This window comes from Pinus tabuliformis, chromosome 9 (assembly GCF_031772625.1).
Source record: "Pinus tabuliformis cultivar Carrire ecotype Pingquan chromosome 9, CPIR1, whole genome shotgun sequence".
NCBI lineage: Eukaryota > Viridiplantae > Streptophyta > Pinopsida > Pinales > Pinaceae > Pinus > Pinus tabuliformis.
Genome location: NC_142307.1, coordinates 1,667,565,198 through 1,667,637,286, shown reverse-complemented (window position 1 = coordinate 1,667,637,286; position 72,089 = coordinate 1,667,565,198). Strand labels below are relative to the sequence as shown.

Here is a 72,089-nt window from a genome sequence, read left to right as displayed (position 1 = left end):
CTCTGGGATACAAAATTCTAGATTGGACATGGGTTATTGCCAACATGGAGAAAACACTCAACATTTGGTATTACAAATACCTATCCAGGGCATGCAACCTCACTCTCATTAAAGCTATTCTGGAGGCTACTCCGGTCTATTGGATGTCGTGGCATGGATTCCTAGGGGTATACTCTCCAAGATAGAAGCCTTATGCTGCAGATTCCTTTGGAAGGGTAAACAGACAGGAAAAATATTTGCATGGGTCAAGTGGGAGGCACTCAATATGCCGAAGAAATAGGGTGGATGGGGCATAAAGAAGTTAGAGGATTTCTCCTCAGCTTTGGAAGCTAAACCTAGATCGCAACTCATTACTTCAAATAGCCTATGGACAAGGGTGGTTGCTTCAAAATACAACACCCCTCTTAATTTGATGGACTGGCTAAGACAACGAAAAAGATACCCCACAGGGATATCAATCATATGGAAGGCTGTAATTAAATCTTTGGACATCATTAGAGCTGGTATTACTTGGAAAATTCAATCTAGAATGGCTATGAGGATTAAACAGGACCCATCGATTGGTTGTGGGAATGCCAACAGGCTACCAGCTGATCTTAGAAACTTTCTCGGAGCAGCAAACATTACCTATATCGGCCACATAGCGGACCCCGAGCGTACCACATTATTTCAGCAAGCATGGAAATCGGCCCATAGACTGAACATTCCACAACAATGGACACAGTAATGGAATGCCTATATTGGGGATCTTACTGAAGCTCACATCCAGTTAGGTTAAGGTGAAGATGAGTAATATGGGCGCACTCGAAAGCTGGGAAATACACTCCTAAGGAAGGCTACCTTGTGCTAGCTGAAGCTCGTCGACCACAAGCCATCGAGTCTTGGTGGAAGTACTTATGGAAGCTCAAAGCACCCCCCAGGAACATATTTCTCATGTGGACCATATTTAAAAACAAAATTGCTACAAGAGATAACCTTCTCAAAAGAGCACAACACGACCCATTTTGGCGTTGTCTTTGCAAAAGCAAAAAAGAATCTGTTACCCACCTATTTATCTATTGTCAGGCCGAACAAGAACTCTGTAAATCGATCTTATCAGTGGTTCCATCTCCAATGAAGTGGCAGGATATTACTGTCAAGGAGGCCTAGTCAACATGGTGGTCAATCACTGTTCCAACAAATCTTTGGAACCTCCCGCTCGTCATTAGCTGGGGCCTTTGGATCGCCCGCAACAATATCATCTTCTATAATACCGCATCACATTGGCCTTCCATTGCCACCCGTACTGTCTAATTACTCTATCATCCCTGATGATGATGAAACGCTCGGCCACGATCCATTGTCCCTGAAACCATTAATCGTTCAAGGCCTTGGGCTTTCTTTGATGTTTCCGCACAGGAGGGAGGGTGTGGTGGAGGGGCCTTACTATATCTCACTGATTCCCATTATTACAATATTCAAATGGGATTAGGATGGGGCACAAATAAGTTCGCCGAACTATCCACTGCTAAATTCCACATTCAATTTGCATTGGAAAATCACTGTAGAGATTTACAACTCTTTGGGGACTCAAAAGTTGTCTGTGACTGGTTAAACAAAACAATTAGATGTTTTACATATAGTTTGAGTCATATTCTGGATGAGGTTCTCTGACTTATTACATTTTTTGACTCATTTGCATGCCATCACATTTTCAGGGAACGAAATGGAGCTGTCGACAAATTACACAAAGAAGTTGCGGACGAGCCTCTTGGCAATTGGATGATTTAGGAACACAGGGAAGGAGCCCATTATCAGTACTATCATCAGCCTTTTATGGACATAGTTGTGTAGCAGGTTCACAGGGAGCCTGGCTACATGTAGCTTTCATCTATAAATATTCATATGCTTTTTCAAATCAAGAACAGTTTTGTACTCTACATGACTAGAGTTTTTTTTTATAAAATTTTATGTTGAATACAACTGAGAATGGTGCCTCCCTGCGTGGACATAAGGCACCAAATTAAGATCTGTACTGGAGAACTTATTTTTTTGAAAAGCAAAACCTCTTTTACAGCGTATGCACCATGCATACACAACATGTAATTTTCTTACTTGATGGAAATTAGAATTTTTCCAAGGGAAAAAAAAACTATAATATTATTGGCTATCATTTTGATTATCTTATTGAAGGATGCATCGGGAGTTGAAACTAGTGGTAACATTTGAATTTAATGTCTGCTATAAGATAATATGATAAATTTAAATTTAAAGGACATTACGTTTCACATGGTTGATGGTTGAGTACAACAAAATGTACTTGTAGTTGTAGACATATAAGTGCTCACATGGAAGTTATATAATATTTGGCCGAAGTGTACTCTCCCACATACACTTGAAACTACAATATCGAAATACTTCAAATAGTGCATCATATTCCTATATCTCGTCCTATAAGACGTGAAACTATAATATCGAAATACTTCAAATAATGCAGCATATTCCTATAAAATATGATGGCTTTCATAAAATTCCTTTGCACTGGTAAGTATGATGTGAGAACATGTAATTCCATTGAGGACGGAATTTTCCTTTATATTCACTGTACGTGCTCCCCATGCTGACCCAACGGATCAACTTCACAATGATTCAGTTCCCATGTGATGTTAGCGAAGATCTGTGGGACTCAACATGTTAGCGATAGAAGCCATGACATTTTTGTTCACTCGTTTTCAGTTACTTTTCATACAGATCACTGTGCTGCCCGAACCCTGTCATTAATGAAGTGGACCCTGTCATTAATGAAGTAGTTATTGGTATAGACATTGAATAAGTGGACAAGTTGGCAAAACTGATTTCTTTTCTATGGAAAGTGGTTAGAGTGTTAATGTAAAAGTAAATCAGAACTAGTGAAAAAAAATAATAATAAATGAAAAATATCAATAAAAAGAAAATAAATATGTTGAGCAATGTCAAATTTTCGTATTATTTCAATTTTTTTATTTTTTCATATATATTTATCTTTTATAAAAGAGTTTAAGAGATTTTTGTTGAAATAGGTTAAGTAGTTATTTGAAGTGGGTTTTCCTATTTAGATTGGTAGGTTTTTAATTATTTTGTGATTTTCTTGTGAATTTAATAGGAGGGCTTTCTATGGTTTAACTAATACATCATTCAATTATTATATTTCTAGCATTTTCATGTGGATAAATACTAGAAAAATTTTAAATCTCAATGATTATATGCATCAACAATTTACTCTATGTGAAAGGTAATTTTAGCTTAATCCTTCAAGATCAACAAAAAAGTTAGGTTAGAAAGTCCATTCAATTTGAGCCTAAATCAGTGGTTATCACAAGTTGATTGTTCTAGTTATTGTGCTAATTTCTAGTTTTTACTCACCTATAATTAGCAATTAGAATATCTCATCCCTTCTTAGATCATTGGGAAATCATGAGGTCATATGGTGGTCATACAACATTATTGTTGATTGTTCTAGTTATTGTGCTAATTTCTAGTTTTTATTCACCTATAATTGGCAATTAGAATACCTCATCCCTTCTTAGATCATTGGGAAACCATGAGGTCATATAGTGGTCATACAACATTGTTGGTCGGTTGCAGGTTAGTCGATTTTCAGTTAGCTTGTGTGTAAACTGATGTTTTGTAAAACCTGTAATTAAATGATAAAATTTGATAAAACTTAATACAAAATGGAAAAAAAAAAAATCATATTAAATAATGTTAAATATTTGTATATTAAATTTGTTGGTAGACTATCTTAATTAAGTTAAGAATTTGTTAAGAAAATATATCAATTGCATGTCAATGTAAGAGTTAATTAGTTGAAGAATATTCTATACAATTAGGTTTTTCAGGCTCTTAGAACCAAATTATACTTCAAAATAATCAATAATTGAGCCGAGAGGCTCATTCTACAACCCAATATGATGTGTAATGTTGTTTGTCCATCATCAAAGTTGAAATTTTACTCATGTCGGCCAAAATAAAAAATAAATAAATAAATAAATATACAAAACATTTAAATAATGTCAATTCATAAAAATATTTGCACGTAAAGAAATTGAATCCCTCTCAGCTCATGTTAGATCTGTATTTAAGATGGATCTATACTGGTAATAACAATTACAAATAGAAATAAAAATTATAAATATGATCACATATATGCCAAGATGAAGTACACATTCGAATATGCAATCATCATTTTGTATTTCTTCAATTTTCTTTCAATTGATCCCATTTTCATTTTCTATGGTCTTTGTGGTTGATTTACTTTTCTTCATTTGTTGTCTTCAAATTACTAGGATCCACTTCAATGCATCATCATTGGTGTTTATTCTTTGTTCACTATTGTCATGTCAACTTGGTGCTTGAATTCTTTGCATTATTTGACTTACTTTCTCTCAACATAAATTCTCCTATGTTTTTATCGTTTGCCCCTAACCATTGCATGGTAACAATTTTTTATTTTTCCTTAATCATTATAATTCTCAAGTGCTTTTAGCTAGGTGAGTCATACCTTACATCAAGTTATTTTTAATTGATTAGGAACTTTCCTTTGTCAATAATAATTAGATAGTTTGTTATTTAACATATATATGCTAAAATTATGGCAAGCTTCTTATTAGAGACATTTACCAATCGATAGAAACTAAATTGATCTGATTTTAAACTTTAACATTAACTTAAATTTAATATTTTTACTTTAATTTAATTATATTTAAACTAAACGACAGACACTAGCTACTATAGCCCTTATTATTATCGTTAAGGTTTCACTGTGAAATATCGCGCTTGGGTTTGTGAGTATAGAGGGAAATAATGTTAATTCGAGTGAGTGAAATAGTATGTGGGTTTTTCATAATATGAAAATAAGGTTCACTTTTAACTTATTTTATTGTTAGATATATAAATGAAATTTTAATTTTATTTTATTAGTCCCTGCTCCTTCGGGGCTACAGGGACTATAGTAATCGATTTATCCAGTGTATATTAGTTGAACATAAAAACTAGTAAATATTTTTTCCTTCTACCCAAACTTATTTTATATTAATGACATTATTTTTCTCTTTTAACCAATCAAAGTAATCATCGTCTTATTTGGCCTCATATTGAGGCAAAATCTAAGATAAGTATAGGTAATGAAGGAAAATTTGAAACTGAAATGAATTAATGCTACTTTCACTTAGCATTACTTCTCAATCATTTTATGCTAGGAAACTTTGGCTCCAATAATAGCATTAGTCCAAAAACATTTTCCACCACTTGTCTGCTTTTAGTCTGCTTACTACATGTATACCTGCCACCTCTTGTCTACTTGTCACTATTGGGTTTCTTCTCTACATGCATGGCTAACAGGTGTCATACAATTCTCATTGTTTTTCTAGCCAGCGCCCCACACCAAAAGAAAACAAGAAGACGTGGAAAAAACAAGAACACCATTGATTGTTACACCTTCTTCAGATGAAAAAGAGGTTGCAGGTGAAGAATAATTACTCGAAGTACAGAGTGAATATCTCATTACAATTTAATTGCATATGATCATAAATCAATCTCCCTGTAATCAATGGTTTGAATACTCTGTGAATTTGAATGATCTGAATTGGAAGCACAAAATGGAATAATAGTATATCTTAAAGAGGAAAATGGCTACAAAATTTGTATGTTAATTTCATGGGAAAAGAGAGGTAGCATGGATCAATACCTTTTCATGAGCAGCTATTCATGAGAAGGAAGAAGTGGAAGAGGGTATTTCACAAATCGAATTTGGTGGCATTCCCTTGGAAATATACAACAAAATCCTTTCATATGTGCCATCCTCAATAACTATCACCAATGCGACGTGGAGGGCGATGCAGAGGGATTTGAGCCTAAGACTAAATGTGTACCTGAAATCCCCACTCACCAACATGCTCTTCTTAATGTTGCCAAAATGTGACACCAACAGTGTCTTCCCGCACTGCATGGCGTCCATGAGCATGTGAATGAGACCCTAGGCGCTTTGCATCGGACTTACAAAGATATCCAAGGCATTATAAAAATCACCTAGCTGAGCTGAGCTCCATGGCCCCACAACCTTCACATCCGGTCCCAGTTCTTGATACCGAGAACCCCAGTGTCCATCGCTAGAAATCAATACAAAAATATTGGAATAATTTCTGGTTTGTATGAAGGTTTTAAGGACCCTAAAGATGATGGTTTTGAGGAGTTCGAAGACAAGCGGATGGTCTTTATATTTCACAAGCTGACCGACCATACCTATAACCAACCAGGCGTTTGGTGGAACGGTGTACTTTAATTGGAAAGCAACATTGCTGGCTTTAGTTAGCATGAAGAAACCCTCATTGACGCCATTAACGATATTTTCCCCACAACGTTGCTGGTGGCAACATGGTGAGTGTATTTGGTAAAGAATTTTACTTCCACTATAACTCTCTATACACACTCTATTATGACCTATGGCATTATTATGACATGTGGCATTGCTTCCTCAAGCCGAAGGATCATGCACGTTTTTGGCCACGAAGTAGGGAAATATGACTGCTTGAGGGAGATGATAATACAAAATTATATCATAATTATGCAAACAGGAAAAAAGCTATTAATACCATTTGGTAGCTCTCGAATGAGCAAGGTTTCACTGTAAACATTTTCCCTCAACTAGCATCAATGGCATCCTCTCATTTCAATCAGATTTACAGGGCTCCCCCCAATGTAGATCGTGTTGAAATCATACAAGTGGCTTAGCGTTTCCCACAATTTGTGGAACAGGAGGATGGCAATGAACTAACTAAGGAAGTCACCCTAGGAGAATTGGAAACCACTCTGAAATGGTTCAAGAAAGACAAGAGCCCAGGGTCGGACGGATGGTTGGCTGAGTTCTATCTAGATATTTTTTAGACTCTTGGTGTAGACCTCGTCAAGGTAATTGAATAAACCAAAATCAATGGCAAGATGTATGAACCTTTCAACTCTACATCCATTGCACTCATTCCAAAGTCCCACAATCCGTCCACCTTTGACGACTATAGACCTATCTCATTATGCAACTGCATCTATAAGATCATGGCTAAAATCATAGCCAATCGAATGAGGCCCATTCTATCCACCCATATCTCTTAGGAGCAATTTTCCTTTCTACAAGATTGACAGATCCATGAGGTAGTGGGAACAACACATGAGGTATTGCACTCATTGCATTCCAATAAAATGAAAGGTATGATTCTAAAGGTTGATCTCTCTAAGGATTTTGATAGAGTTAACTGGTTGTATATGAGAATGCTTCTAACCTACCTTAGGTTTCAATATGATTTTATTAAATGGATTATGAGCTGTATCACTAACAAATCATTTAGTGTTCTGATTAATGGAGCGACTTCACCCTTTTTTCATTCTGAAAGAGGCCTCTATCATGGTTGTACCCTATCTCCACTACTCTTTCTCCTAATCATGGAAGGGCTCAGTAGGCTTGATAAAGAAGAGTTCAGAAGGGGCAGATTGCAGGGTATTAAAATCACAGAAGGATGCATATTGACTCATTTGTTATTTGTGGATGACGTGCTGATATTTCTCAATGTAAGTATTTGGGATTTGGCGAATATGAATAATACTTTCTGCTTATTCCAATCGACCACTGGCATGATTGTAAACTGCAACAAGTCCACCTTATCAATGGCTGGATGTTCCCAATACGAGATACGTTTTTCACTACAAAGGTTCCAGTTCACCCTTCTAAGATTGGAGGATGGCCTTCGATACTAGGGTTACAAATTGAAACCTATGGGATACAAAATTGCAGATTGGACATGGCTTATTGCCAATATGGAGAAAAGACTCAACATTTGGTATTACAAATACCTATCCAGGGAAGGCAGACTCACTCTCATTAAAGTTGTTTTGGAGGCTACTCCAGTCTATTGGATGTCATTGGCATGGATTACTAGGGGTATACTCTCCGGGATACAGAGCTTATGCTATAGATTCCTTTGGAAGGGTAAATAGACAAGAAAAATATTTGCATGGGTCAAGTGGGAGGTACTCAATATGCCGAAGAAATAGGTGGATGGGGCATAAAGAAGTTAGAGGATTTCTCCTCAGCTCTGGAAGCTAAACCTGGATTGAAACTCATTACTTCAAATAGCCTATGGACAAGGGTGGTTGCTTCAAAATACAACACCCCTCTTAATTTGATGGACTGGCTAAGACAACGAAAAAGATACCCCATAGAGATATCAATCATATGGAAGGTTGTAATTAAATCTCTGGACATCATTAGAGTTGGTATTACTTGGAAAATTCAATCTGGAATGGCTATGAGGATTGGACAAGACCCATCGATTAGTTGCAGGAATTCCCACAGGCTACCAGTTGAGCTCAGAAACTTTCTCAGAGCAGCAAACATTACCCATATCAGCCACATAGTGGACCCCGAGCATACCACGTTATTTCAGCAAGCATGGAAATCGACCCATAGACTGAACATTCCACAACAATGGACACAACAATGGAATGCATATATTGTGGCTCTTACTAAAGCTCACATCCAGTTAGGTGAAGGTGAAGATGAGGTAATATGGGCGCTCTCGAAAGCTGGGAAATACACTCCTAAGGAAGGCTACCTTGTGCTAGCCGAAGCTCGTCGACCACAAGCCATTGAGTCCTAGTGGAAGCACTTGTGGAAGCTCAAAGCACCCCCCAGGAACAGACTTCTCATGTGGACCATACTTAAAAACAAAATTCCCACAAGAGATAACCTTCTCAAACGAGCACAACACGACCCATTTTGGTGTTGTCTTTGCAAAAGCAACAATGAATTTGTTACCCACCTATTTATTGATTTCCAGGCCACACAAGAACTCTATAAATCGATCTTATCAGTGGTTCCATCTCCAATCAGGTGGCAGGGTATTACTATCAAGGAGGCCTGGTCAACATGGTGGTCAAGTGTTGTTCCAACAAAGCTTCAGAACCTCCCGCTCCTCATTAGTTGGGGCCTTTGGATCGCCCACAACAATCTCATCTTCTAGAACACCGCATCACATTAGCCTTCCATTGCCACCCGTATTGTTTGATTACTCTATCATCCCTGACGATGACGAAACTGCTTGGCCACGATCCATTGTCCCTGAAACCATTAATCATTTGAGGCCTTGGGATTTTTTTGATGTTTCCGCACAGGAGGGAGGGTGTGGTGGAGGGGCCTTACTGTATCTCACTAATTCCCTTTATTACAATATTCAAATGGGATTAGGATGTGGCACGAATAACTTCGTCGAACTATCCACCGCTAAATTCCTCATTCAATTTGCATTGGAAAATCTCTCCTAAATTCCTCATTCAATTTGCATTGGAATAGTATGTGGGTTTTTCATAATATGAAAATAAGGTTCACTTTTAACTTATTTTATTGTTAGAGATATAAATGAAATTTTAATTTTATTTTATTAGTCCCTGCCCCTTCGGGGCTACAGGGACTATAGTAATCGATTTATCCAGTGTATATTAGTTGAACACAAAAACTAATAAATCTTTTTTCCCTCTACCCAAACTTCTTTTATATTAATGACATTATTTTTCTTTTTTAACCAATCAAAGTAATCATCTTCTTATTTGGCCTCATACTGAGGCATACTGAGGCAAAATCTAGGATAATTATAGGTAATGAAGGAAAATTTGAAACTGAAATGAAATAATGCTACTTTCACTTAGCATTACTTCTCAATAATTTTATGCCAGGAAACTATGGCTCCAATAATAGCATTAGTCCGAAAACATTTTCCACCACTTGTCTGCTTTTAGTCTGCTTACTACATCTATGCCTGCCACCTCTTGTCTGCTTGTCACTGTTGGGTTTCTTCTCTACATGCATGGCTAACATGTGTCATACAATTCTCATTATTTTTCTAGCCAGCGCCCCACACCAAAAGAAAACAAGAAGACATGGAAAAAACAAGAACACCATTGATTGTTGCACCTTCTTCAGATGAAAAAGAGATTGCAGGTGAAGAATAAAAACTCGAAGTACAGAGTGAATATCTCATTACAAATTAATTGCATATGATCATAAATCACTCTCCCTGTAATCAATGGTTTGAATACTCTGTGAATTTGAATGATTTGAATTGGAAGCACAAAATGGAATAATAGTATATCTTAAAGAGGAAAATGGCTACAAAATTTGTATGTTAATTTCATGGGAAAAGAGAGGTAGCATGGATCAATACCATTTCGTGAGCAACTATTCATGAGAAGGAAGAAGTGGAAGAGGGTATTTCACAAATCGAATTTGGTGGCATTCCCCTGGAAATATACAACAAAATGTTTTCATACGTTCCATCCTCAATAAGTCTCACCAATGCGACGTGGAGGCGATGCAAAGGGATTTGAGCCTGAGACTAAATGTGTACCTCAAATCCCCACTCACCACCATGGTCTTCTTAATGTTGCCAAAATGTGACACCAACAATGTCTTCCCGCACTGCATGGCCTCCATGAGCATGTGATTGAGACCCTAGGCTCTCTGCATTAGACTTACAAATATATCCAAGGCATTATAAAAATCAACCAGCTAAGCTGAGCTCCATGGCCCCACAACCTTCACATCCAGTGCCAGTTCTTGATGCTGAGAACCCCAGTGTCCATCGCTAGAAATCAATACAAAAATATTGGAATAATTTCTGGTTTGTATGAAGGTTTTAAGGACCTTGAAGATGATGGTTTTAAGGAGTTTGAAGACGAGCGGATGGTCTATCATTCACAAGCTGACTGACCATACCCATAACCAATCGGGTGTTTGGTGGGACGGTGTACTTTAATCGGAAAGCAACATTTTTGGCTTTAGTTAGCATGAAGAAACCCTCATCGACGCCATTAACGATATTTCCCCCACAAAGTTGTTGGTGGCGACATGGTGAGTGTATTTGGTAAAGAATTTTAGTTCCACTATAACTCTGTATACACACTCTATTATGACCTATGGCATTATTATGACATGTGGCATTGCTCCCTCAAGCTGAAGGATCATGCACTTATTTGGCCGCGAGCTAATGAGCTGCTTGGCCTGGATATTAGATTGTACCTAACATTGATTGCCCTTCTCTCTATACAGCCTGTCTTATAGTGGTTACCACTCAAACACCCTATCTGTACACTTTATCCCATAGACTATGAGCATGTACGCCTAGAAAATACAACTAGAGCTTTATGAATTGGTAGGGGGTTTACTCAATGGATTTTGAATTTGTAATGGTCTGTCTAGCTGAGAGGTAGTAGGGTCTTTATCACATGGTCCAATCTTCAGAGAATCATAAGAATGGGCTCAAGGGCTTGAGTAGTTAATTACATCTTGGATTATGTCTGACTGAAGAATGGGCTTGAGTAGTTACTTGCATCTTGGATGATTTCCGACTTTAATTTCTAGTAGGGATACCATGTCAAGAAATGATGAGGTTGTTAAAGTTGTGTGCATGGTCGTGCGACAGCACTACCCTTTCAAATAAGGGGAGAAGAAAAGAGAAAAGGTGATCTGGTTTACTTGCCACAAAGATTGGGGTGTCTTGGACATGCCCTTTTCCAATCAAGTCATTGTTAGTCACGCTCCCTACTCTTCCATGCCATATTGAATTACACCTCCTGTACATGCAAACACCAGCATCCAACCATCCCCACTTGGAGATCATTGCTCTACATTTTATAGACATGACAAGAGCATTTCTTTTGCTATACATTTTATAAACATAATTTCCACTACTTCTGACCTGGGGCAATACGGGTTTGCTTCAACTACTAAATAAATCCGTGTGTGAATGCATCCCAACTACTAGAGTTCTTCCTTCAGCTTGACTAACTACTGACCTGTAGTTGAGTGTTTTTCCGTCAAGGTCATCGGTTTCGCAAGAAATGATGAATACCAACTTTTCATGCCCGCCCTTAGAAATATTCTATTACATATTCACCTCTAGCTTTGTAACTATCGAACAACAAAACTGCAGGTTCAAGGCTACTTACTCATTCTGTGAACCCATATCAAGATGGAAACACCATCCATATTTAGTAGTTGTGTTGTTATTTATGCATTGCATGAGCCTTCATTACCTTTGATTCTCAGTTGTTATATTTCACAAGAGGGAGCTATCTCACAAGCGTTTTTTTAGTATTTGTTATGTTCTTTTAGTATTTGTGCTAAATGATGGATAAGGATCAAGCAAGAGGATCAACATCATGATAATCATAAACATAAGCTAGAGCATCTGCTAGCTTTGTATCTTTCCCGAGTCGACATTGGGTGTAGATAGATGATGCTTATCTTCAAGTCAAGCTCCACAATACCTCTCTGTGTTTCTATTCGAGAACAAGTGTGGATCAGGGGAAAACTTTGTAATGGATGGCCAACTTGTTTCTCTGCCTAAGGGATCAATTCAACTTCCTTTTAATGGATTGGGCCAAACTTTGACAAAGAAAGAGAGTTTCTATGGAACTAACTGCTTGGACTAAGAAGCTAGTATCTGAAGACTGTTTGTTTCTTTGTTGGACCAAGCAAGAAAGCAGCAAGATTGGCTAAGTGGCTTACACAAAGGCTAGTAAGAATTGATATGGATATATTTGAGAATAAATCTATAAAATAAAATTCATATATTTTTCAGGGTTCATTTGACTCCTCTCCGAGAGTTGCGTTTAGAAGTTTTTTCCATACAGCTTAATAATTCGATCTTCACTCCACCTCTTCCAATACAGCTAAGGCTTGTTTCCATGGAAGTTATACTCCAAAGAAAAAGGCTTTCACTCTAAGGCTGCGAGATAGTGAGACTAGACAATATTCACTCCACCTCTTTCAATACAACTTAATACAATCTTCACTCCATAGACAACCTATAGGAACCCCAAGCCATTTATGCCAAGCCATTCAATTGATGAATCAAATTGATCAGAGTTTATTAACATGCTTTGATAAAATATTTGTAACTCAATACTCATATATAATGAGATACATGTTTGAGTGTAAGATGGACCTTTCTATAAATAATTGATAAGTCAAAGAAGTCTAAAAACTATATGAGGCGGGAAAATCACGAGTGATCCTTATAATGGTGCCTTTTGGAATAGTTAAGGTCAAACAATGCTTTCACACTTACAAGAGATGAGGAAGATCACAGACTAACCACTTTTGCAATTAGCCACTTTAGTAGTTCGAAGGACCAAGAGTTGTGTTTCCAATGTTTCATTTCATATACCATTCCTATATGTGAGACCTTTTATTTCATCTTGCTATACGTCCAAGCTTTCTCTCATCGATAGTTGGAAGAAGAACTTAGACTAGATGTAACTGAACGAAAATGAATATAGGTGCAATAGGAGAGCACAATTAAGTAGGTAAGTGAAGGCTCTCTCTCTCGCTCTGTGGTCTTGTGTAACCTGGTATGAATTCTTGTTATGTGTGATAGAATTCTTGTTATGTTTGAAAGAAATAGCATCCAAAACATTCTCTATTCTCGCACCATCAATTTCCATGTTCAAGACCATTAATATATCCCATGTTACATTCAACTAGCTAAATCCAATAGCAATCAATATACAAGCGGGTTGTTTACTCCAACATATGAACACAGTATCCTTAGCAAGCGTCTCAAATCAAAAATTTAGTTTGATTATTTTTCTTATATAAACTAAAACTATCACAACTACACACCCCTTTTTACTTATATGCAAGCTCCTAAAACTTAGGTTGGTTGTGAGGCAATATTGGCTATCCTATTCAAGATTCATAACAGGGACTTGATGCCCAACAATCCCTCTTGTTTAATTTATGAGTAAAGAACATCTCATCCATTTCATATAAGGCAGCCCAACTCATTATATCATTTGGTTTTCTTATACTACTACATTTTAAATTAAACAAATTTATAAAAAATATCTCAAGAAAGCAAACTATATTAAAAATTTTTACCAAAAAATATATTGAACAAATAAAACTGTCTATTGTTTAATTATAATATGTTTTGAGATTAAAATTGTATTAAATAGTTTTACCAAAATTTGTATTCATCTAACAAAATTATATATAGTTTAATTATTATATCTTTTAAACAATTTGTTTAGAATTCCATCAAATACTTTTTATGTCAAAGCACGTATTTTGATTTAAAATGTTTTTTTAAATATCTAAATAATTTCAATGCCATAAAATCTCTGAAATACTAGTACTCTGCACATCAAACTAATAATTCCAACAAAAAAGAAAAAATCACAAAAATGTATTAAAAAATAAAACAATGAAACAATGAGACTACTGCATAAAGTTAAAACTGAAAGATGGAGTAATTTTACATTAAAAAAATTCCCAAAAATATCCCACATTTAACTACATTTTAAGTAATCCATAAAAGTACTCTACCAAACCATATACGTAACCGTCAATATTCGTAGCAATGGAATTGAATTATAATGTTGAGTTTTCCACATTTAACTTACTTTTCGGTTTCGGGTTTAGATAAACGTGGCCGTACAAAGATTGACTTTTAAATCAATCTTATGCTTCTCTGCTACTCATAAATAGAGATTTGATTTAGTCGAAGCTCGAATATCTCGGCCCTTTAATCGTTTTAAACGCTGCATTGCGATAGGATGGGCATTTAATGATGACTTTACCGCTGTTTCCATCTTTCTAGATTTTCAAAAGTCAATAGTCTCATATGTGTGGTACAGTGGCTTACGGACTGGATCAAAATATTACCGCCATTAGTGTTTGCGTTGAAAGCTGAAACAATCTGCTAATTGGAACGTTCGTACAGTGGAATTGCTGACTACAGCAATTGACCGCCTGACAGTTGACTGTAAAAGCTAACCTTGAGAGAGCGAGTCCGTTGACATTAATAATTGTGCAGCAAGAGAGACTACATATTCATATACGGTAAGCTTCAATTATGTGAGTTCGAGAATAGCTCAGGTCGGCATTCAAGCCTTACAGCGTCTCCTTATTTAATAACTGAAATCTCGTCGATCTGATTAACTGGTTATCTCGCTGTATTGATACCAACGTTACTATGTTAAGCTTCAATAACTCACCACATGATTGTTCGGAGGTGGAGGTGCCTTCATACTTCAGGTGCCCCATATCGATGGAGCTTATGAGAGACCCCGTAACTGTTTGCACCGGGATGACATAGGATCGAGAAAGCATAGAGCACTGGATTTTTTCGTGCAACAAGAAAACATGTCCTGCGACCATGCAGCCGCTAGAGAATTTCGATTTAACTCCCAACCACATGCTGCGTCGCCTCATTAAAGGATGGTGCGTTGCAAACAGCTCCAAGGGCGTAGAACAAATCCCCACTCCCAGGCCGCCCGTCGACTCTCATCAAATCTCCATGTTACTTCAAGCTGCACTCAGATCTCCAGCAGTCGAAGGCATCAGTGCATTGAAAAAATTGCGGTCCATTGCGCGGGAGAGCGAGGGAAACAGACGGTGCATGGCGGCGGCCGGTTCGAGTATTGTTCTTGCATCTCTGATCAATTCGTCTTGCTGTGTGGAGAATGAGAATGAAAAGTTCAGGGCCTGTGAAGAAACTTTGGGTATATTGTATCTGCTTCCTATGACCCAGGAAACTGCGAGATCTTTGTCAGATGCAGCGTGCATTAGGTGCATGGCCTTGGTCTTGCGTAAGGGAAACACTGAAGCTAGACTTCACGCGGTCGTTTTATTGCAGAAGGCTTCCACTTGGATATCTGATTGGGAATTTATCGGCAGGCAAGAGATTAATATTTTCCAAGGTCTCCTACAGATCATAAAGGGTGAATCCTGCCACCAGGCGATCATGTCTGCCTTGGTTGTCCTCATAGCAATATGTAAAAGGTCCAGAAATAACAGACTAATGGCTGTAGAGGCAGGCACAGTATTTTGTCTGATTGAATTACTTCCAGAGGCCGAGAAGCCAAGGTGTGAAAATATATTAGATCTGCTCGACATGCTAGTGGATTATGCAGAAGGAAGGGCTGCCATGGCTGATCACGCGATGGGCATTGCTGTCGTCTCCAACAAGATTATTAGGGTTTCAGAAATTGCCACTCAGAAAGCAGTTCGAATTCTTTGGTCGCTTTGCATATATACTTCAACCGCGTCGATACTTCGGGAGATGCTTCAGTGTGGAGGTGTGTCTAAACTTTGCATGCTTCAACAACTCAGTTGCGCAGAGAAAACGAAGCAGAAGGCGAAGGAGGTATTGAAATTGCATGCAAATACTTTTAGAGTCTCTCCTTGTCTTCCGTACCTGATCAGAACTTATCATGCACAGTTTTGAAATTTGATGTAATAAGGCGACGCGGTGAAACAAAAGGATGACTCCTTATGTAATTTATATGAAGTTCGTCGGATTTAATAGTGTTACTTTAAAAAAATTGAAAAACTTAGCCGGCCCATACAGATCCGATATAACATAGCCGGCTCATAATGATTCGATATGTATGAGCATTGTAAATATTAAAATTAAATATTATGAGCGTGCAAGTTTGCACATTGGTTTTTCCCTCATTACAAATTCATAGAAGATGCTGGTATATTTTATCTGGTGGACTCTTTCGTGGACTGCTGGTATATTTTATCTGGTGGACTCTCTCGTGGACAATTCGTTATTTGTACATTTGCTAAGGCAGTTGCTAATGATTACTTAGGATGATAAATCATAAATCTCTTCCTAACTCAATTCAAAACCAACCTTATCAAACGTTCATTGAAATTATAAAACGTGTGCCAGTTAACGTTCTCAGCGTGTGCCAGTTAGCTCCCCATGTGTGTTTGCTGCGGTGGAGAATCAATGGTAGGGTTTTTCCGCTCAGTCATTTATGTGACGTTGCTTATGGTAATTGATATATGCATTGAAAATTATCATTGGTATATTATTTGAAGTTTTTTATATATTAATATAATTTGATGTTTATTATAATTATTAGTAAATTAAATGACTTAAATGTATATAAGAATTTGAAATAAACATATAAATTATAGTTTTATTATTAAAATAATTAATGTAAGTTAAATATACATAGTTTATCTAATTAGTTGAATTGGTAGAGTCTTTCTTAAAACATTTTTTTATTGAAATATCATGGGTTTATCTTTTTGTGATTAAGCTTATAGGAAGTCATCTCTTCAAGTGTCATTTGAATTGGTCCAATCTCTGTTAAAACACTTTTGCTCTGGAAATGTTAAGGGTTAATCTCTCCCAGGGGTCGGTTCAGCTAAGATGAAGATATCTCTTCGAGTGGATCTTCTGGGAGATCCACTATTGAGATGTAACAGTCATGGATTCAATTCTTGCTAGTGTTCAAGCTCTGTGGTTGAGCTCATAGGAAGTGATCCGTTCTACTCGATCTTTTTGGTAAAACTATTTCATGGTTGGAAGTGATCTCTTCGGATGAATCTTCCTAGTAATAATATTCAACCACATAGAAAAGTATGTTCAACATATATATATATATTTAAAAAACATTGTTATTCTATAAATAGGCTTTCTTATAGAACTATGGGAAAATACCATGGCTTATTAATTTCACATGCCCAAAAAAACCATAATTCACTTTACTTCATATAAAAGCTTGTTTATATGACTTTAAGGAAGAAAGTGGTAAAACTATTGAACATTTCATTTTTGTATATACTATGTATATTATAGAATATTTTATGGAGGTTGAATCCCTATCATAAATAAATTAAAATAAACATTTTTATAAACTTGAATATTAACATTTCTATATTATAATATTGTTGTTATATATTATATTATTATTAATATCTTCTTCTTCATCATCATCATCATTATTATTATTAAAATCATAATTTTAAGATTAATATTAATATTAATAATAAATCATTAATAATAACATAAATATATTATTAATATCACTACGTAATAATTTATTATAGATAAGCATTCATTTTATAATAATATTATAATTGATATTAATTATTTGATATTAATAGTAAATCATTAATAACATTAACAATAACATAAATATATTAACAATAACATAAATATACTATTAATATCAATGTAATAATTTATTATATGTAACATAATATTATAATTGATATTAATACAATAACATTAATCTTAACAACTATAGAATTTTTATAATCATTAACCTTAAGTACTTTTATAATTACTAACTTTAATATAATTAGTAATAAAATTAATAAAAATAATATTCAAAGCATAATATTAAAATTAATTCTAATATCACTACTATTATTAATATTCTTATTAATATCATTAATAATATTAACAATATTACTCCCTAATGAGGGTCCCTAGGAGTGGGAATTTCCTCTCTCCAGATCACACGAAAGGGGGTTGTCACTCCCAATATACTTACACATTTCTTATGTTCCAATCACTTCATTATTCATCACAAGGTTAAAAGTAATTTGAATATTTAAGGTTTCTTAGAGAGGTATAAGAGGACTCAATAAGAGAATTTTATTAGATGGACAAAGCAAAGGAAAACATTGATAGTATAGAAAAAAAGCTTACCATTCTGGAAAAAGGACTAGTCGCGACAATGCTTAAACATTTTTCTCAATAGTTGCATTTTCCCCAATAGTTGTTAGGATATGTTTTTTTTGTTTTCAGCACTAGTAGTCTTTTTTGTCTTCTTAGGTTGATATATGTCAAAGTCTAACACCACCAACAAAATTTTATAAGTTTCTATTTGCATGATGCTCTAGTTAGATGATGGCGTAACACTCTCGAGACTTAGAATTGCTCTAGTTAGATAATGATTTAACACTCTCAAGACTCAAAATTTATATTACTGGTCTGGTTTCCCTTTGCGTGGACCAGTAGTAGAAATTTTTTGGTCTATGTAATCCTCATTTAATGTAATGCCAAGTGACTAGGTAAAAAAATTAACAATATTCATTATTAAATGTAATAAATTAACTATAATACACAAGCACTATTAATATCATTAAAATAATAATATTACCACATGTAACAACAACTAAAAAAATCATGTGAAAAATATTAAAAAACATAATATTAACATTAATATTAGTAACACTATTAACATTATTAGTCACATTAACAATGTTAAATTTACAATAATACATTAATTATAACATAAATAGACAAATAATATTATTATATTCAACAATTTATCATAAAAGAATATTACAATATTTTTATTTAATGTTATTATTAATCTTAATAAGATTTAACGAACGGTAGAGAGATCAAATCTCTCCAAAATGAAGATCTCTTTTTCGAGTGAAAAACTTGAGGAAGTGTTTGCACCTCTAGAGATTTGATCCCTCTTAGAGCTTGATAGATTCAGAGGTACATATAGACTGGTTATTAATTAATAATTATAATTATTAATTTTATTTTTTTAATCTTATTTATATTTTTATTTAATTTCATTGAGTCAAAATGTTTAGATAACATAAAATAATAATACATTACAACATTTCCTCCATAGAGAGTGTTTATCCATGCAAAAATGTAATGAAATTAAATTAAAATATATATATATATATATATATAATATTTTGATTGTGAAATGAGATATGGTTTTTGGGCATGTGGTATTGATAAGCCATGGTATTTTCCCATGATATTCAATGAAAACATATTTACAATTTAATGATATCCATCCTCTAGAGGTTTGATCCGTATAGATTCAAAGTTAAGATGGATCTAGATTGGTTTAATAATTAATAATTATAACTATTAATTTTATTTTTATTTTTAATTTTAATTTTATGTAATTTGACAGAGTCAAAATGTTTAGATAACACAATATAATAGGGCATTACAAATTCTCTTCCATAGAGTGTGTCTCTCTCTGCAAAAATTTAATGAAATTAAAATCAAAAGAAAATTATCAAAATATTTTTATTGTGAAATGAAAGATGGTTTTTGGGCATGTGGTATTGATAAGTCATGGTATTGGCCCATGTTATTGTAAAAAAGATTATTTACAAGTAAATAATTAATAATAATATTGGCACAATGATTAATAATATTAATTTTCACATTATAATAATATTATTAGTAGTAATCATAATATAATGAATATTAATAACAATGTTATTAGTAACATCCAATAATAACATCAACAATGTTACATTATTAAATGTAATACATTAATTATAACATAGATACACTATCAATATCATTAATTTAGTAATATTACTATATGTAACTAGTCATCTTATTATAATATAATAATTTTATTATTAACATCAATGTTATTATCAATATTAATGTTATTAATAAACAATGTTATGTACATAGAGTAATTTTCATGCACAATTAACTTCAGACAACATAGTCAACCATGGATAATTCATTAACCATGGTTAATTGTTGTCAAAAGTTTACATACCTAATTGTGATGGTCAACGTGTTCAAGGTTGAAAATTTTGACTAAAGCTAACAATGTTGGACATTGATTGTTCATACATAGTCATGCTTTCTTATAATTGGTTATGATGTTCCCTTGTTGAACATGGTTGATGTCACATTGATGCCATTTGTTTTCCATCAGAAATGGAATCACAATATGTTCAATAAACAATGTTGTTACAATATGTTGAATAAACAATGATGACACAATATTACGAGCAAAAAATGTCATTGATGTGATGAAAAATAAATGTCATTGCAATGTGAAAAACAACAAATTCCATTGCACTGTGAAGAATAATATTTGTCATTGCAATGAGATGAATGATATATTCCATTGTAATGTGACGAACTATGAACATTGTCACAATGTGATAAACATTATCTCAATTCGATGAATAATAAACATCATCGCAACATGTGGAATAAAAAATAGCATCACAATGTGATCAACAATAAATTTCTTCATTGCAATTTGACTAACAATAAACATCATTTTAATATCTCCAGCCACATATTCCATATGCATCGTAGTATGGGTTGACCATGGTTCATATACATTAACAAAGTGTTAATTTTCAAACATGTTCAAACATTGTCAACTATTATCACCATGGTCAAGGATGGTTACAGAATCTCAATGTTAAAATAGTCAATCATGGTCACATTGGTCAACCATTGCAACATGGTTGATAATCTTCAGGATCATCACATACTCCATGTAGAGAATCATAGTCATCACATTCAACACAATAAACCATAGTCAAGATGTATATCATAGAAAACATTAAAAAAAGTAATCAACCCTAACAAATTTTGTCAGACCTAATCAACCATATTCAGTTGTGCTTGAAACAACTTAACAATGGTTAACAAGGGTCACCATAGTCAACCATGGCCACCATTATCACCCATATTCATTTGTGTTTAACCACATTGTCTGGCATACTCAATACACTCAACCATATTCATATATTGCCAAACATTGCCAACCATGGTAAACCACGTTCAACCATAGTCAACCATACTTGACCATAGTTAACCATGTTCACCCTTCGTCAACCATACTTAACCATAGTAAACCATGCTCCTATAATTGCATCAATGGTCGAACAAGCTCACCATGATCGAATAGACAATAATTTAACCATATTCAACCAAGGTCAAACTAGTTAAACAATGGCCAAACATGGTTAACATGGTCATTAATGATCAACTATACTCAACTACAATCGATCATCGTTATTCCTTATCCCAAAAATCCTACCATGATCACCTACAACAGATCCTTATTAAACCTTGGGAAACCATGGTAAATCCTCTTCAGCCTTCTTAACCATTGTTAACCATCATCAACCATTTCCAACCATGGTTTACCTATTAAGCCATCATCAACCATGGTCAACCATTATCAATAATGGTAAGCCTGAATCAACTATATTCTAACTATACTTAGCCTTATTTAACCATAGTAAACCACAGTCAACCATACATTGAGCATAGTCAACCACATTCATCCATAGTTAGAAATAATCGACCATGATACACCATAGACAACTCGGCAAACCATGACAAACTATGGTCAAAGAATTTCAAATTAGTCTTTGTGGTCGGTAATGATCAAATTTGAAGGGATGGTATTAATTTTAATTAGAATGACATATATTCATGCAAACCTTCCATAATGAAAACCTTTAAAAAAATACATTTCAATTGTCAAAAATATATTATCTATACCTTTCATTTTCAATCAAATTTATTTCTATTAAATAAATTAAATTCCTAAAATTAAATGGTAGGTAAAAAATATCATATTATGACAATATCAAATAAATAATATTGTTAAATATTAGAATTCATATTCACATAATAATGAAATTATAAATTTTATTAATTATTTTCAAAATGAAATAATACATTTTGTCCCCAAAAGAAAGGTGTACTTCAGTGTTTTTCCCCATGATTTTCCATGTATCTCAACTATTGTCTTTAAATCCTCTATCCTAAATCTATATTATGTAATCATTGGAGTTGCAAGTTGCAACTGTAACCACAAATTCATATGTTTCTCACAAGAGTTCTATATGTGGTAGTGGGTATGAGACGTATTCAATATTTTCGTTGAGGAATTTCATATTGAGAGTATACGCAAGTAAGGAATTAAATTAGGTCTTGGGATATGGGCAAAGACTATGTGTGGAGGTTTGGTCCCCACAAGTCTTGTGGTCCAATCCTACGTAGGCCTATGTAGGCTTGAGAGTTGCTCTAAGCACAATTCCTTTAATTGAAAAAAAATGTAAGGAATTAAATTTAATAACTCTAATTAATAAACCTTAGTAACTCCTTATATTGCTAAGTTATAAGTACATAATTCCTAGGTCGATTTCGGGAAGAGAAGTGTCTACCTAGAATCAGAGTGATAAAGAAGTAGGGGTTTTTGTAATTATAAATATAAATGTGTACTAATATTATTACGGTTTCAGAAATTGCCACTCAGAAAGCAGTTCGAATTCTTTGGTCGCTTTGCATATATTCTTCAACTGCGTCGATTCTTCGGGAGATGCTTCAGTGTGGAGGTGTGTCTAAACTTTGCATGCTTCAACAACTCAGTTGCGCAGAGAAAACGAAGCGGAAGGCGAAGGAGGTATTGAAATTGCATGCAAATACTTTTAGAGTCTCCCCTTGTCTTCCGTACCTAATCAGAACTTATCATGCACAGTTTTGAAATTTGATGTAATAAGGCGACGCGGTGAAACAAAAGGATGACTCCTTATGTAATTTTTATGAAGTTCGTCGGATTTAATAAAAAAATTGAAAAACTTAGCCGGCCCATACAGATCCGATATAACATAGCCGGCTCATAATGATTCGATATGTATGAGCATTGTAAATTCTAAAATTAAATATTATGAGCGTGCAAGTTTGCACATTGGTTTTTCCCTCATTACAAATTCATAGAAGATGCTGGTATATTTTATCTGGTGGACTCTCTCGTGCACTGGTCAGATAATTTATTCGTTATTTGTACATTTGCTAAGGCAGTTGCTAATGATTACTTAGGATGATAAATCATAAATCTCTTCCTAACTCAATTCAAAACCAAACTTATCAAACGTTCATTGAAATTATAAAACGTGTGCCGGTTAACGTTCTCAACGTGTGCCAGTTAGCTCCCCATGTGTGTTTGCTGCGGTGGAGAATCAATGGTAGGGTTTTGCCGCTCAGTCATTTATGTGACGTTGCTTATGGTAATTGATATATGTTTGAAGTTTTTTATATATTAATATAATTTGATGTTTATTATAATTATTAGTAAATTAAATGACTTAAATGTATATAGGAATTTGAAATAAACATATAAATTATAGTTTTATTATTAAAATAATTAATGTAAGTTAAATATACATAGTTTATCTAATTAGTTGAATTGGTAGAGTCTTTCTTAAAACATTTTTTTTTAATTGAAATATCATGGTTCATCTCTTTGTGATTAAGCTTACATGAAGTAATCTCTTCAAGTGTCATTTGAATTGGTCCAGTCTCTCTTAAAACACTTTTGCTCTTTAAATGTCAAGGGTTCATTTCTCTAAGGCGTTGGTTGAGCTTACACAAAGATATCTCTTTGAGTGGATCTTCTCAGAGATCCATTATTGAGAGGTACCTGTCATGGATTCAATTCTTGCTAATGTTCAAGCTCTGTGGTTGAGCTCACAGGAAGTGATTCATTCTACTAGATCTTCTTGGTAAAACTATTCCATGGCTGTAAGTGATCTCTTTAGATGAATCTTCCTAGTAATAATATTCAACCATATAAAAAAGTATGTTCAACATATATGTATATATTTAAAAAACATTGTTATTCTCTAAATAGGCTTTCTTATAAAACTATGGGAAAATACCATGGCTTATTAATTTCACATGCCAAAAAAACCATAATTCACTTTACTTCATATAAAAGCTTGTTTATATGACTTTAAGGGAAAAAGTGGTAAAACTATTGAACATTTCATTTTTGTATATACTATGTATATTATAGAATATTTTATGGAGGTTGAATCCCTATCATAATTAAATTAAAATAAACATTTTTATAAACTTGAATATTAACATTTCTATATTATAATATTGTTGTTATATATTATATTATTATTAATATCTTTGTTGTTGTTGTTGTTATTATTAAAACCATAATTTTAATATTAATATTAATATTAATAATAAATCATTAACAATAACATAAATATATTATTAATATCACTACCTAATAACTTATTATAGGCAACCATTCATTTTATAATAATATTATAATTGATATTAGTTATTTTATATTAATAGTAAATCATTAATAACATTAACAATAACATAAATATACTATTAATATCAATATGTAATAATTTATTATATGTAACATAATATTATAACTGATGTTAATAAAATAACATTAATATTAACAACTATAGCATTTTTATAATTATTAACTTAAGTACTTTTATAATTATTAACTTTAATATAATTAAAATAAAAATAATATTCAAAACATAATATTAAAATTAATTCTAATATCATTACTATTATTAATATTCTTATTAATATCATTAATAATATTAACACTATTACTCCCTAATGAGGGTCCCTAGGAGTGGGGATTTCCTCTCTCCAGATCACACGAAAGGGGGTTGTCGCTCCCAATATACTTACACATTTCTTATGTTCCAATCACTTCATTATTCATCACAAGGTTAAAAGTAATTTGAATATTTAAGGCTTCTTAGAGAGGTACAAGAGGACTCAATAAGAGAATTTTATTAGATGGACAAAGCAAAGGAAAACATTGATAGTATAGAAAAAAAGCTAACCATTCTGGAAAAAGGACTAGTCATGACATTGCTTAAACATTTTTCTCAATAGTTGCATTTTCCCCAATAGTTGTTATGATATGTTTTTTTGTTTTCAGCACTAGTAGTCTTCTTTGTCTTCTTAGGTTGATATATGTCAAAGTCTAACACCACCAACCAAATTTTATAAGTTTCTATTTGCATGATGCTCTAGTTAGATGATGGAGTAACACTCTCGAGACTTAGACTTGCTCTAGTTAGATAATGATTTAAGACTCTCAAGACTCAAAATTTATTTTACTAGCGTGGACCAGTAGTAGAAATTTTTTGGTCTATGTAACCTCATTTAATGTAATGCCATTTGACTAGGTAAAAAAATTAACAATATTCATTATTAAATGTAATAAATTAACTATAATACAAAGGCACTATTAATATCATTAAAATAATAATATTGCCACATGTAACAACAACTAAAAAAAATCTTGTGAAAAATATTAAAAAACATAATATTAACATTAATATTAATAACATTATTAACATTATTAGTAACATTAACGATGTTAAATTTACAATAATACATTAATTATAACATAAATAGAAAAATAATATTATTATATTCAACAATTTATTATATAAGAATATTAAAATGTTTTTATTTAATGTTATTATTAGTCTTAATAAGATTTAACGGACGCTAGATAGATCAAATCTCTCTAAATGAAGATCTCTTTTTTAAGTGAAAAGCTTGAGGAAAGGTTTGCACCTCTAGAGATTTGATCCCTCTTTGAACTTGATAGATTCGGAGGTACATATAGACTGGTTTAATAATTAATAATTTTATTTTTTAATCTTATTTATATTTTTATTTAATTTCATTGAGTCAAAATGTTTAGATAAAATAAAATAATAATAAATTACAACATTTCCTCCAGAGAGAGTGTTTCTCCCTGCAAAAATGTAATGAAATTAAATTATATATATATATATATATATATATATATATATATATATATATATCTATATCTATATCTATATCTATCTATATCTATATCTATATCTATATCTATATCTATATCTATATCTATATCTATATATATATATCTATATCTATATCTATATATATATAATATTTTGATTGTGAAATGAGATATGGTTTTTAGGCATATTTTGATTGTGAAATGAGATATGGTTTTTAGGCATATTTTGATTGTGAAATGAGATATGGTTTTTAGGCATGTGGTATTGATAAGCCATGGTATTTTCCCATAATATTCAATGAAAACATATTTACAATTTAATGATATCCATCCTCTAGAGGTTTGATCCCTATAGATTCAGAGTTAAGATGGATCTAGATTGGTTTAATAATTAATAATTATAACTATTAATTTTATTTTTTATTTTTTATTTTGATTTTATGTAATTTGATAGAGTCAAAATGTTTAGATAACACAATATATTAGGGCACTACAAATTCTCTTCCATAGAGTGTGTCTCTCTTTGCAAAAATTTAATGAAATTAAATTTAAGAAAAAATTACAAAATATTTTGATTGTGAAATGAAAGATGGTTTTTGGGCATGTGGTATTGATAAGTCATGGTATTGGCCCATGTTATTGTAAAAAATATTATTTACAAGTTAATAATTAATAATAATATTGGCACAATGATTAATAATATTAATTTCACATCATTATAATATTATTAATGTTAATATAATGAATATTAATAACAATGTTATTAGTGAAGAGTCGTGAGGGTAGTTGAACTGTCACAAAGGGGAATGCCAAGGGTCATCCCTACCTTTGCTATAAATAGTCCCTCATAACTCATTGTATAGGCTTTTGGTTAGCCAAGCTTCTACTAGGACTATCTTGAAGAAGGCTTGGAGAGTATTGTAATGCGCCTTGGCTTCTCTACTGCACGGAGCTAGTACATCTCTTTGGAGGAGTAGGCGGATGTGGCTGTAACATTCCACTGATGGGTCTAGCAGGTTTACATGGTGTATTGTATGATGGTGAATTACACTTCTTTAATAATAAGATCCAACACATTTTCATGCATATGTTGTTATTGTAGTTGGACCATTCTAGTTGCCTTAATGATAGATGTTGTTTAACTTACGTACTTGTGTATGAACTGATTTGTATGAAATTATATGAATATTGTTGTTAATGTGTTGCATATTTTATTAATGTTCTTGTTGGTGTCCAGGTATGAACAATTTGTCAACCCTTTTCCTACATTAATTCATCAAACCGGGTGTGCACTCTTTTCAAGGTAACGTGCAAGGTATATGTAGGAGCAAGGTTACACTCTACATCAACCAAGGGTTTGTGATTAAGAAATCAAAGCATCATTGTAACAGTAATGGAAATGAACTGTAGAACTTAAAAAGGCATTCACAACAATCTATGTAATCTACAACAGCAATAAGGAAATAGATACAGCAAGTAAAAAAACACAAAAAGGAAACACACAACACCTGATCAGAAGAGCGGGCCCAGCTCTCTGATCAGGGCTGCATTTACTCACAATCGAAGATAGAACAGAAAAGCATTTATATTTTATTAATCTGAAGAAAAATTGTTACAATACATATCGTGGTGCAGCTAACCCTTTGCATAGGAATGATCCATCTTTTATACAATATAGGGGGTGATAACATCTTCCCCAAAACCTGGCAACTACATGCCCGAAAATATACATCAGCTCAAAACAACACTAGTGCCAAGAGAGCAAGAATAGAAATGATCCAAAACGGATTGGGAACAACTGCAAGTTGGTTATGTTGTTTTAGAATTTCTAAACGGCTACTGTGAATCACGAAACTACTGCTATATGCCGGGAGATTAACACCTATTCTCCAGAAATGTGCGGACATAACAATTTTTAGTGGCTCGTGTAGGTAAAATCCCTGTGAATTTACTTCATTAATTAAAAATTCCAAGAGACAAAGAAAGGAGGGTTACCTCATAGGTTTAGCATAATAGATACACGTTAATGAGAGAAAAAATGATGAAAATATGAGTGGAAATGTACGGAAAAGGTAAGCAGATTTGGTGCCCAACATCTCCCCTCAACTATCCTTTTGCATGCCCTCATGTAGCTCGCCGCCTTCGCAGGTCTGGATTGGATAGACTATGGGCCTCGTGAAGCCGAGCGAGATCATATTCCTCTACCATGTCTGTTCCTAGAACCTTATACCCTTCTGAAAGAAGAACTTCCTTCCACCAATCCTTTGGTACATTATATGCTCGGGTATAATGCTCTACTAGCAACCAAATGATAGGGAAGTGGAACCCGATTCCCATCCGTTGGACCCCACATGTTTGGATGCATGCTACGTACCTTGGCACCCTGCTCAGTGCCCGTGCAAAATTTGGTGCTCCAAATGGTTACCTATTCCGAACAGAAGTGGGTGACATCATCCACCATTTCTGGCAACTATCAAGGGCCTCATCTTGAAATGTGACTATTTTTTTGACCCAAAGATCAATGCACTACTTTTGTTTCCTCAACATCCGTTCTTTATTTCCCTCAATTTCAAAAAAGGTGTTGTGCTTATTGTACATAGTCACTGACCGCTCGTGCTCCCCTCTCATCATAAAAGGTTTCGTGGTCTAATTTGACTCAAACGTATTGGAAGCCTTCTGCCAGCTTAACTGATTGAGAGTATAAGAGGTGAGAGCCCTTAAATGAATGTCCCCCACATATGGGACCGGATTAAACTCTTTGTCTATACACAGAAGGTATCCATGCATATAAAACTCAGACATCAAACGTTGAGTTGCCAAATCATGAGCCCTCAATATCTGGAGGAATTGTGCATTGTCCTCGATCTCGTGACTAATTTCATTCTTAATTCTCTCTAAACAGAAGAAAAGAAATTTCTCATGCAAGAACAAAGCATAGCTAGAACCAGGACGGTGACATGCCATTACCTCTTGTGCCAGGCTGAACATCTATTCTTTGTCAACCATCAATTCAGTAACTTGTCCCTCCAGCCACTCCACCTTCAGCTACTGCTTTGCGTGCCTCAATCGTAATATGTCTGTGTGCTCCACATATTCGAAGATAGCCTTGGATGCTTGTTCTTGGGTTCTCTTCACTTCATTCCAATATCAAGACATGGTGGATTTCGAGGTTTGAACTTTGGCCGTCAAGGAAAACTCATGACCTTCAAACAAATGCTTGATAGGGTCTGTCTGAGTGGAAACAGAGGTTATTGCCACATTGTCCACCTATGTTTCTACTTCGACCACCATGGCTTTGGGCCTCTTAGCCCACCGCCTATATTTCTTCACCTATTTCTTTAGCTGGTGCACCTGTCTTATCAGCCTCCTAATCTCTGTTTTTAGCCACATCACATCCCTAAATTGCAGCTGATATTTCTGCTTAACGGGCAGCCTCCGTTGCTTGTACAACTCTATCCATTCCTGCTTGACCACGACCACATCTGGTACTATAGCCAATTCGACAGGAGGTAGGTCACTCGGGGGAATATCTATTAGACCTACTGTTAGGGTTTCCTCCATTACTCGCTCTTCCTCAATCATTTCTTACTTCACAATCACCTCGACCAGTCTTTCCACTGGTTCGACAGGTGGTGGATTACTCGAGGGAGCCTCCATAGGTTCAATTGTCGGGACCTCTCTGCTTGGTCCCTCTTTCTCGGGAGAAGTTGCTTCCCTCTTGACCGCTACTTCGGCCCACTGTGAAGTTTTCTCGGTAGGTGGTGGATCCACACTGATGGATATCCATCGACGTTTCAGCCCACATCACCCCTCCTAGTTCCCTTGTTTCAAAAACACTTGTATCTTCCTCTCTTCTGGGTTCCCGGGTACCTGTTGTGCGGATAGTGTTTTCCTCACCCAATTGTTGTGCTTGTGGCTCTACAGGTTGTCCTTCCTCCATTATCCCTCGGGAATTTCTCGCTTGGAGATTATGGCCAATAGAGCTGTGACAACTGGTCCTTTGATCGACCCATCAAACATCAAAATAAGAGGAATGGCAATCTCCTCCTCTATGCATCGGGGAGAGCAAGACACCCTCGATCCTCTCGGAATGGAGAAATAAAAGGGAATGGAAAGAAGTTTTCTGCCTGGTCTGTCCCAGCCCTGGCTTTGACCTCGAGCTCTTTTCCTTTATCTGCAATAGCTTCGCTCTGGGTCAATACTTCTTCTTATATGGTTTCCTGTCCCGCGGTCAACACTAGTTCTTGTGGAACAACGTCGACCTCAGGATTCAATTCCTTTACAATTTCTAGAGCTGGACAGGTTGGTGGTGGTTCTTTTGTGGCACCACCACTTGTATCCAACATTTATCGAGGGCTGATGCTGGCACTATTTCTTCTAGCCCGACATTGATGAAAGTGGACTCTTGTATCACCTTGTTGACCCCGTCCATTGTGACCATAGTTTCTCTTCCTATTGATCCCACGGTTCCTTCAGCCTCGGGCCCCTCTTGTCCTGGTCCATCTTCCTCCATTGGCTCCACAGTCGAGGCTGGTTCTTGTGAGATAGCCTCAGTTGTAATGTTGACAATTTCTTCTACACCAGCTTGTCGCTGTACCTCTTCTCCCATTTTGGTGATGTCGATTTTCTCCATTGGCTCCATAGTCAAGGCTGGTTCTTGTGGGACAGAGTCGGTCGTGGTGCTAATGACTTCTTGTATATCAGCTCTTTCTTACTGCAACACTGCTTCTTCCATTGGTTCCATAATTGAGGTTGGTTCTCGTGTTACAACCTCGACTGTCCTTTCCACTTCAAGCTCTTTGTTTTGTTCTCACTCCTTGGTATCCATCTCCATTTCCTCTAGTTCTTCTTGATCCACATATTCATCCTCTACTACCAGCCCTTCCTCCATTACTTCCAGCTCTTCCTCCATTGCTTCTGGCTGTTCCTCTCTAGTGGCTAAAATAACTGTTATCTCTTCCTCTGTAGATTCCCAGAATGTTTCCCACGGGATTTGTAACCAGGAAATTGCATGCATGACCAATAGCTAAACTAACCCATGGTTGTTGATAACTACTGCAACTTGTCATGAACGTCGAGCAGATTGCACCATCAGCTGCAGGCTTTTTAGTAAGAAGAAAGGCATGTTTAATGAAAAAGATTTCGAGTGCAGAAACCCAATGTGAGCCAATACTCTGAAATGGCATTTAAATACAGTGGTATACCTCCCTTCGTAGGTTATATACCTCATTACAAAATTTGCTACATCACCCGATGGGTGTGGTAATGAATTCTGGTCATACCCTCGACCTTTTTGGACCACGTTCTCACCAGCTTGCAAAAATGCTTTGGGAACTCCGAGAGGGAGGTTCTTCATGAAAACAAACTTTGTCCTTATTGTGGTAGCTCGCTGATCTCTGCGATAGCTTCCTATGTGACAGGGATTTCTATTCCTCGAACGAGAGAGCTCTCCTCACCTAAATTGAGTGCAAATTTAATTGCAACTGCTTCGTTGAAACACTGAAACCTGTCAAGATAGACGTCCCAGCCTGAATTTACAAAAATTTGCCATACTTCCCTGTTGTTTTAGACCACTGTTGTATCCTCCGACTCATGGAACACAACCAACCCACCCATCGTTGTAGAAATCGTAACATCATGGTGGATGCAGTCAGCTGGTAGGGGAAGAGTAGCCACAATCTGCACTAACAGTGGCGATGGTAACAACATAATGGCCACGAGGTAAAAGCGGTGGTGAAAGTGATGGGTAAATTCTTGGAAAATGTAGCGAATGATGGCGAGTTATGGCAGTACAACTGAATGATTACAATAATTAAATGCAGTGTATTGGGGAAAGGACCGATGAGGTTTTTGGCGTACGAATTCAAATCCCAATGCATTAGAATCATAATTATGAAATCACAATATTTTTTTGATTCCCATTCACATTGGATTTGGTAATGATGTGGTACGAATACGATTAATAATACGTTGTCGTTTGTTTATGACGGGACCCCCCCTCCCCCCAACTTAAATGCGGTTGTCCGCGGCACGTAATAATCTCTTTAATGGAATATTTTAATTAAATCCATAAGAGTCAGTGGAGGTGTACCTGGTGATCTACCTGGCAGTGGAGTAACATAAAAAATGACTGGCAGAGTAACAACAACGGCAGAGTAACGATGCCGACGAAGTAACAGCAACGTCCAAGTAACAACACCGATGAAGTGACAATGGCAGCGAAGTAATAGCACCGACAGAGTAACAACAACGGCAGAGTAACAACATCGACGGAGTAACAACAATAGTGGAGTAAGAGCACTGACGGAGTAACAGCAACGTTAGAGTAATAACACCAATGGAGTAACAACAACGGCGGAGTAACAACACCAATGGAGTAACAACAATGGCAGAGTAACATCACCAATGGAGTAACAACAACGACAGAGTAACAGCAACGACAGAGTAACAACACCAACGGAGTAACATCACCCAACACTTAGAAAAAATTTCACAATTAACAACAGTAACAGAATAACAACATGAAATATTCCTTGGAAAATTTTTCTCTCAGCTCCTTCTTGTCATAATTCGATTGTTATCCCTACAAAAGACAAACAGGTGAGTAGTAACATCATATATATATATATATATATATATAGATAGATAGATAGATATATAACTATCTATCTATCTATCTATATATAACTCTGGTTTGATGGTTGTTGGTGTAGAGCATGCTCTTTCTATCTTTTATATATATATATAGAAGATAGAAAGAGCATTATTTACACCAACAACCATCAAACCCGAGTTATTAAAGAGATGTTTGATGAAGGCATCCTTAGAAGCTAGACGGTGGTATAATTTTAGACGATGTCCATTCACTAGGAAGGAAGTGCGTGTTTCATCTATTGTAATTAATCTAATTGTTCCATTGTCAAACATAGCGTCCACTTCATAGGGTCCCATCCAAAGAATGCGAAGCTTCACTTTAAAGTCTTTGAATCGGGAGTCATAGAGCAATGTCTAATCTCCTATATGAAACACCTTGTTCTTGATGAATTTATCATGCCACTTCATTCTCTGTTGTTGAATAGCAGTAGTTTTCTAGACAACCACTGAACGGATCTCATCTAACTCATTGACTTATTCCAACCAGTGTTTCTTGGTCTCTGATAAGTCTAATCCCACTTCCAAAGTTGTTCTAAATGTGTTGATCTCAAATTCTACTCGGAACAAGGGGGATTTCCCATAGACTAACTCAAATAGTGAAAAGTCGGTTGTATTCCTCCATGTTGTCCTATATGCCCAAAGAGCTTCTGGATGTTTCTGAGACCAATCCTGGCGATGACTTGCTATAGTTTTTGTCAAGATATTTTCCAATACCTTGTTTGTACTTTCTACTTGTCCATTCATCTAGGGATAGTAAGGAGTTGTCACTCTATGTTTAACCCCATATTTCTGCATAAGCCTTCCTATCATGTGGGATGTGAACTATGCTTCCCCATCTGAAACGATCTCCCTTGGAGTACCATATCAAGAAAAAATCTCTTCAAAAAAAAAATCTGCAACAACCTGTTCTATTGCTTTCGCAACAGCTCTGGCTTCCACCCAGTTAGTCACATAATCGGTGCAAACTAGAATGTGAACCTTTTGGTGAGAAGGTGGGTTGAAGGGTCCAACGAAGTCAATGGCCCACTTTTCAAAAGGTTCAAGGAGTTTATGGGGTTGTAGTTGCATCTCATCCGATTTCCCAGTTTGTCCCAACCGTTGACAACTGTCACATCTTCGGACATAATATTGGGCATCATGAAAGATAGAAGGTCAGTAGTATCCCATTTACAGCACCTTGTGGCCTATTCTTTTATCTACAAAATGTCCTCCACAAGGGCCATCATGGGCAACCTTCAGTATTTCATAGATGTCCGCTAAATCTGCTGATCAAACCCTGTATGAAAGAGGTACCCTGCCATCCATGAATATTGGGTACTTTGATGAATAATTTTCCACTGATCCCTATTTGAAAAATGATGAGGTACCTTCCCTGTAGTAAGATAGTTAGCAATATTTCCATACCACGGAGTGTTAGCAGAAATTGAAAAAAGATGTTCATTTGGAAAACTATCTTCGATGGGTGTACCTTCAGCATTATTTTCTAGCCTAGATAGAAAATCAGCAACCACATTGTCCTTCCCTGGTTTATCTACTATGGTAATGTCAAACTCTTGAAGTAACAAAATCCATCTTGTAATACAACCAAGAGTAATGGGTTTATTCATCAGATATCTAATTGCTGCATGATCAATATGTACAAAGGTGGGGTACTTGGTAATATAATCCCAGAACTTGTTGATGGCGTAGATGACAACGAGGAATTCTTTTTTAGTCATTGTGTAGTTCAACTGAGCTAGAGCCAAGTTCTTACTAACATAATAGACTGCATATGGTACCTTATCCACTTGTTGTCCCAAAACTACCCCAACTGCTGTCTGAGAAGCTTCAGCATGCATATGGAATGGTAACGTCCAGTCCGGCCCTTGAAGGATTGGAGCGCTACAGACAGTTCCTTGATCTTCATAAAGACTGCATGATAGTCATCTGTCCACACAAAGTCTACATCTTTTGTCAGAAATTGAAAAAGTGGATGGGCTATTTTAGCAAATTTTTCTATAATGCGCCTATAATAACCAGTACAACCAATGAAGATACGTACCTGTGTGGGTGTTTTAGGTATCTGGAAGTGCAATATTACCTTTATCTTAGCTGGATCCATTCAAATTCCAACAGATGAGAGTAAATGTCCCAAAACTATTCCTTCCTCCATCATCATGTGGCATTTTACCGTACTCAAAGAGACACGTGCCCGCTTACATATTTCAAGTACCTTCTTCAGATTTTCCAACCCCTCTTCGAATGAATCCCCATATGGAGTGAAATCATCCATATAAATCTCAACATTGTCATCTACCAGATGAGAGAAAATCCCCAAAATTGCCATTTGGAATGTTGCAGGTGAATTACAAAGACCGAATGGAAGGACCCGATATGCAAAAGTTCACCAAGGACATGTGAAAGTGGTTTTATCATGATCTTTAGGGACCAACTAGATCTGATTGTACCTGTTAAATCCATCTAGGAAGGAGAAGAACTTCTTCCCAGCTAGAGTATCCAAGACTTGGTCAATGAGTGGTAACAGAAAATGGTATTTCTGCATTGCCTTATTTAATTCTCTGTAATCCACGCATATCTACCATTTACAGTTTTTCTTAGGAACCGTCACCAATGGGGAAACCCATTGACTGTCCCAAATGTGGTAGATAAATCCCACATCCAGTAGCTTTTTAAGTTCTTCCTTTAAAAAAAATTTCAGAGCAGGGTTCATCCTTCTCTGAGGTTGTCTCACAGGATGAAAATCCTCTTTGACATATATATGATGGGTGCATAAATTGGCAAGAATCCCTTTCATGTCTGTATAGTCCCAGGCGAATGTTTCTTTGTGTTCTTGAAGAAAATCCAAGAGCTGCTTCGTCTGGGATTCTGATAGATCTGGATTAGTATTTAGGGTCTTCCCTGGCTCTATTTCCACCAAAATGCTATCACAGGATGCAGTTGTAGCTAGCTCATTAAATCCATCGACTGTTCTGATACTTTCCTGTGTTTGACAACTCAAGATAGACTCTAGAATTCATTGATTTGAATCTGAAATAGAGTAGGGATCACTAATAAAAGTAGTAATTATATCATCTTTTGTCTTTGTTTTCAACTGAAGGGCCTGTCGAATGGTAAGGATTGGCCTTAATTCCTCATTTTTAGATTCAGATTCTTCCTTTGGTAAAGGTTTCTTGTGGACCGATGGTTTCACTGATGGACTAGGTTCTGCAGGAGGATATAACACTAAATTCTTAGTACTCTGTCCATTCGAGATAACCATATGTCTAGAACGACACCCAATATAAGCATTTGCAGTTGCCAGCCATAGTCTTCCCAGAATCAGGGGATGGCCACCAGCTGGGGATTACATTTGCAGTACTAGGAAATCCACACGATAGTACCATGAATCAACTGAGATTGTAAGGTCTTCTAACTTCCCTACTAGTTTAACCATAGATCGATCTGCTAGTTCTAACACAGTAGGTGTAGGTTTCAAGTTTCAAAGACCCAATGCCTGCATAGTCTCAGTGGTAATAACATTTATGGCAATGCCCAAATCTACCAGCACATTTGGAATTTCTACTCCATTAATTTTCACAGTTAAAATTGGGTTCCCGACATCCCCATATTTCACAGGCATGACCTTCCCCATCATAAAATCGGATAGCTTTCCCATCACATGAATGGTAAGTGGGTCCCCTGATTTCTTTTTACGCTTCTTAACAGAATATTCCCTAGAGTTTTTGCATATATAGGTGCGTCCCTCATACCTTGCAGTAGGGGGATCTTAAAAAACAAATTTTGTAGCTCCCCTAACAAATCAAACTTAGCTTGAGGGATTTGTTTACTCAAAGCCAATCTTTCTGGATACGGTGGTTCAACTTGGTGTTTTTAAGTAATTAGCAGCTGAGGAGGTGTCTGATTTTCATTGACTTGGTTTGGTTCCTCTTCAACCATTTCTGTTTCCTTTACGTCACCGCCAACTTGCTCAGTGATAACAGGTGAGGGTTGAGCATCTACTATCCGCCCATATCTTAAATTCATCTCATATAATTCTGCGGTGGAGATGATGTATGAAGGTAGGTTGAGGGTGTCAGCTTGCTGAGCCCCTTTATTGTTAGGATTTGGATTGGGTTGGATGGGAAGTTGAAGGTGAAAAGGCTAATTACCAGGGGTCATATTATAGGGAAAATGGAGTTTCTGTTATGGCATTGACTGGGGAAACTGTTCAGGAGGAGAAGGTCCATGCCAGTTCGAAGCCCACGAGGAACTCGAACTAGCTTGAGGAACCCATTACTACCAGGGTGAAAGTTGGTACTGGGGCCACACAGATGGATAAGGCATGGACTGGGGACCCATATTAAAATTACTAAAATATTGAGGTGGATCCAAGAACATACCTTGATTTCCCATTGATGGTTGAGGTTGCCATGGCTTTTTAGGTCCCATAAAGTACAACTACTCCATCTTTTCAACTGTCCCTTGAAAACTACTTTCAATACTGGCAAGGATGGGCATGAACTTGTTGCATGATTCAACTCACAGACTGCACATTCCTCTACAGAGTTTAATGGGCATTCGCTATGTGGGTGTTTCTTCCTACACTTTGGGACAAATATAGCCATATTTCTTTCCAATTCCAGTTGTTTCTATTCTACCTACAGCATTTCCATTTGTTCTGATAGGGTACTTAGGATATCAGTCCTCAAGTTGTCCAGCAGATTTCAAATTTCTGATTTTGTGACACCTCCACCAAATACTTTTGCTGACCGAATCCCTTGTTTATTCCTTGCAACTCCCCTTGAGCACTGGATGCACAACTCACAGATGGTGTCGAAGTTATCCTTTGATATATATCCCTTTCTGACTATGTTTAACAATTCCAAAGAGTCCTCTCGAAAGACCTTGAGAAGGATAATTTTCAAAATGTCCTTATCCAGGTCGGAGTGACCTGATCTCTGCAATGTGTATTTAAAGCGTTCCAAACAGTGTTCCATATTTTTGTCCTCTTTCTGTGTAAACTTGAAGAGTTCTTCCTAAATGTCCCATGATTTACAGTAATCTTGATACTTCTCCAAGAAAGTAGTTTTCATCTCCTCCCAAGTTGAAATAGTCTTTCCCCCAAGACCCATAAACCATCACACGGCTACCCCTTTAGTGTAGCAAGGAAGATTTTAAATTTCTGAGAATCTGTTATATAATCATATCCCTAACACACAATGTAAAATTCAAACAAGAACATGTTGGGATCTTCTAAAGTAATCCCATGAAAGCTAGGTAAAGTTGTTAAAGGAATGGGCTTTGTTGGTACGCTAGTCCCAAGATCCCTGATTGGGAAGTCAATAGTGGAGCTTGTAGGTGCCATCGATATCCTCCAATAATCACTGAGGATTTCAACAGGCTCTGCAGGAAATGATGGAAGGGCTCTTATCACAGGGTTTTGAGTTGCTTTAACAACACTCCCTCTATCCTTTGGTGACAGAAATGCCCCTACAACTTATTCCTCTCTGTCAAAGTGGCTTGACCCTTCAGACATCCTCTCTACAACTTCTTCTTCCCTACTAGAATGGGCTAGTCCCTCGGATGTTCTACTTGCAACCTCTTCTTCTTCTGCCACAAGCAACGATACGCCTTTATCAAGTATACTGTTGCTTGTCTCTTCGGCTATTGGAAGGGTCTATTGTATCGAATCAACAAGGGGTGCTGTGGACAGCACCAATTTATCTACAGATTGTCCTTCTGATCTTGTCTATGTACCCAACCTCATAGCAGCACGAGAAGATGCCTCTGATTCAGCTTTCACAATGATTTGATGGATATAATTATTCCTTCCCAAATCCTGTCCTCCCTTCTTTGGGGCTTCCTCCGCACCTTTTATTTGAATCTTTGTTCATGCAATTTGATGTGATGAAAATGTTAACACCATCACAATGCTCAGAACCTAGAGCAAGGCATCAAAATACCATTCCCTCCCTAGGCCGAGAGATCAAGCGGAAAGGAAATTAGCTAAGGAAAAAGAAACCTAGGGTTCAGGGCTTGGAGCAGTGCATTAAAGGACCCTTCCCTCCCTAGGACAAGAAACCAAACAAAAAATAATGCACACAAGGAAATCTAAAGCACGGGACCTGGAGCAGGGCGTCAAAGGACGATTGCCTCCCTAGGATGAGAGATTGGGTTTTTCAAAATCAAAACAAGCAAAAATGAAGGAAACATTTAAGCTCAGGGACTGAAGCAGGGTGTCAAAAGGCCATTGCCTCCTAAGGACGAGAGATTGAGCCTAAAGAAAAAGCAAAAAAACAAAAAAACAAAAAAAAGAAATAACTATGCTCAGGACCTGGAGTAGAGTGGGAGAACTCCTTCTCTCCCCAGGATGAGAGATTGACCCTTTGGTCGATACAGATCATGTCTTGCACCTTGTTAGCCTTCGCCAACAATGACGCCAAAATGTTGATGTCCAGGTATGAACAATTTGTCAACCCTTTTCCTACATTAATTCATCATTCCAACTGCGTACTCTTTTCAAGGTAACGTGTAAGATATATGCAGAAGCAAGGTTACAAATTACATCAACCAACGGTTTGTGATTAAGAAATCAAAGAATTGTTGTAATAGTAATGGAAATGCGTTGTAGAACATAAAAAGGCATTCACAACAATCTAGGTAATCTGCAACAACAATAAGGAAATATATACAAGAAGTAGAACAACACACAAAAAGGAGACACGTAGCACCTGATCAGAAGAGCAGGCCCAGCTCTCTGATCAGGGCTGCGTTTACTCACAACCGAAGATAGAACAACAAAGCATTTATATTTTATTAATCTAAAGAAAAACTGTTACAATACATATCCTGGTATGGCTAACCCTTCGCATAGGAACGATCCATCTTTTATATGATATAGGGGGGTGATAACATCTTCCCCAAAACCTGGCAACTACATGCCCAAAAATATACATCAGTTCAAAACAACACTAGTGCCAAGAGAGAGAGAACAAAAATGATCCAAAATGGATTGGAAACAGCTGCAAGTTGGTTATGTTGTTTTAGCGCTACTGAACGACTATTTTGAATCGTAGAACTGTCACTATATGTTGGGATATCAACATCGATTCTCCAGAAATCTGTGGACATAACAAGTTTTAGTCGCTCACATAGGTAAAACCCTCGTTACTTTACTTCATTAATTAAATATTCCAAGAGACAGAGAAAGGAGGGTTACCCCATAGGTTTAGCATAATAGATACACATTAATGAGTGCAAAAAGGATGAAAATATGAGTGGAAATGTAGGGAAAAGGTAAGAATATTTGGTGCCCAACAATTGTCACCATCCGTGTTGACTACTCTGTCAGACTTAGACAAACGTTTTTCATGAACCTAGTTATATCAACTGTCACACTCGTCTCGAACTGATCCGTGAGTGTTGTTCATGTTATCTTACCTTGTATGTTGTGATTGTCACAATTGTGTCAACTGCTCTACCGGAAGCTGTGCATGTCCTTTGTGTTGTGTGTTCCTAGCTGATTTGGGACTGATCTCTTTCAACCTGGAACTCACCTTCACCTTCCTCTCTCTTTCAAGTGTTGGAGCCTCTCACACTCATTCCTTGACTCACTACTTCAGTCACACCCTTGCTATTGACAAACTTATCTTACTTACCTCTGTGTGACATTGTGGTCAAGGAATTACCTTATGACCCACTTGTGGGACTCCTACACCAAATGGTCTGAGGTCTAATTAGGACTTCTTACCGGGGAGATCCCCTTGACATGTTGGTAGGTCCATCACTGTCAACATTTTTGGCGCTAGAAGGAGGGCCTGATGACAAGCAATGTCCTCTCATCCAGTTTTGAGCCTTTGCATATCTTTCATGGAGTCTTGAATTATTCTTCCCATGAGGTCTTTTTCGAATCATGAATATGTCTCCATCTCGGGGAAGCTTTTCAATCTCTTCTCCACTCACACATATGACGGTGAAGGCGAGGTTGCCTGGTCTAAGCACTTACATAACTTTATTTCCATGATTTATGAGGAAGATGAGTTTACTAATGAAAAGGCCAATTTGCTGCTTGCATTCACAATTCGCAAATATCCATCTCGTTGGGTGCTCAGCCTACTGACTAGCACCGTGCACTCATGTGAGCACTTATGTGATCTTATTGAGACACTTTCTATCATTTTGATCCAGACCATCTTGACCAGAAACTATTACAGCAACGGAGGGCTCCACATGAATCCGTTATTGATTTTTGGTAGCGCTTTCGTGACTTGCAGTTTCAAGCTCCAGGGAGCGAGATGAGGTTCACTTATATTAGGACTAGTTCAAGTACTGTCTTAAGAAATCGGCCCATCCCAAGAGGAAGCTTGATATCAAGCTTCGCTCAACCTTCTTTGTTGATGGAACTGCGCAATCTCATGTGGGAGCAGGCACTGTCTCAACAGACTGTCCACCTCCCTCTCATTCAATAGTTCCACCATCACCCTTTGATGTTGAGGATCATTTTCACATAGATGTACAACCTTCACACCCTCCCAACATCACTCCAGACAATTTTCACATTGATTTGGTTGTGAGTCATTCAAGCTCTCATATGCATTATTTTTTTCGACCTCCATCTTTGTACCCAGGTGTTCCTCCAGATGATGTTGGCTTTTGTTCATCCATTCCAGACTCTTTACTTGTTGTGAATGAGGAACAACCCACTGAAGGAGTTGGTGTTGCACAACCAACATGCCTTGCCATTCACGAAGAGTATGAGTGGGAGCTTGAGCATCAACACTTGGCGAAGGATGACTCCCTTCCGTCCGAGCCCCCTATGTTCTTTCCTAACATCATTGGTGAACCTGCCATCCATGAATTTGCATGTGTGTCTTCATCCACGGATGCACCCATTGTTGATCTTTCTAAGGAAACACCATATGTTAGCCCATCATCCAACAATGGAGAGGACCAATCATTCATTGAAAATCCACTTGATCTTTCGTCTGCTCTTTCCAAAAACGCAGGGGGTGAACATCCTTCCTTCTCATCTACCCCTCTGTATGATTCCTCAAATCATGAGGATGCCGACCAACATCCTGAATTTTTTGATCTTGGTTGTCATGGTCTCTTCACCTCATCATCCAATCATGATGTTGATTCAGTCGTTATGAATGCATCTATGCCACTCGTCTACGAAGATCCATTTGTCAACGAAATCGAAACCCCACACACTGTCGAGGCACTTCAGCCTAAGCTGATGGTTATGTCAGGCCCTCGCTGTCCTGAGATTGGTTTCACTTCCAATCAGGAAATTTTTCAAACAATCAAGGCTCCTCATCACTCATATGTATGCACTCAAGGCCAATCTAACACTCAGATCACACTTCCTCCACTTGAACTGCACGATGCCATTGCTCATGCATTGGAGGAGTCTTATATTTCAAGAACTCGTGTGTGACGCAACTTATATTTCTTTCTTTCGTTTGCTTGCATGTCATAGTCAAGAGTGTTCTTGTGCTTCAAATTTGCATGTAGTGTCACACAACACCATGATAAGTCCATAGACTATCCGTCATGCACATGCACTCACTTATGTCCTGTGGGTAGTTTGAAACATGAAGTGTGGCTGCCTTCACCATTATATCTTTCTTGTATGCTGGTCCACACAAATCAGCTAGTCAGGACCAAGTCTTCACCCACATGGGTCTAACAATGCATCAGTGGCTACATTGGAAGTATCACTTCACGTGATTAGGCCCATTCACCATTAGTGTAGGAGTAGAAGTAGTGTTTGCTTTCAGTTGTTTGCTAGCATGCCTATTTGCTTACACGCTTTGTTTGCTTTTTTGTTTACCAGTTTCGCTTTCATTTTCTCTTCTGCTCTTAGTTCGCTTTGTTGATTGTTAGTTCGTTCACTTGTTTAGTTCATAGGTTAGTTTGCATAAAACTATGTGTGACTCATGAAATGAGTTCGGTAAAGTACAAGAACGTTTTTACAGCTACCATTACTTGGTTGTCTGTCATCTTACCTCTGTATTATGAACTTTTTACTCTTAGTCCATGATATGTCGAAGGAAAATACGTACTCCTCGAAGTGAACCTTGGAGTAAACACAACGCATGCGCACTAACTAGTGTCACCTTATCCTAGTCGATTGTTTTTGGGTTAACCCTTGCTAGCTCAGTCAAGTAGAGTAAGGTGAGGGGAAAAACCCTAACATGCACGTCAGAGATACGTTAAACTAATTCTCTCCTAGAACAACCTATTCTTCTCTCAATAAGTTGGGATCCCTCTTCCACCTTTGAAATGAATAAGTGTTATGCACAGTGAAAATGAAAAAAAATTAAAAGTCAAAAAAATTGAAAAGAAAAATGAATAAGGAAAAAGAAGAAATAGGATTCTTATGTAGGGATGTGATGGAAGTAACCCATCAGGGTATTGACCAGGCTTGCTGGCAGCAGAGCCATGCTTGTGTTCCTATGTGACTCCACCCGGGTACTGTCCAGGCCTGCTAACAGTGGAGCAACACCAGAGATGAAACTTAGACTCTGACGACTATACTTCTTATGCACTTATATACCTGTTGACCCCAATCGAAACAAATTTGTTGCCTTGGCTTGGAATGTGTGTCAATCGACCAAGAGTCTGGTAGATGTTACATCTTACAATCAAGCTAGTGTGAAGCTAAGATGAACTGAGAGCTGAACAATACTTCCGGAGGTGTTTAACTTGCTCTTAATGAACAAGGTCCATTCAAAGAGCTGGAGTTCTACGAGTGTGTCGCCAAGTGTTGTAGTGGCTACAACCACCCTCCAAAATTTTTCCTTAGCCTATTTTGGAGCCCCCCTACCAACTTTCATAGCATCTTGCCTTGCTTCATCAAGTCCTCAAGCTTCAGTGTCTTTCTTGCTCAATGGAAGCCTGTCGATAACAATTTGACCTTTTCTCCTCATAGGATGCTCATCCAAACTTGGTCAAACTATAAGCTGAGTAGCTTCCCAGTGAGTTTTTTGCATTTTTGGAGGGTAGCCAGCCTTCCCTCCCAGAATTGTGCAATTCCCTCTGATAGCCTGTTGGGCTCCAAGATTGTGGAATCCTGCTAGCCAACCCTCCCAACAAGATTTGCGCAATTTTTCGCATAAATAGGCAGCTTAGCCCAGGATTTTCATAAATCTAGGTAGCATTTAGCTGCTAGGCCAAGACATTATGCAATCCCCTTGGGCAATTAGCCCAACTTACTCTCAAGAATGCATATTTTTCTCCAGCAGTCAAGCAGTCTCTTTCATGTGCAGTTGAGTTGATCGGTTCCCTCTAGGACTGAGCAAAATAGAATTGCATACATAGGCGGCTTCTCCCAAGGCAACATCCAAAGGCATCCCTTGTTTTAGGGATCTACTTTTAGTAGTTGGAGGTTACATGCAAGGAGTGATTTTGAAACCTCCCTCCAAGTGTCACTTCCCCTAGATTTGTGGCGTGCACGTCATAAACTCAATGTTATCAAAAATCATCAATTGGACACTTCAAGTCTCATTCCTCACATCAACCTTGTAGCTTTAACATCCCACATCGCATCTAGGAGTAGTCAGCACATTCAGCTCAGCTATTTTGCGGTAAGCTCACTTCCTATGCCTTGTGTTTCATTTCTGTCGTTTTTTGTGTATTCACTTGTGTGAGTGTTATTTGCTTGATTTCTTTGGGTGCCTTTTGTCATTTACATATATTCTAGCTTGTCATGGCTCTGTTTCAATTTTCATTTCTATCTCAGTGTTGTCGCATGCATGAAACTGATTTGCACGGACGTTCGCCCAACTGGCGAACGGCCTCACCCACACACATGTTGACCTGTTCGCTCAATTTTCCATTCATGTTTTGCATGAATTGTCTAACACTTTTTCTATGACTTAGTGTTGCCATGCATTTCATCGACCAACTTGCTTTCAGTTGCTCATCAACGAGTCCAGCCAACCTTGGCTTGGTCTCTACCTTCACCAAGGCTTCATTACACAAAGTGGAGAAGGAAGGCTAACCTTCCTCTCCATATTTTCACATTCTGGCCCAGCACTAGCCTCCTGGACTGAAGTACGCATTTCTGAAGGTTAGTGGCTTTATGGCCCAAAAATTTGCACAAATCTGCCACTGGGCCAGCAGTCCTTCCCAGTTGGGATTGCTCATTGCACAATCCCAAAAGCCAATTGCCCAAATGGACTGTGCATTACATAGTTCCACCAATCAATCAGTTTCTCAGTAGCCTTGACTGTGCCTTGTGTAGTCTTGGTAGTCAGTCTCTCGACCTCCCGGTCAAAATTTCGCAACCATCATGATCATTCACCCAAGTATGTTGTTGATCTTGGTTTTCGACTGACAGATTGCCTATTATGAGAGTTGCTATGTCTCCAGGTATCATAGCTATTCATCTGCCTCTCAGTAGTACTGGTATGATGGTTTCCTAGAGAGCAAAGATGAAGACACCATTCTGAGCACACTTAGGGGTGCAGTCGATCAAGTGTCCATGGGCTTACCTACTCATGAAGACATCTAGTTTTTCATGGACATGGACATCAAGTAGTAGCATTATAGTGAGCAGCATCATGAACAACAAATGAATGCAACATATCGAATGTAGCAAACGCAGCAAATGAAGTGAACGCAACGAATGTAAGAGGAAGGTTGTTGACAACATAAGGGCGGAGCAAAGTTGCAAGATCACGAAGATCCACTGATAATTAAAGAAAATTTGGAGGTTCGAGCTATGAAGTGACGACGTGACATGAAGATCGCGTGAAGGCAGAAGATGGAACAAAGAAGGAGTTGCATGTGTTGAAGCAGCAATTCAGGAAGAACATGAAGATGCACAGGCAGTCTAATGAGTTGCAGCAGGAACAGGAACAACAAGGTGCACAAAATGCACTCACGGATGGAACTGTGCCAGTACAAGTTAAGGATCTATCCCAGCAGTTGACACCGAGCAAACATGGTGAGCAGTGTTGTTCATCGCATGTGAAGGATCCAACAACATGCATTTTGTTGAGCACACGCATGAAATCCAACCCATTCAACATACTCACCAAGGCAAAGACAACAAGCAAGTCCAACTGGGGCTAAACATGCACTTCGGCAAGTTGATGTGCATGACCACCAACACACACTTGAATATAAACAAGGACACTATGCATAAGTGTGTTTCCAGTTCAACCATCCCTAAGAATACCATGCGCATGTTAGGAGACGAGTTGTATGAAGGGGTCGAACCAATGCACTAGTTGCAATGGAGGCAAGAGTTTTCTTTAGCAAGATGTCACCATGAGGTGCATGCACACCATCACGAATGACCAAGCTTGGCATCATCTCACCAACTTCACCATCACAAGTATGTGAAAGAGTTGGTCTCACCATAGCGGACTAAGTGTTAGTGATGTCTTGCAAGGCTTTCTCAAACCATGTTGTCTCATATGAGTACATGTGCATTGTAATGTTGAGTCATGTCAAGTGTAAGTCCAGTGTTAATAGTTGGATGTAACAGTCATAGAGTAGGTGAAGAGTCATGAGGGTAGTTGAACTGTCACAAAGGGGAATGTCAGGGGTCACCCACCCTTTTCTATTAATAGTCCCTCATAACTCGTGTATAGGCTTTTGGTCAGCCAAGCTTCTACTAAGACTATCTTGAAGAAGGCTTGGATAGTATTATAATGTGCCTTGGCTTCTCCACTGCACGGAGCTAGTACATCTATTTGGAGGAGCAGGCGGATGTGGCTGTAATGCTCAACTAATGGGGCTAGTAGGTTTACATGGTGTATTGTACGATTGTGACTTACACTTCTTTAATAATAAGAGCCAACACATTTTCATGCATTTATTGTTATTGTAGTTGGACTGTTATGGTTGCCTTCATGATATATGTTGTTTAACTTACGTACTTGTTTATGAACTTATTTGTATTCAATTATATGAATCTCGTTGTTAATGTGTTTCATATGTTATTAATGTTGTCACCGTCCGTGTCAACCACTCTACTGGACATCAGACAGACCTTTCTCATGAACCCAGTTATATCAACTGTCACACTCACCTCAAACTGATTCGTGAGTGTTGTTTATGTTATCTTACCTTGTATGTTGGTATTGCTGCGTCCATGTCGACTACTCTACTAGAAGTTGTGCATGTCCTTTATGTTGTGTGTTCCTAGCCGAGTTGGGACTAATCCCTTTCAGCCTGGAACTCACCTTCACCTTCCTCTCCCTTTGAAGTGTTGGAACCTCTCATACTCATTCCTTGACTCATTGCATCAGTCACACCCTTGCTACTGATAGAGTTATCTTACTTACCTCTGTGCGACATCATGGTCAAGGCATTACCTTATGACCCATTGCCAAGACTCCTACACCAAACGCTCTGAGGTCTAATTGGGACTTCTTACCAGGGATATACCCTTGACATGTTGGCAGGTCCAGCACCATCAAAATATCTATAAATTTCACAAAATGTAAAACATTTAGCTTTATCTTCCACCTTTACATGCAATATTGTTTATTAATTATTATTTTCAATGGCCATTTACATGTCATGATTGTTCCTCACTTGCCCCAAATGCTACAAAGTAATGCCATAAATCGGTTGCGAAGGGAAAAATAGCATAGATGAAGAGAGATATGATATGTTATGAAATCTTGTTTTAAAACTAAAGCTAATAAACCTTAAGTTAATATTGCATAACATGTTGACATAAACAACAGAAATGACATGAATAACCTATACATGAGACTATTTTTATTAACAAAATATCCTATAAATAATAATCAAACATATTGATTGAAACAATGTTCCATGATAAATCTATTCCCCTCATCTTATAAAGCATTTGACCACACCTACTCTCTAGAGTGTCAATATAAATAAATAAATAAATTGCAAATGCTCATTGGTATACTAGGAGAGTACTTGTCTAGTAGCTAGTCAAAATGGTGTCCAATCTATGTATAAATCATCGTTTATAAAGTTCTGATGAAATTTCAAATGTGAAAATACAACCAACACGTTCTTTACAATGATATCTTCCTTTATTTACGTCATCCATTACAATCTACTAGTTGTAATTTTTTATTGAAAATAAAAAACATCTTAGAAGGTCAAGAGCCAATATTTGTTACCAACATTATACTATCTATAAATTTCACATTATGTAAATCATTTAGCTTTACCTTCCACCTTTACATGTAATCTTCTTTAGTAATTATTATTTTCAATACCCATATACATGTTACAATTGCTCCTCAATTTATGTCTTACAGTGTTTCCTTTGCAACATATGGTGCAAATGCTAATTTTAATGTCATGATGAGGACAATTGACAAATTAGTATATGAGATCCCATTATTTAAGTTATAAGGTACCCAATAACCTCAACACTACTAACAAAAGTGTACATAGTCTAGATCATTCAAAAATGGATGTGACTTTTTAGAAAAAGATATTCTAATATTATTTTACCACAATTATAATTCAACTTTTTAAAATAAATAATAATAAAACAATCCAAATTTACCATTAATCAAAATTTAAAATTGACCAAAATAAAATATTTTTAAAATCGACTTTCAAAACCATATAACTTTTAGAACAAATATGGAAATACGATGCATTAGAAATTTGAAATTAAAATACCATTATACATTCAGTATTGAGTTGTATGCCTAAATATGTTTTGAACCTTCTATAAATTACTTTCAAAGGATGTCATGCACAAGATCTATGGGCAGAAGGTTACTTGTGACTCACGTGAAGGTACAATTGACTATTGTGGTAAAATCAGTGTGTGGTTCTCAAAATCAAATTACACATGGTAGTTTTAATTAGTGTGTGGTTTTCAAAATCCAATCACCCATGGCATTTCTAAGGAATCATGTTGATGCTGCCTTCTTGGAATCCATGTACTCCATATTATTATGCTAATTTTTTCTTCATTTATTGCACTTGGAGAATGGTTTTCCTGACTCTGCATTATTAGACACTGGTAGAATGGCTTTCCTAGCTCTGCACGATAAGTCAAAGGAAGGATCCTCATCAATTGATTTCGTTGATTTTGATCTTATTATGCGTGTTTTAGGATGTATTACGTGTTCGGTTGACCATCTATTAATTTTGTCAGTTATATTGAATAATTTTTAATTTTACAAAGTTTAAATTTACCGTTTATTTATTTATTTACTGAAAATTTTCTACTCTATATTTAACTGTAATATTATTGGGAATGTGACTTTTTCGGTTGCTGGAGGATGGGTGAGGATGGAGTCAGAGGAGATGGAATGGAGACCCATCGAGGGTTAGGGTTACGCCTGGTCACTGAAGCCTACAACATCATCGAACATTTACAACTTCACCTCCCTTTTTACCTGTACACCAACCTCGTTTTTGCTTCTCAATGTCATTGCGCCATTGCAGTTAATCTTCTCACTTTTACTACCTAAATTTTATCCTCTTCCTCCTCGACACTTCCCCACCTACTCCTAGTCATAACAGCGACAGACATCTCAAGGTTTTGGAGGCAGCTGGTGCGGGAAATTCACGATGATTATGGATGAGCTAGTTGACTATTCGGAGGACCCATTAGAGGGTACCTCCATTTGGACTATTCCCCAGGTAAATCTGGCAAGCGTCTTCACCTATGGCTATGAGCTTTCTAACACCATAGTTTTGTTGCCCTCGATCTCAGGGCCTTCAAGTTCAGTGGTTACCCTCCCAGAGGCCTCCCCTTCTTTGTCGAACCTCACAGCTCAGCCACTATCGCCTTCTACCCTCAATTTTGTGGATCAATCCCTTGACCCTAGATTTGGAATCTCCTCAACGAGGCCCGCCTCTCTTCCACCTTCCACTAGCTCTCGTGCCCCCTCTGCTACTCAATCTAGGGAGCCCATAGCTAATGCACCTGGGTATTAACCAGCATTGCCCTTTTTGGCCCCTTAATAAGGAAATTCTACCGAGATCCCTGCCATTTCCAATGTTTTCTCATCTGAGCCTCAATTAGACTCTCCAAAACCTGTGACAAATCCTTCACTAAGTGACCCTCATCTTTCCTTACCTAATGAAAGGACCCAAAAAGGCAAAAAGCAGAGGCATTTGAAATCAAAGGCTATTAAAGTCTTTCTTCGTTTAGGCAAGGACTTTTAGTGGAGCGACGCCATGGACATTGTTGACCGAGTTTTGGTGGGAAGAGTCAGGGGCCGATACAACAGTGCTACAAGGCTAAAGCAGTGGGCATCGGAGGTCTAGGGACATCATCTGGCCGAGCCACCATTTGTCCAAACTTTTTTCAAGGGGTGGTTTTCCCTCCGTTCCACCAGGGCTGAACATACAAATTGGGTACTCTCAATGGTTTGGCATTTAGAATAGACACCAGTGTTCCTTCGCAAGTGGACTCCCCTCTTCGATCCAGAATGGGAACAGCTTGGAGAAAGTCCCCTTTGGGTCCGTTTACATGGCGTACCATTACAGTTTTGGTCTAAAGTTATCTTCAGATGCATAGGGAACACCCTTGGTACTTATCTGGAACATGATAAATCCTATCTCACAACAGGGAGGATGGCTTATGTAAGAGTACTGGTACACTTAGATACCAACGACAGATTACAGGAGCACATCACAATTCAATCTCAAAATTTCTCTCGGAGGTAGACATTGGACTATGAAGGGGTTCCCTTTAGATGTAGAAGATGCCACAAGGTTGGGCATCTCTATAGGGATTTCCCTCTCAACAGTAAGGAAAGAACAGGGGATACAGGAAGGGAAATTCCACCAAAGACTACACAAGAGCAGCACCCCAGTGGAGACGATGGGATGCAAGCAGAAACTGCTACTAGAGAAAAGGACCCCACATAGGAGGCCCCGAAGAAGCACGAAAGATGTCCTCTTTGACCTCCATCTCCTCCTCTCACCAGGGCAAGGGTAGCTGCAGGGGCTGCGTTTTCTCCGAGTATGATTTCTTCCTCCTCTAGCCCTCCTCATTTGTTTTCTCATTATATTCACCTGGTAAAGGTAATGGCACTATTGATAAATCACTTCGCCCATCTCTCTAGCCTTTCCCCTTCGCTCCCCCACATCCACTTTCTCTATCATCCCCCCATTGCTCCCAGATCTCCCCCTTTTAATTCCCCTATACCTAAGGTAGGGCCTTCCTCCCTGAGATATTAGGCTTGATCTAAGGAAAAAAAAAAAATTAAAGATCTCTGACCATATTGGTTTAGACCTGATACTATCCCCCATCCCTCCTAAGCTTCCTCAAGGCCGACCCACCTCCCTCTCAAAAGCATAAATCCATGTCAAAGATGAGATTGATTTTGGCAAGCAAATAACCATCCACAGGTCACTTAGAGCATTGAACCCCCTATCTGATCCCCGCTTATGAAGATTGTATTCTTCAACTGTAGAGTGCTAGCTAGGCCCGATAAAAAATTAGCCCTTCGAAGATTGATCTCTGCTGCACCAGTCGATGTTATTTTTCTACAGGAAACCTTAGGATTAGCTAAAGCCATCTCTCATCTCCTTGAATCGATGCTCCCTGGCTAGACCTTTCTTGGCCTTGATGAAAATGGATGATCAGGTAGTATTTCTCTAGGTTACAACAAGCGTTCCATCAATCTCCGTAATTGTTGGGGTAGCTGAGGGTATATTAGGGTGGACTTGTTTTCAGCTAATATGGGTATGGAGATTCGGACTATTAACATATATGGGCCAAGCCAACACAGGCCTGCATTTTGGGATCATTTTCTAAGTACTGAATTATTGCAAAAGGAATTCTTAATCATGGGAGGGGATCTAAATTTCTCCATAGGCCACTCTGAATCCTGGGGACACCGAGCTCAAATGGATCCCCTATCTACCTATTTTGAGAATATCTTGGAATCCCACAATCTGATGGATATCCCCTCAGCTAAATTGTAGCCCACCTGGAGGAATAACAGAGTTGGGGAAGACAGTTTAGTTCGAAGACTTGATTGATTCCTAATCAAGGACGGATTTCTTAATCTGGGAGTAAGTCATAGACAATGGGTGCGATCGGGTGGCATCACTGATAACTTTCCAATATACATGGAAATCTGTGGGGGACCTGGGAAACCCAAGGGTCCATTTAAGTTCAGCTCTTGATGGTTAAAGGACCCTACGTATGTTTGTATGATCATAGAATTTTGGAAGGTGCATCCCCCAGCTATTGGAGGAGACATAGTTGAGGGCTTTTCTCACAATCTAATAGAGATGAATAGACTCTCTAAAATAGGGTCACATAACAAGAGAATACAGGACGATCAAACGCTAAGGGATGTGGAAACAGAAATTGCTGATTTTGAAAATAACTTGGGAGGGGTTTACAGATCAAATGAACATAAGGACAAACTCACTTCCTTATATGCCACTAGAGGAAAAATTATGAAGGATCGTGAAGAAGCATGGAGGCTAAGAAGCAGGGCAATCTGGTTGCTTGAGGGAGATGATAATACAAAATTCTATCATAATTATGCAAACATGCAGAAAGCTATTAATACCATTTGGTAGCTCTCGAATGAGCAAGGTTTCACTGTAAACACTTTCCCTCAACTAGCATCAATGGCATCCTCTCATTTCAATCAGATTTACAGGGCTCTCCCCAATGTAAATCTTGTTGAAATCATACAAGTGGCTTAGCTTTTCCCACAATTTATGGAACAGGAGGATGGCAGTGAACTAACTAAGGAAGTCACCCTAGGAGAATTGGAAACCACTCTCAAATGGTTCAAGAAAGACAAGAGACCAGGGTCGGACAGATGGTCGGTTGAGTTCTATTTAGCTTTTTTTGAGACTCTTGGTGCAAACCTCGTCAAGGTAATTGAAGAAACCAGAATCAATGGCAAGATGTATGAACCTTTTAACTCTACATTCATTGCACTCATTCCAAAGTCTGACAATCCGTCCACCTTTGATGACTATAGACCTATCTCATTATGCAACTGCATCTATAAGATCATGGGTAAAATCATAGCCAATCAAATGAGGCCCATTCTATCCACCCACATCTCTCAGGAGCTATTCACCTTTCTATAAGATCGACAGATCCATGAGGTAGTGGGAACAACACACAAGGGATTGCACTCATTGCATTCCAATAAAATCAAAGGTATGATTTTAAAGGTTGATCTCTCTAAGGCTTTTGATAGAGTTAACTAGTTGTATATGAGAATGCTTCTAACCCACCTTGGGTTTCAATATGATTTTATTAAATGGACTATGAGCTGCATCACTAACATACCATTTCGTGTTTTGATTAATGGAGCAGCTTCACCCTTTTTTCATTTTGAGAGAGGCCTCTGTCAGGTCACCCTATCTCCACTACTCTTTCTCCTAATCATGGAAGGGCTCAATAGGCTTGATAAAGAGGAGTTTAGAAGGGACAGACTGCAGGGTATTAAAATCACAAGAGGATGCATATTGACTCATTTGTTATTTGTGGACGGTGTTTTGATATTTCTCAATGTAAGTATTGTGGATTTGACCAAGATAAAGAATATGTTTTGTTTATTCCAATCGGCCACCGACATGACTGTAAACTGTAACAAGTCCACCTTATCAGTGGCTGCATGTTCCCAATACGAGATACATTTTTCACTGCAAAGATTCCAGTTCACCCTTCTGAGATTGGAGGATGGCCTTTGATACTTGGGTTACAAATTGAAGCCTTTGAGATACAAAATTACAGATTGGACATGGATTATTTCCAATATGGAGAAAAGACTCAACATTTGGTATTACAAATACCTATCCAGGGCAGGCAGACTAACTCTCATTAAAGCTGTTCTGGAGGCTACTCCAGTCTATTGGATGTCATTAGCATGGATTACTAGGGGTATACTCTCCAGGATATAGGCCTTATGCTGCAGATTCCTTTGGAAGGGTAAACAAACAGGAAAAATATTTGCATGGGTCAAGTGGGAGGCACTCAATATGCCAAAGAAATAGGGTGGATGGGGCATAAATAAGTTAGAGGATTTCTCCTCAGCTCTGGAAGCTAAACCTGGATCGCAACTCATTACTTCAAATAACCTATGGACAAGGGTGGTTGCTTCAAAATACAACACCCCTCTTAATTTGATGGACTGGCTAAGACAACGAAAAAGATACCCCATAGGGATATCAATCATATGGAAGGCTGTAATTAAATCTCTGGACATCATTAGAGCTAGTATTACTTGGAAATTTCAATCTGGAATGGCTATGAGGATTGGACAGGACCCATCGATTATTGCGAGAATGCCCACAGGCTACCAGTTGAGCTGAGAAACTTTCTCAGAGCAGCAAACATTACCCATATTGGCCACATAGCGGACCCCGAGCATACCACATTATTTCAGCAAGCATGGAAATCGGCCCATAGACTGAACATTCCACAACAATGGACACAGAAATGGAATGCCTATATTGTGGCTCTTACTGAAGCTCACATCCAGTTAGGTTAAGGTGAAGATGAGGTAATATGGGCACTCTCAAAAGCTGGGAAATACACTCATAAGGAAGGCTACCTTTTGCTAGCTGAAGCTCGTCGACCATAAGCCATCGAGTCCTGGTGGAAGCACTTGTGGAAGCTCAAAGCACCCCCCAGGAACAGACTTCTCATGTGGACCATAGTTAAAAACAAAATTCCCACAAGAGATAACCTTCTCAAACGAGCACAACACGACCCATTTTGGTGTTGTCTTTGCAAAATCAATAATGAATCTGTTACCCACCTATTTATCGATTGCCAGGCCGCACAAGAACTTTGTAAATCAATATTATCAGTGGTTCCATCTCCAATTAGGTGGCGGGGTATTACTATCAAGGAGGCCTAGTCAACATGGTGGTCAAGTGTTATTCCAACAAAGCTTCAGAACCTCCCGCTCCTCATTAGCTGGGGCCTTTGGATCGCCCACAACAATCTCATTTTCTAGAACACTGCATCACATTGGCCTTCCATTGCCACCCATACTGTCTAATTACTCTATCATCCTTGATGATGATGAAACCGCTCGGCCATGATCCATTGTCCCTAAAACCATTAATCATTTGAGGCCTTGGGCTTTCTTTGATGTTTACACATAGGAGGGAGGGTGTGGTGGAGGGGCCTTACTGTATCTCACTGATTCCCATTATTACAATATTCAAATGGGATTAGGATGGGGCATGAATAACTTCACCGAACTATCCACTGCTAAATTCCTCATTCAATTTGCATTGGAAAATCACTGTAGAGATCTACAACTCTTTGGGGACTCAAAAGTTGTCTGTGACTGGTTAAACAAAACAACTAGATGTTTTGCATATACTTTGAGACATATTCTGGATGAGGCTCTCTGACTTATTACATTTTTTGACTCATTTGCATGCCATCACATTTTCAGGGAATGGAATGGAGTTGTCGACAAATTACCAAAAGAAGTTGCAGACAGGCCTTTCGACAGTTGGATGATTCAGGAACACAGGGGAGGAACCCATTATTAGTATATTATTAGCCTTTTATGGACATAGTTGTGTAGCAGGTTCACAGGGAGCTTGGCTACATGTTTTTTTGCTTATCAGCTTTCATCTGTAAATATTCATATGTTTTTTCAAATCAAGAACAGTGCAGTACTCTACATGACTAGAGTTTTTTTTATAAATATTATGTTGAATAAAACTAAGAATAGTGCCTCCTTGCCTGGACATAAGGCACCAAATTAAGATCTGTACTGGAGAACTTATATTTTTGACAGGCAAACCTCTCTTACAACATATGCACCATGCATATACAACAGGTAATTTTCTTACTTAATCGAAATTACAATTTTTCCAAGGGAAAAAACTATAATATTATTGGCTATCATTTTGATTATCTTATTGAAAGATGCATCCGGAGTTGAAACTAGTGGTAACATTTGAATTTAATGTCTGCTATAAGATAATATAATGACAAATTTAAATTTAAAGGACATTACGTTTCACATGGTTGATGGTTGAGTACAACAAAATGTACTTGTAGTTGTAGACATATAAGTGCTCACGTGGAAGTTATATAATATGTGGCCGAAGTGTACTCTCCTACATACACTTGAAACTACAATATCGAAATACTTCAAATAATGCATCAGATTCTTATATCTCGTCCTATAACACGTGAAACTATAATATCGAAATACTTCAAATAATGCAGCATATTCCTATATCTCGGCCTATAAAATATGATGGCTTTCATAAAATTCCTTTGCACGGGTAAGTATGATGTGAGAACATATAATTCCATTGAGGACGGAATTTTCCTTTTATATTCACTGTACGTGCTCCCCATGTTGACCCAACGGATCAACTTCACAATGATTCAGTTCCCATGCGATGTTAGCGAAGATCTGTGGGACTCAACATGTTAGCAATAGAAGCCATGACATTCTTTTTCACTCGTTTTCAGTTAGTTTTCATATAGATAACTGTGCTGCCTGGACCCTGTCATTAATGAAGTGGACCCTGTCATTAATGTAGTTATTGGTATAGACATTGAATAAGTGGACATGTTGGCAAAACTGATTTTTTTCTAGGGAAAGTCGTTAGAGTGTTAATGTAAAAGTAAATCCGAACCAATGCACAAAATGAAAAATATCAATAAAAAGAAAATAAATATGTTGAGGAATGTCAAATTTTCGTATTATTTCAATTTTTTTATTTTTTCTTATACTTTTATCTTTTATAAAAGAGTTCAAGAGATTTTTTTGTTGAAATAGGTTAAGTAGTTATTTGAAGTGGGTTTCCCTGTTTAGATTGATAGGTTTTTAATTATTTTGTGATTTAAATTGGAGAGCTTTCTATGGTTTAACTAATACATCATTCAATTATTATATTCTTAGTATTTTCATGTGGATAAATACTAGAAGAATTTTGGATCTCAATGGTCATATGTATCAACAATTTACTCTATGTGAAAGGTAATTTTAGCTTAATCCTTCAAGATTAGCAAAAAATCTAGCATAGATAGTCCATTCAATTTGAGCCTAAATCAGTGGTTATCTCAAGTTGATTGTTCTAGTTATTGTGCTAATTTCTAGTTTTTACTCACCTATAATTAGCAATTAGAATACCTCAGTCCTACTTAGATCATTGGGAAACCATGAGGTCATATAATGGTCATACAACATTGTTGGTGGGTTGCACGTTAGTTGATTTTTAGTTAGCTCGTGTGTAAACTGATGTTTTGTAAAACCTGTAATTAAATGATAAAATTTGATAAAACTTAATACAAAATGGAAAAAAAAAATCATATAAAATAATGTTAAATATTGGTATATTGAATTTGTTGGTAGACTATCTTAATTAAATTAAGAATTTGTTAAGAAAATATATCAATTACATGTCAATGTAAGAGTTAATTAGTTGAAGAATATTCTATACAATTAGTTTTTTCAGGTTCTTAAAACCAAATTATATTTCAAAATAATCAATAATTGAGCCGAGAGGCTCATTCTACAGCGCAATATGATGTGTAATGTTGTCTGTCCATCATCAAAGTTGAAATTTTACTCATGTCAACCAAAATAAAAAATAAAAAATAAATAAATAAATAACTATACAAAACATTTAAATAAGTCGGTTCATAAAAATATTTACATGTAAAGAAATTGGATCCCTCTCAGCTCATGTTAGATCCATACTTAAGATGGATCTATACTGGTAATAACAATTACAAATAGAAATAAAAATTATAAATATGATCACATATATGCCAAGATGAAGTACACATTCGAATATGCAATCATCATTTTGTATTTCTTCAATTTTCTTTCAATTGATCCCATTTTCATTTTCTATGGTCTTTGTGGTTGATTTACTTTTCTTCATTTCTTGTCTTCGAATTACTAGGATCCACTTCAATGTATCATCATTGGTGTTTATTCTTTTTTCACCATTGTCATGTCAACTTGGTGCTTTGACTTCTTTGCATTATTTGACTTACTTTCTCTCAACATAAATTCTCCTATGTTTTTATCGCTTGCCCCTAACCATTCCATGATAACAATTTTTTATTTTTCCTTAATCATTATAATTCTCAAGTGCTTTTAGCTAGGTGAGTCATACCTTACATCAAGTTATTTTTAATTGATTAGGACCTTTCGCTTGTCAATAATAATTAGATAGTTTGTTATTTAACATACATATGCTAAAATTATGCCAAGCTTCTTATTAGATACATTTACCAATCAATAGAAACTAAATTGGTCTGATTTTAAACTTTAACATTAACTTAAATTTAATATTTTTACTTTAATTTAATTATATTTAAACTAAACGACAAGCACTAGCTACTATAGCCCTTATTATTATTGTTAAGGTTTCACTATGAAATATCATGTTTGGGTTTGTGAGTATAGAGGGAAATAATGTTAATTCGAGTGAGTGAAATAGTATGTGGGTTTTTCATAATATGAAAATAAGGTTCACTTTTAACTTATTTTATTGTTAGAGATATAAATGAAATTTTGATTTTATTTATTAGTCACCGCCCCTTCGGGGCTACAGGGACTATAGTAATCATTTTCCAGTGCATATTAGTTGAACACAAAAACTAATAAATCTTTTTGCCTTCTACCCAAACTTCTTTTATATTAATGACAATATTTTTCTTTTTTAACCAATCAAAGTAATCATCATCTTATTTGTACTCATACTGAGGCAAAATCTAGGATAAGTATAGGTAATGAAGGAAAATTTGAAACTGAAATGAATTAATGCTACGTTCACTGAGCATTACTTCTCAATCATTTTATGCTAGGAAACTATGGCTCCAATAATAACATTAGTCCGAAAACATTTTCCACCACTTATCTGCTTTTAGTCTGCTTACTACATGTATGCCTGCCACCGGTTGTCTGCTTGTCATTGTTGGTTTTCTTCTCTACATGCATGGCTAACAGGTGTCATACAACTCTCATTGTTTTTGCCATCCAGTGCCCCACACCAGAAGAAAACAAGAAGACGTCCAAAAAAAAGAACACCATTGATTGTTGCACCTCCTTCATATGCAAAATAGATTGCATGTGAAGAAGAATTACTCGAAGTACAAAGTGAATCTCTCATTACAATTTAATTGCATATGATCGCAAATCACTCTCCCTGTAATCATTGGTTTGAATACTCTGTGAATTTGAATGCTCTGAATTGGAAGCACAAAATGGAATAATGGTACATATTAAAGAGGAAGATAGCTACAAAATTTGTATGCTAATTTCATGAGCAAAGAGAGGTGAGAGGTAGCATGGATCAATACCTATTCATGAGCAGGAAGAAGTGTAAGAGGGTATTTGCAAAAATTGAATTTGGTGGCATTCCCCTAGAAATATACAGCAAAAACCTTTCATACATTCCATCATCAATAACTCTCACCAATGCGATGTGGAGGGCAATGCAGAGGGATTCAAACTTGAGACGAAATGTGTACCTGAAATCCTCACTCACCACCATGCTCTTCTTAATGTTGCCAAAATGTGACACCAACAGTGTCTTCCCGCACTGCATGGCTCCATGAGCGTATGATTGAGACCCTAGGCTCTCTGCATCAGGTTTACAAAGATATCTAGGGATTATAAAAATTTCCTGGCTGAGCTGAGCTCCATGGCCCCACAACCTTCACATCCGGTGCCAGTTCTTGATGCCGAAAACTCAAATGTCCATCGCTAAAAATCATGACGAAAATATTGGAATAATTTCTTGTTTGTATGAGGGTTTTAAGGAGCTTGAAGACGATGGTTTTAAGGAGTTCAGAGATGAGGAGATGGTCTTTATCTTTCACAAGCTGACTGACCATACCCATAACCAATCGGGCTTCTGGTGGAACAACATACTTTAATCAAAAAGCAACATTGCTAGCTTTAGCTAGCGTGAAGAAACCCTCATCGACGCCATTAACGATATTTCCCCCACAACGTTGTTGTTGGTGACATGGTGAGTGTATTTGGTAAAGAATTTTACATCCACTATAAATCTCTGTACACACTCTATTATGACCTATGGCATTATTATGACATGTGGCATTGCTCCCTCAATCCGGAGGGTCATACACTTATTTGGCCACGAGGTAATGAGACTGCTTTGCCTGGATATTAGATTGTACCTAACATTGATCGCCCTTCTCTCTGTACAGAGTATCTTATAGCGGTTACCACTCAAAGACCGTATCTGTACACTTTATCCCATAGACTATGAGCATGTACGCCTAGAAAATACAACTGGAGCTTTATGATTTGGTAGGGGGTTTACTCAATGGATTTTGAATTTGCAATGCTCTGTTTGGCTGAGAGGTAGTAGGGTCTTTATCACATGGTCCAATCTTTAGAGCCACATAAGAATGGGCTCGAGGGCTCGAGTAGTTACTTGCATCTTGGATGATGTTTGACTAAAGAATGGGCTCAAGTAGTTACTTGCATCTGGGACAATGTCTGGCTTTAATTTCTAGTAGGGATACCGTGTCAAGAAACGATGAGGTTGTTAAAGTTGTGTGCATGGTCATGCGACAGCACTATCCTTTCAAATAAGGGGAGAAGAAAAGAGAAAAAAGTGATCTAGTCTACTCGCCACGAAGATTGGGGTGTCTTGGACATGCCTTTTTCTGATCAAGTCATTGTTAGTCATGCTCCCTACTCTTCCATGCCATATTGAATTACACCTCCCATACATGCAAACACTTGCATCCAACCATCCCCACTTGGATATCATTGCTCTACATTTTATAAACACGACAGGAGCATTTCTTTTGCTATACATTTTATAAACATAATTTCCACTGTTTTTGACCGTGGCAATGCTAGTTTGCTTCAACTACTAAATAAATCCATGTGTGAATGCATCCCAACTATTAGAGTTCTTCCTTCAGCTCGACTAACTACTGACCTGTAGTTGAGTTTTTTTTCGTCAAGGTCATCGGTTTCGCAAGAACTGATGAATACCAACTTTTCATGCCCACACTTAGAAATTTTCTATTAAATATTCACCTCTAGTTTTGTAACTATCGAACGACAAAACTTCAGGTTCAAGGCTACTTACTCATTCTGTGAACCGATATCAAGATGGAAACACCATCCAAATTTAGTAGTTGTGTTGTTATTTATGCATTATATGAACCTTCATTGCCTTTGATTCTCAGTTGTTATCTTTCATAAGAGGAGGCTGTCTCACAAACTTTTTCTTAGTATTTGTTATGTTTTCTTAGTTTTTATTAACATATCTAGTGCTAAATGATGGATAAGGATCAAGCAAGAGGATCAACATCATGATAATCATAAACATAAGCTAGAGCATCTACTAGCTTTGTATCTTTCCCAAGTTGACATAGGGTGTAGTTAGATGATGCTTATCTTCGAGTCAAGCTCCACAATACCTATTTGTGTTTCTATTCGGGAACAAGTGTGGATCAGGGGAAAACTTTGTAATGGATGGCCAACTTGTTTCTCTTCCTAAGGGATCAATTCAACTTCCTTTTAATGGATTGGGCCAAACTTGGACAAAGAAAAAGAGTTTCTATGGAACTAACTGGTTGGACTAATAAGCTAGTATCTGAAGACGGTTTGTTTCTTTGCTGGACCAAGCAAGAAAGTAGAAAGACTGGCTAAGTGGCTTGGACAAAGGCTAGTAAGAATTGATATGGATCTATTTGAGAATAAATCTATAAAATAAAATTCATATATTTTTAAGGGTTCATTTGACTCCTCTCTGAGACTTGTGTTTAGTAGTTTTTTCCATACAGCTTAATAATTCGATCTTCACTCCACCTCTTCCAATACAGCTAAGGCTTGTTTCCATGGAAGTTATACTCCAAAGAAAAAGGCTTTCACTCTAACACTGCAAGATAGTGAGACTAGAAAATATTCACTCCACCTCTTTCAATACAACTTAATACAATCTTCACTCCACAGATGACCTATAGGAACCCCGAGCCATTTATGCCAAGCCATTCAATTGATGAATCAAATTGATTAGAGTTTATTAACATGCTTTGATAAAATATTTGTAACTCAATATTCATATATAATGAGATACATGTTTGAGTGTAAGATGGACCTTTCCATAAATAATTGATAAGTCAAAGAAGTCTAAAAAGTATATGAGGTGGGAAAATCACAAGTGATCCTCATAATGGTTCCTTTTGGAATAGTTAAGGTCAGACAATGCTTTCACACTTACAGGAGATGAGGGGGATCACAGACTAACCACTTTTGAAATTAGCTGCTTTAGCAGTTCGAAGGACCAAGAGTTGTGTTTCCAACGTTTCATTTCATATACCATTCCTATATGTGAGACCCTTTATTTCATCTTGCTATACATCCAAGCTTTCTCTCATCAATAGTTGGAAGAAGAACTTAGACTAGATGTAACTGAACGAAAATGAATATAGGTGCAATAGGAGGGCACAGTTAAGTAGGTAAGTGAAGGCTCTCTCTCTCGCTCTGTGGTCTTGTGTAAAGCATTTCCGTCCATTATTGATCTTCATGTAACCTGGTATAGAATTCTTGTTATGTGTGATAGAATTCTTGTTATGTTTGAAAGAAATAGCATCCAAAACATTCTCTACTATCGCACCATTAATTTCCATGTGCAAGACCATTAATATATCCCATGTTACATTCAACTAGCTAAATCCAATAGCAATCAATATACAAGTGAGTTATTTACTCCAACATTTGAACAGAGTATCCTTACCAAATGTCTCAAATCATAAATTTAGTTTGAGTATTTTTCTTATATAAACTAAAACTATCACAACTACACACCCCTTTTTACTTATATGCAAGCTCCTAAAACTTAGGTTGGCTGTGTGGCAATGTTGGCTATCCTATTCAAGATTCATAACAGGGACTTGATGCCCAACCGTCCCTCTTGCTTAATTTCTGAGTAAAGAACATCTCATCCATTTCGTATAGGGCAACCCAACTCATTATATCATTTGGTCTTCTTATACTACTACATTTTAAATTAAACAAGTTTATAAAAAATATCTCAAGAAAGCAAACTTGTTAATTTTTTTTAAAAAATATATTCAACAAATAAAACTATCTATTGTTTAATTATAATATATTTTGAGATTAAAATTGTATTAAATATTTTTACCAAAATTTGTATTCATCTAACAAAATTATATATGGTTTAATTATTATATGTTTTAAACAATTTGTTCAGAATTCCATGAAATACTTTTTAAGTGAAAGCACGTATTTTAATTAGTCTAAATAATTTCAATGCCATAAAATCTCTGAAATACTAATACTCTACCAATCTAACTAATAATTCCAACAGAATTTTATCAAAATTTAAAGAAAAGAAAAAAATCACAAAAATATATTAAAAAAATAAAACAATCAAACAATGAGACTACTACATAAAGTTAAAACTGAAAGATGGAGTAATTTTACATTAAAAAAATTCCCAAACATATCCCACATTTAACTACATTTTAAGTAATCCATAAAAGTACTCTACCAAACCATATACGTAACCGTCAATATTCGTAGCAATGGAATTGAATTATAATGTTGAGTTTTCCACATTTAACTTACTTTTCGGTTTCGGGTTTAGATAAACGTGGCCGTACAAAGATTGACTTTTAAATCAATCTTATGCTTCTCTGCTACTAATAAATAGAGATTTGATTTAGTCGAAGCTCGAATATCTCGGCCCTTTAATCGTTTTAAACGCTGCATTGCGATAGGATGGGCATTTAATGATGACTTTACCGCTGTTTCCATCTTTCTAGATTTTCAAAAGTCAATAGTCTCATATGTGTGGTACAGTGGCTTACGGACTGGATCAAAATATTACCGCCATTAGTGTTTGCGTTGAAAGCTGAAACAATCTGCTAATTGGAACGTTCGTACAGTGGAATTGCTGACTACAGCAATTGACCGCCTGACAGTTGACTGTAAAAGCTAACCTTGAGAGAGCGAGTCCGTTGACATTAATAATTGTGCAGCAAGAGAGACTACATATTCATATACGGTAAGCTTCAATTATGTGAGTTCGAGAATAGCTCAGGTCGGCATTCAAGCGTTACAGCGTCTCCTTATTTAATAACTGAAATCTCGTCGATCTGATTAACTGGTTATCTCGCTGTATTGATACCAACGTTACTATGTTAAGCTTCAATAACTCACCACATGATTGTTCGGAGGTGGAGGTGCCTTCATACTTCAGGTGCCCCATATCGATGGAGCTTATGAGAGACCCCGTAACTGTTTGCACCGGGATGACATATGATCGAGAAAGCATAGAGCACTGGATTTTTTCGTGCAACAAGAAAACATGTCCTGCGACCATGCAGCCTCTAGAGAATTTCGATTTAACTCCCAACCACATGCTGCGTCGCCTCATTAAAGGATGGTGCGTTGCAAACAGCTCCAAGGGCGTAGAACAAATCCCCACTCCCAGGCCGCCCGTCGACTCTCATCAAATCTCCATGTTACTTCAAGCTGCACTCAGATCTCCAGCAGTCGAAGGCATCAGTGCATTGAAAAAATTGCGGTCCATTGCGCGGGAGAGCGAGGGAAACAGACGGTGCATGGCGGCGGCCGGTTCGAGTATTGTTCTTGCATCTCTGATCAATTCGTCTTGCTGTGTGGAGAATGAGAATGAAAAGTTCAGGGCCTGTGAAGAAACTTTGGGTATATTGTATCTGCTTCCTATGACCCAGGAAACTGCGAGATCTTTGTCAGATGCAGCGTGCATTAGGTGCATGGCCTTGGTCTTGCGTAAGGGAAACACTGAAGCTAGACTTCACGCGGTCGTTTTATTGCAGAAGGCTTCCACTTGGATATCTGATTGGGAATTTATCGGCAGGCAAGAGATTAATATTTTCCAAGGTCTCCTACAGATCATAAAGGGTGAATCCTGCCACCAGGCGATCATGTCTGCCTTGGTTGTCCTCATAGCAATATGTAAAAGGTCCAGAAATAACAGATTAATGGCTGTAGAGGCAGGCACAGTATTTTGTCTGATTGAATTACTTCCAGAGTCCGAGAAGCCAAGGTGTGAAAATATATTAGATCTGCTCGACATGCTAGTGGATTATGCAGAAGGAAGGGCTGCCATGGCTGATCACGCGATGGGCGTTGCTGTCGTCTCCAACAAGATTATTAGGGTTTCAGAAATTGCCACTCAGAAAGCAGTTCGAATTCTTTGGTCGCTTTGCATATATACTTCAACCGCGTCGATACTTCGGGAGATGCTTCAGTGTGGAGGTGTGTCTAAACTTTGCATGCTTCAACAACTCAGTTGCGCAGAGAAAACGAAGCAGAAGGCGAAGGAGGTATTGAAATTGCATGCAAATACTTTTAGAGTCTCTCCTTGTCTTCCGTACCTAATCAGAACTTATCATGCACAGTTTTGAAATTTGATGTAATAAGGCTACGCGGTGAAACAAAAGGATGACTCCTTATGTAATTTATATGAAGTTCGTCGGATTTAATAGTGTTACTTTAAAAAAATTGAAAAACTTAGCCGGCCCATACAGATCCGATATAACATAGCCGGCCCATACAGATCCGATATAACATAGCCGGCTCATAATGATTCGATATGTATGAGCATTGTAAATATTAAAATTAAATATTATGAGCGTGCAAGTTTGCACATTGGTTTTTCCCTCATTACAAATTCATAGAAGATGCTGGTATATTTTATCTGGTGGACTCTTTCGTGGACTGCTGGTATATTTTATCTGGTGGACTCTCTCGTGGACAATTCGTTATTTGTACATTTGCTAAGGCAGTTGCTAATGATTACTTAGGATGATAAATCATAAATCTCTTCCTAACTCAATTCAAAACCAACCTTATCAAACGTTCATTGAAATTATAAAACGTGTGCCAGTTAACGTTCTCAGCGTGTGCCAGTTAGCTCCCCATGTGTGTTTGCTGCGGTGGAGAATCAATGGTAGGGTTTTTCCGCTCAGTCATTTATGTGACGTTGCTTATGGTAATTGATATATGCATTGAAAATGATCATTGGTATATTATTTGAAGTTTTTTATATATTAATATAATTTGATGTTTATTATAATTATTAGTAAATTAAATGACTTAAATGTATATAAGAATTTGAAATAAACATATAAATTATAGTTTTATTATTAAAATAATTAATGTAAGTTAAATATACATAGTTTACCTAATTAGTTGAATTGGTAGAGTCTTGCTTAAAACATTTTTTTTATTGAAATATCATGCGTTTATCTTTTTGTGATTAAGCTTATAGGAAGTCATTTTTTCAAGTGTCATTTGAATTGGTCCAATCTCTGTTAAAACATTTTTGCTCTTCAAATGTTAAGGGTTAATCTCTCCAAGGGTCGGTTCAGCTCAGATGAAGATATCTCTTCGAGTGGATCATCCACTATTGAGATGTAACAATCATGGATACAATTCTTGCTAGTGTTCAAGCTCTAGCTCTGTGGTTGAGCTCACAGGAAGTGATCCGTTCTACTGGATTTTCTTGGTAAAACTATTCCATGGTTGGAAGTGATCTCTTCAGATGAATCTTCCTAGTAATAATATTCAACTACATAGAAAAGTATGTTCAACACATATATATTTAGAAAACATTGTTATTCTATAAATAGGCTTTCTTATAAAACTATGGGAAAATACCATGGCTTATTAATTTCACATGCCCAAAAAAACCATAATTCACTTTACTTCATATAAAAGCTTGTTTATATGACTTTAAGGAAGAAAATGATAAAACTATTGAAAATTTCATTTTTGTATATACTATGTATATTATAGAATATTTTATGGAGGTTGAATCCCTATCATAAATAAATTAAAATAAACATTTTTATAAACTTGAATATTAACATTTCTATATTATAATATTGTTGTTATATATTATATTATTATTAATATCATCATCTTCTTTATTATTATTATTATTAAAATCATAATTTTAAGATTAATATTAATATTAATAATAAATAATTAACAATAACATAAATATATTATTAATATCACTACGTAATAATTTATTATAGATAACCATTCATATTATAATAATATTATAATTGATATTAGTTATTTAATATTAATAGTAAATCATTAATAACATTAACAATAACATAAATATACTATTAATATCAATATGTAATAATTTATTATATGTAACATAATATTATAATTGATATCAATAAAATAGCATTAATCTTAACAACTATAGAATTTTTATAATTATTAACCATAAGTACTTTTATAATTATTAACTTTAATATAATTAGTAATAAAATTAATAAAAATAATATTCAAAACATAATATTAAAATTAATTCTAATATCACTACTATTATTAATATTCTTATTAATATCATAAATATTATTAACAATATTACCCCCTAATGAGGGTCCCTAGGAGGGTCCCTAGGAGTGGGGATTTCCTCTGTCCATATCACACAAAAGGGGGTTGTGGCTCCCAATATACTTGACACGTTTCTTATGTTCCAGTCACTTCATTATTCATCACAAGGTTAAAAGTAATTTGAATATTCTAGGCTTCTTAGAGAGGTACAAGAGGACTCAATAAGAGAAGTTTATTAGATGGAAAAAGAAAAGGAAAACATTGATAGTATAGAAAACAAGCTAACCATTCTAGAAAAAAGACTAGTCAGGACAATGCCTAAACATTTTTCCCAATAGTTGCATTTTCCCCAGTAATTGTTATGATATTTTTTTTTGTTTGCAACACTAGTAGTCTTTTTTGTCTTCTTAGTTTGATATATGTCAAAGTCTAACACCACCAACCTCGTTTTATAAGTTTCTATGTAGAATTTTTTTGGTCTATGTAATCCTCATTTAATGTAATGCCAAGTGACTAGGTAAAAAAATAACAATATTCATTATTAAATGTAATAAATTAACTATAATACAAAAGCACTATTAATATCATTAAAATAATAATATTACTACATGTAACAACAACTAAAAAAAATCATGTGAAAAATATTAAAAAACATAATATTAACATTAATATTAATAACACTATTAACATTATTAGTAACATTAACAATGTTAAATTTACAATAATACATTAATTATAACATAAATAGAAAAATAATATTATTATATTCGACAATTTATTATATAAGAATATTACAATGTTTTTATTTAATGTTATTATTAGTCTTAATAAGATTTAACGGAAGCTAGAGAGATCAAATCTCTCTAAATGAAGATCTCTTTCTTAAGTGAAAAACCTGAGGAAAGGTTTGCACCTCTAGAGATTTGATCCCTCTTAGAGCTTGATAGATCCGGAGGTACATATAGACTGGTTTAATAATTAATAATTATGATTATTAATTTTATTTTTTTAATCTTATTTATATTTTTATTTAATTTCATTGAGTCAAAATGTTTAGATAAAATAAAATAATACTAAATTACAACATTCCCTCCACAGAGAGTGTTTCTCCCTGCAAAAATGTAATGTAATGAAATTATATATCTATATATATATATATATATATATATATATATATATATATATATATATATATATATATATATATATATATATATATATATATATATAATATTTTGATTGTGAAATGAGATATGGTTTTTAGGCATGTGGTATTGATAAGCCATGGTATTTTCCCATGATATTCAATGAAAACATATTTACAATTTAATGATATCCATCTTCTAGAGGTTTGATCCCTATAGATTCAAAGTTAAGATGGATCTAGATTGGTTTAATAATTAATAATTATAACTATTAATTTTATTTTTTTATTTTTAATTTTAATTTTATGTAATTTGACAGAGTCAAAATGTTTAGATAACACAATATATTAGGGCATTACAAATTCTCTTCCATAGAGTGTGTCTCTCTTTGCAAAAATTTAATGAAATTAAATTTAAGAAAAAATTATAAAATATTTTGATTGTGAAATGAAAGATGGTTTTTGGGCATGTGGTATTAATAATCATGGTATTGACCCATGTTATTGTAAAAAAACTTATTTACAAGTTAATAATTAATAATAATATTGGCACAATGATTAATAATATTAATTTTCACATCATTATAATATTATTAATGTTAATATAATGAATATTAATAACAATGTTATTAGTGAAGAGTCGTGAGGGTAGTTGAACTGTCACAAAGGGGAATGCCAAGGGTCACCCGTCCCTTTGCTATAAATAGTCCCTCATAACTCATTGTATAAGCTTTTGGTTAGCCAAGCTTCTACTAGGACTATCTTGAAGAAGGCTTGGAGAGTATTGTAATGCGGCTTGGCTTCTGTACTGCACAGAGCTAGTACATCTCTTTGGAGGAGTAGGCGGATGTGGCTGTAACATTCCACTGATGGGTCTAGCAGGTTTACACGGTGTATTGTATGATTGTGACTTACACTTCTTTAATAATAAGATCCAACACATCTTCATGCATATGTTGTTATTGTAGTTGGACCATTCTAGTTTCCTTAATGATAGATGTTGTTTAACTTATGTACTTGTGTATGAACTGTTTTGTATGCAATTATATGAATATTGTTCTTAATGTGTTGCATATTTTATTAATGTTGTTGTTGGTGTCCAGGTATGAACAATTTGTCAACCATTTTCCTACATTAATTCATCAAATCAGGTGTGTACTCTTTTCAAGGTAACGTGCAAGGTATATGTAGGAGCAAGGTTAAACTCTACATCAACCAAGGGTTTGTGATTAAGAAATTAGAGCATCATTGTAACAGTAATGGAAATGAACTGTAGAACTTAAAAAGGCATTCACAACAATCTATGTAATCTGCAACAGCAATAAGGAAATAGATACAACAAGTAAAAAAGAAACAAAAAGGAAACACACAACACCTGATCACAAGAGCGGGCCGAGTTCTCTGATCAGGGCTATGTTTACTCACAACCGCAGATAGAACAAAAAAGCATTTATATTTTATTAATCTGAAGAAAAATTGTTACAATACATATCGTGGTGCAGCTAACCCTTTGCACAGGAATGATCCATCTTTTATATAATACAGGGGGTGATAACATCTTCCCCAAAACCTGGCAACTACATGCCCAAAAATATACATCAGCTCAAAAAAACACTAGTGCCAAGAGAGCGAGAATAGAAATGATCCAAAATGGATTGGGAACAACTACAAGTTGGTTATGTTGTTTTAGCATTGCTAAACGGCTACTGTGAATCATGGAACTATTGCTATATGCTAGGAGATCAACACCTGTTCTCCAGAAATGTGCGGACATAACAATTTTTAGTGGCTCGTGTAGGTAAAATCCCTGCGACTTTACTTCATTAATTAAATATACCAAGAGACAAAGAAAGGAGGGTTACCTCATAGGCTTAGCATAATAGATACACGTTAATGAGTGAAAAAAGGATAAAACGATGAGTGGAAATGTAAATGTAGGGAAAAGGTAAGCAGATTTGGTGCCCAACATCTCCCCTCAACTATCCTTCTGCATGCCCTCATGTAGGTCGTCGCCTTCGCAGGTCTGGATTGGATAGACTATGGGCCTCATGAAGCTGAGCGAGATCATATTCCTCTACCATGTATGTTCCTAGAACCTTATACCCTTCTGAAAGAAGAACTTCCTTCCACCAATCGTTTGGTACATTATATGCTCAGGTATAATGCTCTACTAGCAACCAAATGACAGGGAAGTGGAACCCGATTCCCATCCATTGGACCCCACATGTTTGGATGCATGCCACGTACCTTGGCACCCTGCTCAGTGCCCGTGCAAAATTTGGTGCTCCAAATGGTTACCTATACCGAACAGAAGTGGGTGACATCATCCACCTTTTCTGGCAACTATCAAGGGCCTCATCTTGAAACGTGACTATTTTTTTGACACAAAGATCAATGCACTACTTTTGTTTCCTCAACATCTGTTCTTTATTTCCCTCAATTTCAAAAAACGTGTTGTGCTTATTGTACATAGTCACTGACCGCTCGTGCTCCCCTCTCATCATAAAAGGCTGCGTGGTCTAATTTGACTCAAACGAATTGGAAGCCTTCTGCCAGCTTATCTGATTAAGAGTATAAGAGTTGAGAGCCCTTCAATGAATGTCCCCCACATATGGGACTGGATTAAACTCTTTGTCTATACGTAGAAGGTGTCCATGCATATAAAGCTCACACATCAAATGTTGAGTTGCCAAATCATGAGCCCTCAATATCTGGAGGAATTGTACATTGTCCTCAATCTCATGACTAATTTCATTCTTAATTCTCTCTAAATAGAAGAAAAGAAATTTCTCATGCAAGAACAAAGCATAGCTAGAACCAGGACGATGACATGCCATTACCTCCTGTGCCAGGCTGAACATCTATTCTTTTTCAACCATCAATTCGGTAACTTGTCCCTCCAGCCACTCCACCTTCAGCTACCGCTTTGCGTGCCTAAATCGTAATATGCCTATGCACTCCACATATTCGAAGATAGCCTTGGATGCTTGTTCCTGGGTTCTCTTCACTTCATTCCAATATCGAGACGCGGTGTATTTCGAGGTTTGAACTTTGGCCATCAAGGAAAACTCATGACATTCGAACAAATGCTTGATAGGGTCTGTCTGAGTGGAAACAGAGGTTATTGCCACATTGTCCACTTATGTTTCTACTTCGACCACCATGGCTTTGGGCTTCTTAGCCCACCGCCTATATTTCTTCACCTATTTCTTTAGCTGGTGCACCTGTTTTATCAACCTCCTAACCTCTGTTTTTAGCCACATCACATCCCTGAATTGTAGCTGATATTTCTGCTTAATGGATAGCCTCCATTGCTTGTACAACTCTATCCATTCCTGCTTGACCACGACCACATCTGGTACTGCAGCCGATTCAGCAGGAGGTAGGTCACCCAGGGGAATATCAATTAGACCTGCTGTCAGGGTTTCCTCCATTACTCGCTCTTCCTCAATCATTTCTTACTTCATGATCACCTTGACCAGTCTTTCCATTGGTTCGGCAGGTGGTGGATTACTCGAGGGAGCCTCCATAGGTTCAATTGTCAGGACCTTTTTTCTTGGTCCCACTTCCTAGGGAGAAGTTACTTCCCTCTTGACCGCTACTTCGACCCACAGTGAAGTTTTCTCGGTAGGTGGTGGATCCACACTGATGGATATCCATCGACGTTTCAGCCCACATCACCCCTCCTAGTTCCCTTGTTTCAAAAACACCTGTATCTTCCTCTCTTCTGGGTTCCTAAGTACCTATTGTGTGGATAGTGTTTTCCTCACCCAATTGTT

The 72,089-nt window shown here is 36.6% G+C and overlaps 2 pseudogenes; both read left to right on the top strand.

Annotated features, from left to right (window-relative positions):
* Positions 1-15,038: 15,038 nt before the first annotated feature.
* Positions 15,039-16,292, top strand: LOC149155268 (E3 ubiquitin-protein ligase PUB22 pseudogene; annotated as a pseudogene).
* A 47,666-nt stretch (positions 16,293-63,958) lies between these two features.
* Positions 63,959-65,212, top strand: LOC149155267 (E3 ubiquitin-protein ligase PUB22 pseudogene; annotated as a pseudogene).
* The last annotated feature ends 6,877 nt before the right edge of the window (positions 65,213-72,089 follow it).